Here is a 72,089-nt window from a genome sequence, read left to right as displayed (position 1 = left end):
CCCAGGAACACCTTCCCGAGTAGCCGCCCCTTCAATCGACCAGGGAATTTCCCGGGACTTAAGTCCCGGGAAATTACCCAGCTGATGTCTGAATGGTGCTACCCGGGAATTTACTCCCGGGTAGCACCAAGCAGCTTCTGATTGGCCGACTGACGGTCACACCTGTCATAGATGCAGCCTCACCAGCATTTAAGTCCGGCCGGTACTTGTGTCTCAGCAGCTCTTCTTCACCGGCATCTTGGACAATGCGACGGGCAGGATACTAGAAGAGGCGGCTCCGGGTCACTGGGGCAGGGGTTTCACGGGGTCACCGAGCTCGGCTCTAGCGCAGCGCCATCAACCTGGCTTCAAGAGTGGGCCTCCCCTGTCACTGCAGCCCGGGGACCCATTACAGAATGGCAGTACTGGCTCCAGCCTGGCTAGTCCCTCGCTCTCCCCTAGCACATCTCGGGGGACATGTCCTGATTAGGCTGTGGCGCTGACGTGTCAGAGAAGGAAGTGAGAGGTGGGGAAGCTACGGCAGCAGCGTGGGATAAATGTCTGTCACACTGCAGGCTCAGGCATCTCACTTTCTATAAGCACCTACAACACTAGGTATTATCAGACATCCAGTGTGTATAAAACAGAAATACCCGGCTTGTGTCTGAAAGGGGTCTACCCGGGAATTTCCCAGGTAGACTATGTAGTGTGAAAGGGGGGTCTCCACCAAATACCCGGGATTTTACACAGGGGAAATTCCTGGGTCTGAGCAGGAAATTTCCCAGGTCGTATGTCTGAAAGGGGTATAACTGGTATAATCGTATTGCCATCACTGAGTCACAGTAAGAATTGCTCACATTGGGGGTCATTCAGACCCGCTCGCGAGCAGCAGTACGCTCGCAAGCGGGTCGATGTTCCCCACTGCGCATGCGCACGACAGAGGGAGCTCCGTCGTGCGCATGCGCGAGACCCGGGGAGCGACGGGCTTTCCATCGCTCCGGGTCTCGCACCAAAGGGGGCGTGCTGTCGATGTTGATTGACAGCATGCCCCCTTTGGTGGGCGTGCCGGGGGCGTGCCTGCCAGACGGAGGCGTTCCCATGGGAACGCCTACCGTCTGAAGCCGGCCCCACAGACATCACTAGTGATGTCAGTGGGAGTGATTTTGGCTCTGATAGATAGATAACTGTAAAGATGATGAATGACCATCCTGCTCACAGTTGCACTGCTAGTGTCATAAAGGTCCTGATTCAGAGTTGTACGCTATGTCAATGTTTTTGCAAATGGAGCGATCTTTTATGCCACTGCGCATATGACAAGGTACATTACTGTAGATGTACACTGCGAGTATTAATTTGCAGTGTGAGTGACAGGCATTGACAATTTTGGGAAGGTAACGGGGAGTGTTGGCTAAAAATGCAGGTGTGTCTCCACCGTTTCAGGGGTGTGTCCCATCCTGCATCTGCGAACATGTACACAAGAGGAGTCAATGTTTGCCTGATCTGTGTGTGATGCTGCGTATGTGTACGCAGTTGCAGACAGTTGCGATGGCTCAGGTGGGCGTCTAAGTACAATTCCCGGACGCTGTTGCATTAGCATTTCTTCGCACATCCATAGCTATGAAAATGGCAAATGCGACAGCAATCGCCTACAACTCTTGTTGAATTTGTCAATAAACCTTTTAATACATTCCTGCCTATAAACCTCTAAGATTCACCTGCCTAGAACCTCTAAGACAAAACCTGCCTATAAACCTCTAAACACAACGCTAATTGCGTACGCAGTATGACCGCAAATAAAGACAGGAGTGGAATCTGTGGTTCCAACGCACAAGTATTATTCAGGTAAAAGTACAGTCAGTTACACGCAATCTATACATACATAATTTAGGCGTAAAAGGAAATAATACAGATCAAGTACGGTTATACATACGCTGCGCCTCTGGACCCAGAGATAGACTTCTGACTAGATATCCTCAGTTCACCCAAAATTCAGCATGAACTGGCAAACCAGTGTTTGGACACGTGTATTTATTCCCCCCCAGACTGAAACAGGACAAAGGGAGAACTTCCTGCTGATCTCATTGGTTCCCAGAGGAGAAGCATATGTAATGACACATTTAACAGGTTTGTTTCAAATAGACTTTCCCTGCCTCTAACAGCCGGGGTCTTTCTGGTAACGCCTCCTTTAGCATCCTAACAGTTGAATCTAAAATATACATTTTGGTTGCTTGTAGGTTCTGCGGTCCATAACTCGAGAATGCATAATGCGATCTCCTCACCGATAGCACCGGAAAACTGTGGAAAGAGAATGCATCAGAACAACTCCAAGAATTACATGTTTATCTTGTATAATTCCTTAGTTAACAAATATCTTTATTTCTTAGCATTTAAACTAACTTAACCAACTTGAATCATACAATTTGATGCTTATGGAACCTTATGTGCGAATATGTAGTGTGTGGGTATTCGGGGTTTGGTATAAGGACGCTAGTTATTAATGGGTGAGATTTAAGTGCATAATCTCTCATACACGAAGTGAACATCCAGCAGTGTGGATGGCTGAGAGTTGTAATTCTACATGCCCTCTGTCAGCAGGCCCCCACCTGCTGTGTTCAAAGGAAAACAAAACCTCTTTTGTTCTCACAGACTCTTGTGTGAAGTGCAAATGTATTATCACCTCAAACTGTGGGATTTGGAGCCATCTTGTCTAGAATTCAGGCAAATCCAATTGTGTAGATATTATATTACAATTGCCACAACTATACTTTATCTGCATCCAGGGATTCCCAATTTGTATGTAAAAATACCCATTGTCTCTTCTTATTTACTTCTACTTAGAAAGCTGGTTTTTCCCGTTGCCCTTGGTAGGTTAACAAAAACATTGCCATCTGTTCTTAGCTCCTGGGTTATAACTCGAATTAATGCTGACCACAAAAAATGGTGTCTTGTGATCTCATTTCCAAAATGGAGTCTTGCGGCCATTCGCAAGATGGCGTCGCTGCGATTAAATTTTAAACTGAACTTGTCTCACTCAATTATTCAACTTCGACAGTCCACCCTTTGATAGCAAACAACATGCTATCACAATCTGCTATTTGAATCTGTTTAGCCATGCATGAGAATATACCATTCAATGTTATTATGGTATGACACAGTATGGTCATTTGAACCATTTAGATAATGCGTCTCCGGGAGGGACATAAAACTGCCCTTATACGCACACCGCGGATCCTTAAGGGATCATGGGAAAGATGTGGGGATGCACCTATCCTATAAGGAGAGCCTTGGAAGGGGTTGGGACTGCATTGCCTAAGATGACTTAAAACATTATATCCATGCACGACCACTCAAACTCAGGCTACATTGTTATACACTACGTCATAACTCAGGATTGAAATACAGTTCTTCCTTATTATTATTATTCACATTTTCACAACAATTTACTGTACTGAAATTGGACCGGCACTCCCCTGATTTGGTATAGCACTCCTCCTCCTGACTCCACTCCATCAGCTCCGCCATCAGCTCACATCTCCTTTATTGGTCCCCCATCACAGACACCGAGCATCCCCAAACAGATCATCATGACAAAAAATATAAATAAAACTCTGGAAAAAAAAAAGAACTAGGATGACCACAGCAGACCACTCCATTGCTTGAAGCACTGATCTACACATTTCTTTAGCTCAGATATCTCACCGTCACCTTTTTAATCCTTCCGGCACAAGCTCGCAATCGACAGGTCCACGTTATCGGCCTTGTCTCTGCCTTGTATCTCCACCGGTTGGTTAACCTCCCTATAGTGAGCGGAATGGATCCACGTATCTTCCCCAGCCACCCTTTGAGGATGCTGTATCGTCAGATACGGACCTTTCCACCGATCAGTCAAACAACCTGAGCTAAAAAAAATTTGGATCATAACAAATTCTTCCAGATTTGACATCATGACAGGTTGCATTAGACATGTTAGTTAATAACACTTTCAATTTCGGTTATTCTCATTCATCTTTGTGAGACCCTGCACAGTAACCTCATTATCAATTTTTCACATGAGGCTGCCTGTTTGGACAGTATCTCAAACGGGGGCAAATAAAGGAAAAGACAGTCTGGGATAATCTTAGTGTTGTTACCCATCATCTTACGCATGTTCTTGAAAACGTCACCTGTAAAATAAGTCCCCCTATCACTTTTAATAATTCTAGGGATATAGTATCTGCATACAGGTTCTTGCAATTAAATCTTGTTATTAATAGCTACTGCTCTAAATAATGCCTGTGCCGCTGGGTTGGATAGTTTTCCGAGTAGTCGACCTCAGCCTGGCATGGCTGCCGTTTATCCTTAGCAACCTTGTGTCCTATGAGTGGGAGATAAAGCACAACAGTTTAATATCATTTAAACATGACCCAAAATACAACAATAAATCATCCACATATTACATTAGAACAGATCCATTGATAGGTTGAAATAATTATAAACAGTCATATAAGGCCTGGGAGAAGATACTGGGGTTACCTATGAACTCATGGGAAACTAGTGTTCCTGTGTGGTGTTCTTCGCTTTGCAGTACTTACTTATGTGTCCCACTTGGTGACAGTTAAAACATAATTTTGAACGGGGTGGATGAAAAGATTGTTGTGGGATTTGAGCAAGAGAGAAAGGTGGTGGGTATGGGTAAGGATAGGGAGGGTAAGGATATTGCGGGGGATATGAGTATGGGACCTGTGGTTGTGTATGATATGTGGGGTAAGGATGTGTTTGCTGTGGTGTGGGATTGGTGAGGACGTGTAACTGTTCAGGTGCCGGTGTGTGTGTGGGTGCAGGTGTGTAGGTTGGCTGTGATGTTATTGTCATTCCTTCCAGAGCTTGTATACTGACAGCCATTAGTTTTTCGCTCTGGGTCTCTCTCTTTTTGGAGATGTTTTTATCATGTTCTATGGCAGACTCTATGAGGTTATCTATTGTAAGTCCCCTCCAGCCAGGTTGTGAGGTCTGAACCCGAATCTTTAAATCGTCTTTCAGACCATCCATGAGTACCGTGACTATCATTCCCCTGTGGTGAGTGCTATCTTTAATATCTTCTATCCCAGTGTACTGGGCGATAGCCTGCAGAGCCCGGTCGCAATAGTCTTCTGCAGTTTCACTCTCATTTTGCTTAATTGTGAAGATTTTGTTCCAGTTAACTACTACTGGAAAATATACACCCAATTGAGTCACAATGCGGGAAATGTTACCTTGGTTTACTTGGTGTGTTAAGGGAATGTCTCCATCCAATACACAGTCCGTGATAAATTTTGTCACGTCGGTATTGTGTGGCAGACAGGCCCTTAACACCACACGCCAATCTTTATTAGTGGGCTCATGAGAACTACCCAAATTTCTCAAAAATCTTTGACATTTGGCTAGTTCCTTTTTGGGATTGGGGAAATCATTTATGATGGAATTCAGTTCTGCTCTTGTCCATGGACAATGCATTACTACTTCCCTCATGGGCACTATACCGTTTGCATCTGCATTTCCATTCGGAACAGTTATTGTCCGAATGGGATGCAGACCGGCAGCGCTGCTACCTCTGACCTGATTACCTGGCTGGGGGTTTAATCTGCTGCTGCTACGTATGGTATTAACAACTTCCTCAATGGGTGCCGAGTGTATTAACACTTCCCTTGCTGTTACCGATGGAGATGGCGGCACCACCCGTGATTGTGGTGATGCAGCATCTATCATTTGCACAGCATGGGAAATGGCAGACATTACAATAGGCTCATCATCCATATCATAAACACTTTCTTTATGGTTGCTTAAGAGAGGGTACAAGTTGCTTGTTACATTTTTATTGGTATTTTTGGTAACCGTACTTGCACCTCCATCCACATAAGGTGGGGGAGGTGAGCGTGAACTGCTGGCAATACTCTCCACGACGCTACTTTGCCGCACGTGCGCGCCAATTTGCGGCTCGCCCGTATTGCATCTCAGCGTCGTGGATGTATTTTCTGGCAATGCGTTCGCAACGCTAGTTTGCGTCGTTTGCACATTTTTAAGCCAAGCATCCCCTTCATGCTGCCATATTTTTTAAACATTCAAAATACTTAATCTTTTTCTCTAGGGATCGCACCATACTGATGTGATCCTGGACATTATATAACACATTTTTATCAAAACTACCAGTTCTGGGAAACGGTCTAACACTCTTTCTCGTCATATTAAACCATATATAGTATGCATAATACGACGGGCTGATCCACCTCCATTAGCAGCACATCATTGCCTAACATTTCTACTGTTTGCGTGGCTCCCATTCTGAGACAACTCCTATGCTTTTCAATAAAAATTTAAACTGGTGAAAGACAATCAAGATACTTTCACTTACCTACGGACGAAATTTCTAGATGCGCCACGCTCACCTACGGACGAAATTTCTAGATGCGCCATGCTCACCTACGGACGAAATTTCTAGATGCACCACGCTCACCTACGGACGAAATTGCTAGATGCGCCACGCTCACCTATTATCTCTCAGCTCACAATCACACCTAGTGCGGCTCAACTACAATGCTCAAATTTTATTGAACACTGCAGTCACACTGAGAGCCGGTCCCTAACAAAAATAACAAACCATACACCTGCTCTGTGTACTGAATGGTAAGCTGCTTACCGAGCGGCTAGGCTAGCCCTTGCACCTAGCCCTTAAGGATCATATGATACCCTTAACTGTCCAACACATACTCACTGTTACACACTTTTTCTCTGCGCAGAAAATAAACGTTTAACCCAGATATTGGTAGATAGAAAAAAATGTAAACCTTAATGGCTTTGTTCAAACACGTGGCAGCAGAACCGGAAGTGCGTATACGCTTATTGTGCGACCGGCCGCATACACAATTATGCGACTACCACACAAGCGTATAATGACTTTTTAACTGCATACGCAAAAATGCATCTCAGCCGCATACTCAATATTGCGGCACCCCTCTAAAGGTAAGGTTCTATCAACAGAGAAAAACAACACTTTTTTTTTTCTCTCTTGTCCCTGGATTCTGATCACCGCTTCCTCTACACAATAACCAGCAGTACGCTCTCAGCAACACTGTGGTAATGAAAGACTAATGCGTCTTTCAAAAGGCGCCTCCACCCTTTTGCTGAGAGAGGACTGACCGAGTGTTATCGTGTATCAGATAGTGTGATAAACCGATGAGCCCCCACTGTTGAATTTGTCAATAAACCTTTTAATACATTCCGGCCTATAAACCTCTAAGATTCACCTGCCTAGAACCTCTAAGACAAAACCTGCCTATAAACCTCTAAACACAACGCTAATTGCGTACGCAGTATGACCGCAAATAAAGACAGGAGTGGAATCTGTGGTTCCAACGCACAAGTATTATTCAGGTAAAAGTACAGTCAGTTACACGCAATCTATACATACATAATTTAGGCGTAAAAGGAAATAATACAGACCAAGTACGGTTATACATACGCTGCGCCTCTGGACCCAGAGATAGACTTCTGACTAGATATCCTCAGTTCACCCAAAATTCAGCATGAACAGGCAAACCAGTGTTTGGACATGTGTATTTATTCCCCCCCAGACTGAAACAGGACAAAGGGAGAACTTCCTGCTGATCTCATTGGTTCCCAGAGGAGAAGCATATGTAATGACACATTTAACAGGTTTGTTTCAAATAGACTTTTCCTGCCTCTAACAGCCGGGGTCTTTCTGGTAACGCCTCCTTTAGCATCCTAACAGTTGAATCTAAAATATACATTTTGGTTGCTTGTAGGTTCTGCGGTCCATAACTCGAGAATGCATAATGCGATCTCCTCACCGATAGCACCGGAAAACTGTGGAAAGAGTATGCATCAGAACAACTCCAAGAATTACATGTTTATCTTGTATAATTCCTTAGTTAACAAATATCTTTATTTCTTAGCATTTAAACTAACTTAACCAACTTGAATCATACAATTTGATGCTTATGGAACCTTATGTGCGAATATGTAGTGTGTGGGTATTCGGGGTTTGGTATAAGGACGCTAGTTATTAATGGGTGAGATTTAAGTGCATAATCTCTCATACACGAAGTGAACATCCAGCAGTGTGGATGGCTGAGAGTTGTAATTCTACATGCCCTCTGTCAGCAGGCCCCCACCTGCTGTGTTCAAAGGAAAACAAAACCTCTTTTGTTCTCACAGACTCTTGTGTGAAGTGCAAATGTATTATCACCTCAAACTGTGGGATTTGGAGCCATCTTGTCTAGGATTCAGGCAAATCCAATTGTGTAGATATTATATTACAATTGCCACAACTATACTTTATCTGCATCCAGGGATTCCCAATTTGTATGTAAAAATACCCATTGTCTCTTCTTATTTACTTCTACTTAGAAAGCTGGTTTTTCCCGTTGCCCTTGGTAGGTTAACAAAAACATTGCCATCCGTTCTTAGCTCCTGGGTTATAACTTGAATTAATGCTGACCACAAAAAATGGTGTTTTGTGATCTCATTTCCAAAATGGAGTCTTGCGGCCATTCGCAAGATGGCGTCGCTGAGATTAAATTTTAAACTGAACTTGTCTCACTCAATTATTCAACTTCGACACTCTGAATCAGTGTCAAAATGCTTAAAGTGTCCTATTAAACTTGCCAACATCATGACTCCTGCCTTCCAGGGGACCCATTCTGCTTGTTGGAATGTTGATCATTGACAAGCTGTATGTATCCCTCTCACTGCAGGCTGCCCCACTCTCTCTCTTCTGGACATATGGGCTTTGTGGCTGGGGGAGTACAGGACTCCCTCATCCTCTGGTCTTCCCAGCTCTGATTCTCCTAAAACTTGCTTTTTTTAATGGCTATAATAATTCTGAGTATAGTATATACAGTAGCCATAAATGTAATTGTGACCTCAGAAGGCAGGTTTATGATGTTTACTTCCAGAGGGCTAAATACACAATAGGTACGGTAGGTGACAATAGGTAGGTTATGTGCTATCCTGTGTGGTCTTGTCATTAAGAATGCTCACTGTAGTAAACATAGGAAAATATAGATACAGGTTGGGTCTCCCATATCCAAAATGCTTGGGACCAGGGGTATTTTGGATATTGGAATATTCCGTATTTTGGAATAATTGCATACCATAATGATATATCTTGGTAATGGTACCCAAATCTATACACAGAATGTATTTATGTTTTTAATACACCTTATACACACAGCCTGCAGGTAATTTTATACAATATTTTTAATAATTTTGTGCATCAAAAAAAGTTTGTGTACATACATGAAATTCATTATGTTTCATATACACCTTATACATACAGCCTGAAGGTAATTTTATATAATATTTGGATATGGGACACTCAACCTGTAATACGTCCTATTGTTTAAATCTGATACTTTCTACTATAATGTAGTTATTGATATATGAATTATGTAGCATCTCTGACTTGAACATTGTGGATAAACATTTGTGTAATCCTGACTCCCCAACTTGTGTATCTGATTTATTTTCAGCGGTTTCGCTAAAAGGAAGACCCCATACTTCACTGGGAACTCGGTGCCTATGACTGACTACATGATCTGGCCCTGATTTGAGCGGTTCATTGTTTTTGATGTTAAAGAGTAAGAGGATACTAAACATAATATATCTTTACAATTACTGTACTTGAATTTGTCACAATGTAATGAATCAGTTGTAGACTGTGTAGACATTGGGCCTATGCATATACTGTATTTTTACCTGCATTTTTGAACATTTAACAACTTTAATCCACACTGTCTCTACATCACACTCTCTCTATATCACACTGTCTCTATATCACACAGCCTCATCTCCAGTTTTCATCTAGCTTATTACCTCGTCCACAGCATGAGCACCCTTTCTTCAAACACCCCCATATTCAATGTCCACATAATCCTCTACTTTATCCACCCCCATCCTCCCCCTCTTGTCTTCTCCACTTGCTGTTCCCCCTTTTTGCTCTCATCAGTCTGCTTTCCAACCCTCTGCTTCTTTCCCCCACCTTTCCTGTTCCTCCACTCTCACCACCTCCCTCCCTCCATGGCCTTGCTACCCCACCACTAAGCCCTATTCCCTCCTGGTTCTGCCTGTCACCTCCAGGGCTGCCAAGAGAAATTCTGGGCCCGGATACAGCAACATCAGGTCATCTTAAACACACACATTCCGCAGCACATATCCTAACCCACTGCTTCTTCCTCACTATCTACCCCATCTGAGTCACCCCTGTCTGTCTGCCCCTCCCCTTTAGAATGTAAGCTCTCACGAGCAGGGCCCTCATCCCTCACGTGCTTCTCCTATCCCTACTTATAGTATCATTTACTCCTAACTCCCCAATTGGCACCCAACATTTGGTTTCTGAGGCCCTGCTGCTTGTGTTATGCAGCTAAGCTATGTGTATAAACCATGTCCTTGTCCTAGATTGTTTTGTATTACTATTAACTGTTTTTCTTGTGTGCTCATTTATGTACTGTGTAAGGCGCTGCAGAACCTTTGTGATGCCATATTAATAAAGGATAATAATAATAATAATAATAATAATAATAATAATAATAATAATAATAATTATAATTATAATAATATTTGTCTTTAAATACAAATGTAAGCTTTCAAATCTCTTGGGTAGAGCTTACTACGTTTATTAATCAATGATTTCCTAAATTTATATTAGACAACTAGAACAAGTGGGGATCTCAACACTATGAATTCTATAATAGCTTTATGTAGATTCCATATTGCTTTGATAAACTATAATACTTATATACAGTAACTGATCAATAAAGAAACAAAAAAATAGTAGCAGATTGTAGAAAAAACAACAACACTTATTAGATTGCAGCCCTTTGCGTGTAAGGTGGGAGGGGGTGTAGACCTTTTTATGGAAATGGTTACAAATAAATATTTTCCTTCCCTCTGTAGATATTTGGAGAAGACCCCGCACATCAATGCCTGGTATAACTTAATGCAGCAGGACCCAGCCGTGAAGGAGACCTTTACTGAACCTGATGTTCTCGTAACCTTCTTCAAACTCTATGCTGAGAACGACTTGGGAGCTGTTGATTATGGCCTTGCTTAATTCACCAGTCCTTAAAATGTGATCCTGATACTTTGTGCCTTTTTTTAAACAAGACTATGGATATGTAAAGGTTTTTTTTTATATGATTCCACTTAATTCCTGAAGGTTGTGATATAATAAACACTTTCAAATATTGAAAATTTCCTTGTTTTCTACTTATTATGTATGTAGATGTTGTTTAGGTTCCCATTTAAATTCTGGTGAAATATTTATGGGCTGAATAAATTTTTTTTGAACGCAGCCTGTCACTTAAATAGGAACCAGTGACCTTGCTGAGGCATGAGGGGCTTTCAATATTTACCTCTCATTATTGTTCCTGGAGTGTAGGCACCGCTGTCATTTCACATCACTTTGGACTCGCAAGTGTAAACCCAGACAAGTGATGTGGAGGACGTCAGTGCTGACGATTATTATTGTAAATCATATCTGATTATATAATTTTTGCTGTTGAAATAAACAGGTTATTAATCAAATAAGACCATCTGACTGTTGAAAGACCAATATATTTAAATTGCATCAGAAGGAGTAACCACTTTTGTGCTGAACTGATATTTCGACACAGCCCATATCAATTAGCCAGGAACCAGTAACAACAGGGAGGCACGGAATCCTAGAGAACTGATTGGCTGCATTCTCATGATCATTCTTCAGATCACAAGATGTCAGGTGCACTCAAACCATTATTTGTTCATGAATGTAAAAAAGTATTGTTGCCACACCGTGCTTGTTTTCCCATAAATTGCATAATGCACAGTCTAGATACTAGACACTGCAGATATATTCTATGCCCATCTAAAAGCATCTGATATTTGAAATGCAAGTAAATTATTTGCACCAACTCACTTCCTCTGGTTGCTACTGGAGACACACAAGGGAGATGATGCTGGGGACGCACAGGGCGGATAGTGTTGGAAACACACAGGGTGGATGTTGCTGGATAGACAGGTGGTTTGGTACTGGAGACACACAGGGGGATTGTGCTTTAGACACACAGGGGAATGGTGTTGGAAACAAATAGGGGGAATGGTGCTGGAGACATATAGGAGGGATGGTGTTGGAGACACACAGGGGAATGGTGCTGGAGGCACACAGGGGGAATGGTGCTGGAGACAAATAGGGGGAATGGTGCTGGAGACATATAGAAGGGGTAGTGCTGGAGACAGATAGGAGGGGTGGTGCTGGAGACATATAGGAGGGGTGGTGCTGGAGACAGATAGGAGGGGTGGTGCTGGAGACATATTGGAGGGGTGGTGCTGGAGACAAATAGGAGGAATGGTGCTGGAGACAAATAGGGGGAATGGTGCTGGAGACATATAGAAGGGGTAGTGCTGGAGACAGATAGGAGGGGTGGTGCTGGAGACATATAGGAGGGGTGGTGCTGGAGACATATAGGAGGGGTGGTGCTGGAGACACACAGGGGAATGGTTCTGTAGAGACACAATAGGGAAGGTGCTGGAGACACACAGGTGCGTTGGTATTGAAGACACAAAGAGGGATTGTGTTTTAGACACATAGGGGGAATGGTGCTGGAGATATATAGGTCTGGGATGGAGGTGTAGAGTGTACAGGAGTCAGGGATGGAGGTGCAGGGTGTACAGGATGTACTGCTAAGTAGCAGCCGCAGCAGTTTCCTATACCTATGGGGGGAGCAATCACACTGATCGCACCCTCCACTGGCTATGCACTAGGCTAAGGGGCTCATAGTAGCCCCCTCCCCAGTGCTCAGTGCCGCTGTAAATTTTTTTAAAATTTTTTCCCCTAAGGGGGTGTGACCATGCCTCCCGCAATTAGGCCATGCCCCCTTCTTCACCCGGGCCCACGCGCCTGACTGGGGGCACTGCATAAGGGGCACTACTACAGGAGGAACTGCATAAGGGGCACTACTGGGGGCACTAATACTGGGGGCACTGCATAAGGGGCACTATGGGCACTACTACTGGGGACACTGCATAAGGTGAACTACGGGCACTGCATAAGGGGCACTAGTACTGGGGGGACTGCTTAAGGGACACTAATACTGGGGCACTGCTTAAGGGGCACTAATACTAGGGCACTGCGTAAGGAGCACTACTGGGGCACTGCATATGGGGCACTACTGGGGGCACCTGCAAAAGAGGCACTACTACTGGGGCACTGCATAAGGGACATTACTACTGGGGGCACTGCATAAGGGGCACTACTACTGGGGCACTGCATAAGGGGCACTACTACAGGGTAACTACTACTGTGGGCATTATGTTTATAAGGGGCACTACTGTGTGTCGTATTGTGAACAAGAGACACTACTATGTGGTGTAATGTGAATCAGAAGTACTATGGCCCTGATTCAGAGGTGGACGCTCTGATAGAGCGCTCGCTCTGAATCAGGGCCGGTCTTTTTTTTTTTTAGAACGGCCTCCTGGCCACTCGCATAGCTGTGGGTGACCACCCACAGCTATAGCGAGCGGCCAGGAAGATGGTCACGATGGTCAAGACCATCGCGACCATCAGGCTTGCGACAAGACCCTTGTGGTAGGGTCTTGTTGCCGCAAGCCCCAGAGAGCTTTCGGCTCAAACAGAGCCGAAAGCTCTCCCACTGACATCACTTGTGATGTCAGTGGGGCCGCCCCCAGACGGTAGGCATTCTAATGGGAATGCCTCTGTCTGGGCAGCCACCCCCCCGGTCCACCCACCAAAGTGGGCGTGCTGTCACTCAACATCGACAGCACACCCCGTTTGGTACGAGACCCGGAGTGGAAGATTGCCCGTCGCTATCCGGGTCTCGCGCATGTGCACGACGGAGCTGGGTCCGTCGTGTGCATGCACTCTGGGCCACTATCGACCTGGTTGCGAGTGCTCAGCACTTGCGACCGGGTCTGAATCAGGCCCTATGTGCGGTGTAATTTAAATAAGATTGTGCTACTGTGTGGCGTAATTTAAATTGAGGATACTACAGTATGTGTGATTTCGGCAGGACAGACACCTGAATTGTGCCAGAGAATAACACAAATGACATAAATTTCAATAACTTTAGAACCAGTTATCTTGGGTGGGATACCAGTGATTATCATACATACTGTACATTGTTAGTTCAGGTTGCAAGATAAACAAAATTTCACACACTTGTAATTAGAGATGAGCGGGTCTTCTTCTCTGAGAACCGGACCCACCCAAAAATTCATGTTCCGAGGCGAGATCCGAGTCTGGCTTGGGTTTTCCCACCTGACTCGGATGCAAAAATGAGGCAAAACGCATCATCCTCCCGCCTTCGGATTCTCGCGGGGTTTGGATTATATAAAGGTCCCCGCGATCATTAGCCACTTTCACTCTAGCTGTGGAGAGAGAAGCTAGCAGATGTAGTCAGTCACTCAGTGTATGTGTCCAGTCGGGGTCTTGGGCTGAAGGCAGCTGCTGTGTTGTCCATAAAGGGGCTTAGGCTGCAGTATATAAAGAGGGGCTTCCTTCAGTGGGTGCTGCAGCTGCTGTGTCATTTGTCCTGTCAATTAACTGTGGCTGCTGCTGTCTTGTTGTCCTGTCCATCAGGGCTAGGGCTGCAGTCCATAAAGGGGTGCTGTGTTCTCCAGGGGGGGGGGTGCTCTGTCAATTAGGGGTGCTCTTCCCCAGTGTAAAAAACAATAAAAGTACTTTATTTTGTGTGTGTGTGTGTGTGCGTTAGCAACTTAGCTGTGCTATTATTGTTCGGTGACACTGCCGCTGTTTATCGTCCACGTATTTGTGACTCTGCAGGTGGTCTGTCCGCACTCAGCAGGGGTGCTTTGTTCATAAAGAAGGGGTGCTGTCTGTGTTGTTCATCAAGGGGCTGTTTCCTCATTCAGTGGTGCTCTTCCCCTGTATCAAAAAAAAGAAAAGTGCTTTTTGTGTGTGTGTGTGTTAGCAACCTAGCTGCACTATTATTGTTTGGTGACACTGCCGGCCACACCGCAGTTTATTGTCCATGTATTGTGACACTATTATTCTTATTCATAAAAAATATTGTGACACTGTAAGTGGTAGCACATTGTGTTATTCTTTTCTTATAAAAAATATTATGACACTACAGAAAGTGGTATCGCAGTGTTTTACCCATAAAAAATCTTGTGACACTGTATGTGCTAGCGCAGTGTGTTATTCTTTTCTTATTCATAAAAAATATTGTGAAACTGTAAGTGGTAGCGCAGTGTGTTATTCTTATTCATAAATAATCTTGTAACACTAAGTGGCAGCACAGTGTGTTATTCTTATTCATAAATAATCTTGTGACACTGTAAGTGGCAGTGCAATGTGTTATTCTTTTCTTATTCATACATAATCTTGTAACACTACAGTAAGTGGCAATGCAGTGTGTTATTCATTTGTTATTCATAAATAATCTTGTGACACTGTAGGTCATTGATATCGCAGTGTAATATTTAAAATTGGTACATACTCACATGTGTGCTGTACCCCACTTCATTCGTGTTTGTTTATATGGAGAATGATCAGTTGATAGGAGAGCAGGAACCACATACTAGTGCTGGAGCTCCTGCCAGTGCCACCAGTCATGACGATACTAGTCCATCTACATCATCTACTAAAGCCGATGCCCAAGGGCATACACGGCTTAAGTCAGGGCATCTAAAATCAAGAACCAATCTTTTACAGTGGTAAAGAAAAAAACATCAGAGGGAAAGTTAGCTGCAGAAAGACAAAATTAGCAATATACCTTTCACCATATCAAGTGGCAAGGAAAGGCTAAGGCCTTTATTTATGACTGGTGGTTCTGTCTCTTATAATGATGTAAGCACAAGTGACATGCTGACATAAAAATTGAGGATGAAAGTGCACCATGATGTTTTGTGTAGCTGACGCTAATAAGGATGTTGTTGATGAGGATGTTGTTTGTGTAAATCAGGCACCAGTGGAAGAAACAGGTATTGCCCTTGATAAGGAAAATCCCACTGTCATGCCTGGGCACAAGAATAAAAAATCCACTTCTTATGTGTGGAATTATTTCTACCCAAATCCACACAATAATTGTCAAGTCATCTGTACCCTTTGTAAAGCCAGAGTAAGTAGAGGTAGGAACCTTAACCATCTAGGAATCTCCTCCCTATTATGTCATCTGCAGCGCATGCATCCAAAAAGTTTTTGTGTTTTGTGTTGACTCACCTGCATCACCAGTGGATATTTTTGGAAAGTTTTGTTTTTTCTTGTCAGATGCACTTGCTGGAGAAACTGAAGGAGAAGGCATCGCTGCATCTTGTGCCACTTGAGCTGACAATTTGCTTACCAACATTGTGGTTAAGTGGACAGTAGGTACTATACCACGGCATTTTGAAGGCCACTAATTAAGTTTTTTTTTAATGTCCCTGTACAGGTTGGGAATTGCTTTTCTAGTGAAGTGTAATCTTGATGGGATTTGGTAGCAGGGACATAGGACCTCAATTAACTGTTTAAAACCCACTGCATTATTGATGGTTATTGGACACACATCTAATACCAGCATAGATGTTATGGCATCAGTGATCCGCTATGCAACTGGGCGACTGCTGTCATACTTGCTCCACCTTGCAAAGGATTGTTTAACAGTCAAGTGTTTTTTAAAGTACTACTAATAGTCTTCCTGATCACCTTCTGGGATGAAAATCCACTCCCAGCAGCAGCAGCAGCAGCAGCATAGTGCTCATGGATTCTTCTGGGGCAAGGACTGATGTGAATGATTTCAATCATTTTTGTAAATGCCCCACCTTCTCCCCTCCCCTCCTCCCTCATAAATTTGCTTTGGAATCAAAAAATTCAATCAAACTTACTACTAATCAAATCTTCCTTTCCCTGCTTTCAACTACATACATACTCCAACTCACTTAGGCCTCTTGAATAATAAAAACATGTGTTTCCTGATGTACCATGTTGGAAGTTGAACTGCCACTGCTGCTGCAATCTTTGACATGCGGTTGCTGAATGCCAAAAATGTCCAGAAATGTTTATGACCACAGACAGCATCTCCTGCATACCCTTTTAATTAAAAAAAAATATATTCTGAACCATCAAGTTAATTTTGTGGGCAAAACATGGGACATATTGTTCACCCATGCTCCCCTCCTCCCTTATAAATTTGCTTCGGAATCAAAAAATGTAATTAAATTTACTACCAATCAAACCTTCCTGTCCCTGCCTTCAACTACATACATACTCCAACTCCCTTAGGCCTCATGATTAATGAAAACATATGTTTCCTTATGTGCCATGTTGGAAGTTGAACTGCCACGTGTTTGCGCCACCCACTGCTGTCGCTTAGCTTAGTCAGCCAGCTAGCTTGGTGCATTTTTTGGGCCTTAACCAGATGAAAACAATATTGTGAGCTGTGAGGTGGTCAAAATTGACTGTAAATGAGTGGAAATTAATGTTATTGAGGTTAATAATACTGTAGGAACAAAAAAAGCCAAAATTATGTGATTTTAGCAGTTTTTATAACTTTTTAAAAACAAATACAGATCCAAAACCAAAAAATGCAAGGGGCGGTATTGCAAAACCAAATCCAGATCCAAAACATGAATCGAAACAGATCCAAAACCAAAACCAAATACAGGAGTCGGTGCACATCCCTACTTGTAATGTATAAAAAAATTAATAGAAAACCTTAATACTTAGCTTACGTAAATAGAAAAAATATACACCCAAACTTTGTGGTTCCGATTTGAACTAAGTCCTGGCTTAGATGACTTTGAGGTTCCAAGTAGAATCGTTAATGGCTCATATGACTTTGGGGTTCCGAGTACAACTGAGTCCTGTCTCAGATGACTTTAGGATTCCAAGTAGAACCGAGTCCTGGTTCAGATGACTTTGGGGTTCCGAGTAGAACCAAGTCCTGACTCTAAAAACTGGATCTTGTATATTTTGGGTTTTATTTAAGTCCCTTCCTCATGATTTCAGGTGCTGTGAGGTGGTCAAAATGTTAATGTTGATGTTAATAATACTATAGAAATGAAAACAGGTCTCAGTTACATGACTTTAGCTGTTTTTATTACATTTTTATAGGATTTTAAACCAAACCCAAAACAAACCAAAGTACTTGAGTTTGACAAAACCAAGACACGAGGGTGGTTTAGAACCAAAACACAGGAGTCTGCATACGTCTCCACTATCCTCACCTATTTTGCAAACAGAAGGAACCTTTCTGTACCAATGTGAAAGATAAATATTTCACCATAAAATAGATTAAACTAAATAGGAATAAGTTAAAGTGTAAAAACAATAGGTATTATAAGTGTGTGAAGATATTGGTTGGGTTTTTTCCACCTTATTCAGATCTCACCTCCAGTACAAATCTTGTTTGAGAAGCTATCTTATAGCACTAAGCAGAGAGCAGGACTAAAGCTACAACAGATCCCTTCTCATTTCTACTCAAAAGAATACTACAATTAAAAGGCAAATATTAGCACTGTAACCACTAGATCTATTAATAAGGAAAAATCCACTTTTCCTGCTGTCAAATAACTAAATAATTTGCTATTTTTTTCTGGATTATTTGTATTATTTAGGGGCCTATTAATCAAATGATAAATGGCCCGGTAACCATGCAGAAACGCATATTTAAGTTAGTGGGCCATTTATCATGAAAGGTCCGATAGGACCCCCTTGGTATTCAGCAAGCTCCGAAAACTGAAAGTTTTCAGAGTTTGCTTCCAAGAACAAGCGCCATCTTCAGACAGTGCATGGTCTCATAGCCCTGCTTCTTCCTATGGGAAGGAACCCTCCACCGCCTCCTCACTACCTCCCCGGCGGCTTTGTGCATGTGTGACCCGAGGTCACGCATGCGTAGCCGGGATGATGGGGAGCAGGTAAGTAATGCAGCTACATCTGTAGCTCTGATACTAACCGAGGGGACAGCTGCTTTTCGGAGCAGTTTTCCCCTCACCAGAGCAATGATGTCATTGCTCAAATGTGTCACGTTTCCCCCGCTGCGATTTGGATACTTAAGTATCCCTTGCAGCGAGTTGAATGCTTCATCATTGAAGGCCATACGGCCTTCGATGATGAATAGGCCCCTTAATTACAACTTTGGGCAGATGCAAACAGACAGTGGGATAATACATTTATATACAGTATAACCCTTCTCTTTACTTAAATTTCTCTGTGTTTTGACATTTTAAAGTCTTTAATTTACAAACAATAGATTGAGGCCAATTAAGTATAATTTAATATTTAATAGAACTCTGCTGCTTAACAATTAAATATAGTGTGTATAACTTCTCTGTTGTTTAACAATGGTGGTAATGGTAAAAAATGTAATGGGAATGACTGGAAATAAATTTTATTGATATTAATAATACCATAGGAACAAAAACAGGTCCAAATGACATATTTATGGATGTATTCATCCATTTTAAAGAAATCTAAAACCAAAACATTTAAGGGTGGTTTTGCCAAAACCAAAAACCAAAACACGATGAAGATTTAGAAACAAACCCAAAACACAAGGTCCGCACACATCTCTAGTTATAACCAGGTTCTCCATAGGTGCTAATTAGGAGACTATTGTCTCTCACCATGTCACCCTTACACAGTAGTCAGTAAGGACAAATTGGCCCCTGCACATGCTCAGTAGTGAGCTCGTTGACCATCTTGGGACAGGGCATGAAGCCACCTGGAGAAACAAGAAGACTGGAGTCTGCACAGTAGTGCACTCCTCTTTCAACAAAATTAAGTTCAGAGACCCATAGGGCATAAGTTGCACTAGGCATAAGTTGCACTAGGTATAATGCAGTTAATATCCAGATGATTGGGATGCTGACTGCTGAAATCCCGGCTCCGGAATCCCAATCACCGAGAGAACACGGGCATCGGAATCCCAACAAGACTGGAGATGCCAACGTCGGAATCCCAGCAGCCGGCATCCCGATCATAAGGAGACCTGGGCAAGGTAAGTATTAGCCAGGGGGTTATGTTTAGATTCCTCGGGGGGACTTAGGGTTAGGCTGTGGGAGGGTGGAGATTAGAGTTAGGCTCCAGTGAGGGAGGGGTAGGTTGAGGCACCACCGGGGGAGGTTAGGGCTAGGCGCTAAGGGGGGAGGGTTAGGCACTAAGGGGGGAGGGTTAGGTTTAGGTACTTACAGGGAGGGTTAGGGTGCGGGGTAGGGAGGGTTGGTATTAGGATACCAAAAAAGAGGGCTAGGGTTAGGGGGTAAATAGGACAGGGTAACAGTACTCACCATTCCCCTGTCAGGATTCCAACCATCGGGATCTTGCTGTCACTGTACTGATAGTCGGCATCTCCTCAGTCTGTATTTCATACTGATTCAGTATAAATAACTAATGCATAGGGAACCTACAGTAATTGATTCTGGGGCAAAAGGGTTGGGACCCGCACTAGAAAAAAACAATCTAAGTTGACCAATCGAAAAAAGTGGTTGGCACTATATAGTCAATATGAAAAATATTACAATAGGGTATATTATTTCATTATGCGTAAAAGACCAACTTAATAAGATTCAAAGCAATAGCAGTGGTTGCTTCCTAATTCTTAGTTGGTGGTGCTCCCCTGAGTCAGAACAGTATCAATAAGGAGAAGGAAGAGAAAAGAAGACTCTTTGTTGGAGGCACTTTTAAAGTAGTAGGAATAGATTAAAACTTAACTTTGATTTTTTTTAGGTTTTAGAATATAAGGGGGAAGAGGTTATTTTTCAACCTCCAATAATATTTAAATACAACCAATAATTACAAACAAACATAGAAATCAATATAGTTTGCTGCCAATTTTTGTTACAGGCAAAAGGCGATTGTTGTAAGTGGTTAGATTCAAAACTTTATATATATACATATCTATTATTGATCATTCAAAAAACATCCCTTGTTATTGAAAATAATGCCGGAAAAACCTTCCCTCTACTTTTGAAAAAATGTCAGATAAACATACAGTAACTACATAGATTCTAGTATACTTGAAGGAGTATTTTGTCAGATGGTTTATCCTGCATACATACTGTTATTGGAGATATCATTGTATCCATTTAGTACCAATATCTTGCAACATGTTGCAATGCAATTGCTCAAGAGCTAGCAGAGAGACAATTGTTATTCATGTAGCAAGGAAAAAACAAACAGAAAAACAAATCCATACAGTTTTTTCACTCAGTGCATAGACCCAGACACTAAGCTGCTCTCTCTCGCAGCCATCATGGGGCGGATATGCAAATGCATCAGTAACATCAGTAAATTCAGTAACATCGAGAGCCATCGGAGCTGCTCGCAGCCCTTAAGGTAGACCCTACCCCGCCGCAAGCACTGCGATCACTGTAGGCTGATAGGCTGAAATACAACCATGTGAAGTTACAATGATACTGACATGCTAATTATGCACGCCCAAACAACGGCGCTTTGATGCTCAGACACGACTGCATTCGCACATCCACTCCCCCGTTTTCCCGGACTTTCCCCTGTTACCACCCACAAACGGCACTATCTGTCACTCAAAGGAGTGGCCCATCTGCGGGCTTCAAGCGAGCACTTCCCCATTGCACAGATTGGTTCGCGCATGCATATTTTGCCACGAACCCAGCTTAGCGTCCGGGTCTGAATCAGCCCCAAAGTCCTGCTGAAAGAAATATATTACATGAAATTAATCAGCAGTAGAGATATATTTGGGTCTCAAAACTGGTAATGCAGAGTGCATTGTAGTAACCACATTTATTAGGTATATACTAATTGCTTACGGCGGAACTTCACCCTGCTTAGTGAGCAGGAGGGTCAATATTTTTTACCCTTATTAATGTGCTGTAAAAAATACACATCAAGCATAATTGACACAGATTTGGTTTAATAGCGATTTGACTCACTGTAAGGAATGCACCGATTAATCCTTTAGTAGGTTGACAGAATCCAGGCAGGTGAATCCCCTTTCACTTCTGCTTTCTGATCACCATACATATAGTAGAGGGTGCTAAATGAGAGAGTGGAGAGGCCCTGACTGGGGTGAAAGATAGTTGGAAATGCACTTCTGCTGTTGTGACAGTAACCACCCATCTGTGCTGGTGTCAGATGACAGTGCAGCACTAGACGGGTGAGGTCCTGATGAGAGAGCATGAACAACGGGGTGTCTAGGAGCATGTGCAATGGTCTGTATACAGGTATTGCAGTACTGTTTCAATAGCAAAGGATAAGGCAAAAGATAGATAGATGGTAGATTACATTACCGTCTCCCTGCATTGGTATTTGCTTCAGCGGTCATATTCCAATGGAGATGGCTGCATCCTTGTTTGCTCGAGTGATGATGATCGTTTGGCCTATAGGGCTTGTTGACATCATGATTTGTCATGACATGTTCTGTAGGGTCCTCCCTTTAGAAAAAAAAAAAACAATTGTCCTAGTGCAGATTCAAAATGTGTACATTAAGCATGTTTGCATCCTCCTCTGCATACGTCCTATGCTGCATGAGTGGCCAAGCGCAAGATGCAGCTGTGTGAAGCAGGTCATATATAGTATTTCTGAAGGAAGACAGCTCATAGTAGCTAGACCACAGTGGATTTATAGTTTTACATTCCCATACAGGATGTTGTGTATGAGTAGGGTGCTGCTGTGTGTTACATTTGTGGGAGGCAGTATTTATTGAGTACAGCACTTAACACAAACAATAATTCCTATAGGGGTCAATTGAATTAGTTGCAAATCCCTCACTGGTGCAAGTCAGTGCGGTAACAGCCACGCATTACGGCAGCCTGAATTTGCTGATAAACTGCTTGAAGCCCCACAGGACTGCGAGCAAAAATGAGTGATTTCAGGCTGAGAGCAGGTCACGAGGGTGCAAGATGCAGTGCCATTGCTGACATTTAATGCCGTGGCAGTGGCAACTGGTACCCTTCGCAGAGAATTGGATTGATCCCTATGAGTGATGTAGGCTTGCATTGTAAGAAAATGCTTTACTTTTAAGAAAAGATATATGGATACTTAAGAGCCTTTACATGGCTGTAGAAGCCTGGCTTTAGAAGCTCAATATAGAAGTGTGAAATTAAAACTGCAATTTAAACATAATTGTGCCGGTATACCACCGTTATTAGTTTTTATCTTCTGCTGACATCGATTGTGAAGTGACCTTGTTTCTTTCCATCCTGCAAGTAAATCCATACCAGGCATTGCTGCAACTTTATCTTCCTGTCTGCAAAAATCTATTGATTACTGGGTAAATCCATACCAGGCATTGCTGCAACTTTATCTTCCTGTCTGCAAAAATCTATTGATTACTGGGTAAATCCATACCAGGCATTGCTGCAACTTTATCTTCCTGTCTGCAAAAATCTATTGATTACTGGGTAAATCCATACCAGGCATTGCTGCAACTTTATCTTCCTGTCTGCAAAAATCTATTGATTACTAGGTAAATCCATACCAGGCATTGCTGCAACTTTATCAAGCATATGTTTTTTTTTGTTGTTGTTGTGTTTTTTGTCTTAGGTTGTAGCTGTATAGATCCAGATTTTAGCTCTGTGGTATTTCTTGTTTGTTTGTTTAATTAAATTTATTGCTACCCATCCAGTCGGTGGGGATTGGGGGTTGTTTTAGTGATTGCATACACATGCTAGGTCTCATTACTTAAGAGCCTTTACATGGCTGTAGAAGCTCAATATAGAAGTGCGAAATTAAAAGTGCAATTTAAACATAATTGTGCCGTTATACAGCCATTAAACCGAAGTCAAACAGAAGGATAACATGCAAACTTCACCAGAAATCTGAACAACATTTGGACAAAGTAACATCATGAAATGAGACCTCAAAATACTACTTATTCAATACAAACACCGGATGTCAGCATTGCCAGGACATTATTCACTGTATTCTGCTTGCTCATTGTAAGAACTTAACATTATACTTGTTAAACTTTGTCCTAGCTCTGTGATTACACATACCTCAAAGCCCACTGTATTCTGTACCAATTTCCGTTTTCTTCTTAGAAATAATGTCTTGTTACCTAAGTCCTATGCCCTGCCACATGTAATCTAGCTTCTAACAGTCTTTCACATTCATTTTCTCCACCTATTAAATCTCCTCTTTTACTCCCCTCAATAATAAACTTTTGTTATTGTGCAGACCACTTTTCTCCATTGTATTCTCAGGTGATTTTCTGCAAATCTCCTGCACTGTCACTCACATTCATACTTTATTCCTTCTTCCAGTTTTCCTCCCCCTAACCACCTCTGCCACACCATGACCATGTTTTCTTCCACCCTCACTCAGTGTCTACCTAATCCTCTGCTTTTCGCCTTTCCTCCACCTTTATCCTTTTCCCCTTGCCTCCTTCACCTTCTCCTTCCCTTATCTCCCCTCCTCTGTCTGCCTTCCTCCCTCTCCTCTCCTACTACTACACTTGCATTCTCTTCTAGCCCACCATGGTTCTACTACCCCACTGCTAATCCCTCCTCCAACCCTCCTCTCCATGCCACCTCATCCCATCTCCATGCACATCTTGTTAAGCCCCCTCCCTACTCACCACCTAAAGGTTCCCTTCCCAGCATTGGTGACCGCACAATCTCTCCACTCTATTCATCTCGGTCCCCAAAATCAATCTCACATACTCGTTACAGTAATCCTGAAAATCTCATTCACATCTCTCCCACAAACTCTGGGCCTAATTCAGACCCGCTCGCGAGCTCTGAGCGCTCGCAAGCGGGTCGATGTTGGCCAAGTGCGCATGCGCACGAGGGAGATGGCTCCATCGTGCGCATGCGCGAGACCCGGATAGCGATGGCCAAGCCGTCGCTATGGGTCTCGCTACAAAGGGGGCCTGCTGTCGATGGTGAGTGACAGCACGCCCCCTTTGGTGGGCATGCCGAAGGCGTGGCTGCCCAGACAGAGTGATGTCAGTGGGAGTGCTTTCGGCTCTGATAGAGCCGAAAGCTCTCCAGGGCTTGCGGCAACAAGACCCTACCACAAGGGTCTCATCGTAAGCCCGATGGTCACGATGGTCTTGACCATCGCGACCATCTTTTTGGCCACTCACTATAGCTGTGGGTGGTCACCCACAGCTATACGAGCGGCCAGGAGGCCGCTCTAAAAACTAAGAGGGATGGCCCTGATTCAGAGCGAGCGCTCTGTCAGTGCATCTGGCTCTGAATCAGGGCCTCTGTCACTTTATTCTGTGCACTCTGGAATGCCAGATCAGTCTGTAATAAACTGGTTCCCACCCATGACCTTTTCATCTCCAACAACTTGCATCTCCTAGCCATTACTGAAACCAGGATTTCACCTTCTGACACCACTTCTGCTGCAGCTCTCTCCTCTGGGGGCCTCACCTTCTTTCACACCCCTCAGCCTGGGGGTCGCCATGGTGGTGGTGTTGGCGTCCTTCTATCCCCTGGTTACACCTACCAACTTATACCTCCTGAACCATCCCTTACATTCTCCACATTTGAAGTTCATACTATACATCTTTTCCAACCAGTACACCTGTGAGTAGCTATCATTTACCGTCCCCCTGGCTCTCCCTCCAAATTCCTTGACAACTTTGCTTCCTGGCTCCCTCACTTTCTCTCCTCAGACCTTCCCTCCATTATCTTAGGTGACTTCAATATTCCAATTGATATCCCCACTGAACTCTCTGCTTCCAAACTCCTTACCCTCACATCCTCATTTGGTGTCTCCAAATGGACCTCCTCACCCTCCCATGTGAGTGGGCATTCGCTTGATCTGGTCTTTACTCACCATTGTGATATTTCTGATTATTCCAATTCCCCATTCCCCCTCTCTGACCATCACCTTCTCTCTTTTAACTTATCCCTCTCTCCTTCTACCTCCCAAGGCCACTATCACTAGGCGTAACATTGAGGCTATCGACACCGTATCCTTTTCTTCCCTACTTGACTCGCTTCTCTCTCCTTTGCTCTCTCTCTCTCCTGCCCTGAACAAGCTTCTTCCCTAAACAATACCTCTATTACTTCTGCTCTGGACTCTGTTGCTCCGGCGATCACTACTCACCCTCGCAGATCCACGCTTCAACTCTGGCATTCCAAATGCACCAGATATCTGCAAAAGTGTTCCCGAACTGCCGAGCGACAGTGGAGAAGGTCATGCTCTAAGGCAGATTTTCTCCATTTCAAATTTATGCTCTCATCCTACAGTGCTGCCCTTTCCCTCTCTAAACAGTCATACTTCAAGCACCTCATCTCCTCCCAGTCCTCAAATCCGCAGCGTCTCTTCACCACCCTGCACTCCCTCCTCTGCCCACCCCCTCCTCGCCTTCCCTCCTTGCTCTCTGAACTTGACTTTGCTTCCTACTTCACATCTAAAATTGACTACATATGTCAGGATATCATATCCCACCAGTTCCCCAGCACTACACCTCCTCCTTTCCCGGGTCATCCCCTTCCATTTTACCTACACTAACATCCTTCTCCCCTGTATCTGGAGAGGAAGTCATGGCCCTTATCCAGTCCTCCCCCCTTCCACCTCCCCCCTTGACCCTATCCCTTCACATCTCCTACACTACCGCTCTCCCTGTGCCTGTTCCCATCTTGCCCACCTCCTCAATCTGGCACTGTCCCTTCTGCATTCAAACATGCCCTTGTCTCCCCCATTCTTAAAAAACCTACTCTTGATCCTAACACTCTCGCCAACTACCGACCCATGTCTCTCCTCCCTTTTGCATCCAAACTCCTTGAGCGTATTGTTTACAACTGCCTTACCAGCTTTCTTTCCTCCCACTCCCTCCTTGACCCTTTTCAGTCTGGCTTCCATTCTCTCCACTCCACAGAAACTGCCCTCACTAAAGTCAGCAACGACCTCCTTGCTGCCAAATCCAAAGGCCACTACTCTCTACTCACTCTCCTTGACCTTTCTGCTGCTTTTGACACTGTTGACCACTCTCTCCTGCTGCAAATCCTACACTCCCTTGGTCTACGTGACACTGCCCTCTCCTGGCTATCCTCCTACCTCTCTGATCGATCCTTCTCTGTCTCCTCTCATTGCCTATCTCCCCCCCCCACATCCTCTCACAGTAGGTGTTCCCCAAGGTTCTGTTCTTGGACCACTCCTTTTCTCCATCTATACATCCTCTCTAGGTGAACTCATCAGCTCTTTTGACCTCCATTATCATCTCTATGCTGATGACACTCAGTTCTACCTTTTCTCCCCTGACCTCTCTCCTCACTCGTATGTCCAACTGTCTTTCTGCTATATCTTCCTGGATGTCCCAGAGATTTCTTAAACTTAATATGTCTAAGACTGAGATGATCATCTTCCCACCCTCCCACATAACCTCACCTCCCACTATTTCTTTATCAATTGATGGCACAACTATCTCCTCTAGCCCCAAAGTGCGCTGTCTTGGAGTTATCCTGGACTCCTCCCTCTCCATTAAACCACATATCCAGAACCTCTCACAGTCCTGTCATTTCCATCTTAAAAATATTTCCAGGATCAGACCCTTTCTCACCCAGGATGCTAATAAAGAGCTTAATACACTCACTGGTCATCTCAAGATTGGATTACTGTAACCTTCTCCTATCTGGCCTCCCCAAATCCCATCTCTCTCCTCTACAGTCTATCCTTAATGCTGCTGCAGAGCTTATCTTCCTCTCCAAATGCTCTACATCTGCCTCCCCTCTCATACAAGCCCTCCACTGGCTCCCCTTCCCCTTCAGAACCCAATTCAAGGTTCTCACACTCGATTACAAAGCCCTCACACACTCCTCTCCCATTTACATCTCTGACCTCATCTCCCTTCACTTTCCTGTTCGCCCTCTTCATTCAACAAATGCACACTGCCTCTCATGCCAACTTATTACTTCCTCCCACTCCCGCCTCCAAGACTTTGCCCGTGCTGCTCCCCACCTCTGGAACTCTCTCCCTCTCCCCATCAGATTCTCCACCTCTCTACAATCCTTCAAACAGGCTCTCAAGACCCACTACTTCATTAATGCTTTCCAGCTCTCATCCTAACTTGCTACTACATGCTCCCTCCTCCGTCTTCCCCATCTGTATCATGCCTATCTGTCTGCCCCTCCCCTTGAGAATGTAAGCTCTTGCGAGCAGGGCCCTCTACCCTCTTGTGCTTCTCCTTATTTCATGTTCATCTACTTCTTACTGTTGCTTATGTGGGTGTTATGGCCACCTATGTATCAATGTATATTATCCATGTCCTTGTCCTTCATTGTATTGTATTTTACTGTAAGTCACTTTTTGGTTATGTACCTTGTAAGGCGCTGCAAAACACTTGTGGCGCCATATAGATAAACGATAATAATAATAATAATAATAATACTGTCAAGTGCTGACATTTGTGATGTACAGTGATTTACATGAGGTTCCATTTTATCTTTTCTGAGGGCTCTGTAACGATTTCTAAGATGAGATTCTTTTGCCATCTAGTGGAAATTCAACAGATGACCATTGTATACCTGTAACAATGCATTGTAATGGTGCGTACACACTAGACAATATTTTAAATGATAATGCCGATAACAACACATCATTACGACAAATTTGTTTTATCGTCTAGTATGTACGCACTATATCGCTAGCGACGCACGCTCCCACGGGTCATTAGCGAGGTCCTCTGTCATCTGTACTTGCAGCTCAATTTTATAATTCTCATTAACAACTAGGTATATGTCATCCAGTGTGTATGCTATGAACGACGAACTACATGGACGTCATCACAGCCACTCCCTGGACACTACCACTTTCTGGACCGAAGACGCTGATCACAGACTTGATAACGGAGCTGCTACCTCGCTGCATCATTCAGCAAATATTGGTAGGTACAGTGCTGCCTATCCACCTAATCTATCACCCCACACCACCACTGCCCACCAATGTATTCTGCATGCCATCCCTATCACCCCACTCCACCACTGCCCACCTACCAATCTATTTTGCATGCCACCCCTATCGCCCCACACCAACACTCCCCACCAATGTAGTCTGCATGCCACCCTTATCATCCCACACCACCACTGCCCACCAATGTATTCTGCATGCCACCCCTATCATCCCACACCACTACTGCCCACCAATGTATTCTGTCCAAAATGTTCATTCGTTTAGAAGTGTTACCACATGATGTCCGTAATTAATTACATTTTGCCTTGTACAGGTTGAGTCTCTCATATCCAAATATTCTGAAATACGGAATATTTTTAGCATGACTGAGATAATGAAACCTTTGATTTTTGATGGTTCAATGTACACAAACTTTGTCTAAGGCACAAATTATTACAAATATAGTATAAATGACCTATAGGCTGTGTGTATAAGGTGTATATGAAATGAAACATAAATGAATTTCATGTATGTACACAAACTTTGTTTGAGCCACAAAATTATTGAAAATATTGTATAAAATTACCTGCAGGCTGTGTGTATAAGGTGTATATAACACATAAATACATTCTGTGTTTAGATTTGGGACCTATTCCGAAGATATTTCAATATGGTATACAAATATTCCAAAATACGGAATATTCCGATATCCAAAATATCCCTGGTCCCGAGCATTTTGGATATGGGAGACTCAACTTGTATTTTACAGGTTGTTTTTGCCGTTGTCCAAGACAAGGTTGACCCTTAGGTAAGTTTTGATATTTAATGCACCAGCTTTTAAACTTAATCAAAGTTGACTACTTAATTAATTCAATAATTCAAACTATACATTAAAACATTAAAGTCTAATTACATCCTAACAAAAACACAAACAATTTAACATACTTTTTATTTTTTTAATTATTTTTTTTAAAAGGCCCTCTTTGGTTGGAGGCTGTACCATATATGTAACATGGTCACCCCCTTACTGTGGGTAGCCATATTAATCAAATTTCCAAATCAGTACATGCATGATGGCTCCTGCACCATCAATTTCTCAAAGAATAGTTCCAGTGCTATGGGCCACGCACAACACAACTTGAAACGTTAGGTATATGGTTGCTATGTAGCGTCGCCTACCTCTATATTTATAGTTTTTTATTTTATCTGTTCACAGATATGGCTGAGAGAAATCGGCAATTCTGGACTGGCTTCCTAGAACTATATCAGTCCAACGCGTGCCTCTGGAGAGTTGAGTCCAAAGATTATTCTAAAAAAAATAAAACAGGCATTTGTACAAATGGTCAACTACAGTAAAAGGCAAAACAGTGACGCAGACGTGGCCTGGGTGAAGAAGATACAGAATCTGAGAACCGTGTTAATCAAATAACATCAAAAATATAAGGATTCCCTACATTCTGGAGCAGGGGGAGGTGAGCTCTATAAACTATCCTTATGGTATTATAATCATCTAATGTTCACCGTTGGGCAGGAGCCAAAACGACCACCAGAGTGCACATTGGACCCATATTGTGGAGAGGAGTTTGAGGAGGAGGAAACAGAAAGTCTTCATTTGGTAGGTAGAGACATAGGGCCTGATTCAGAGCCGCTCGCACGATGTGTATGCAAATTGCGTAGGCAGGGCTCCCGCACAACAGTGCATTAGCATGCCCCCTATTTCTTAGAGAGCGATCACATAATGTATGCAAACACCCACCAGCCTGTTTAAGACTCCCACTTGTGCACGTCATGTCCAGGAAGTGTATGCAACCATCGGTACATCGGATGCGATCGCAGCGCTTGAGGTTGACCATTCCCTGCCGCAAGCACTGCGAGCACTTCAGTGTAATAACAAGCCAGGTGACGTGTACTATGATGCTGTCTTTTAATTATGCACACCTCTAAAACGCCGCTGAGATGCTAAGGCACGCCTGCGTTTGCACCTCCACTCCCCCATTTTTAATGGCCAGCCCCTGTTACCACCCACAAATGGCTTCCCCTGTCACTCACTCTGCTGGGCTGTCTATGCGCAGCGAGCGAATGCATTGTGATCTTTCGCTAAGGTATGCACATGCACACTGCGATGCATAGGCACAATGGATACACACTACATACCATCGGCAGCAGCGAGAGTATGCATCTTAACGAGTGGGTCTGAATGAGCTCCATAGTGTATACACACCATGTACAATGTTCAGTTTTATTTAGAATATTTCAATTTAATTTGAGTACTTTATTTTATGCTGTCTTCCTGCCAGGGCACTGGCCCCACTCCATTAAAATAGGTCAGGTACTCCTACCTGGCCTGTTTTGCGCGTACAGTGGCCGCTTGAGGAACCCCTGCTCCAGCAACAGAAGTCCACCAATCTATGGGCCTGAGGGCCTGATTCAGACCTGCTCGCAAGCGGGTCGATGGTGGCCCAGTGCGCACGCGCGGCGTGTGTACTGCGCGTGCGAGAGCCCCAGAGCGAGCACAAAAAGCGCTCGCTCCTGGACTAACTACAAAAGGGGCGGCTGTCGATGTTGATCGACAGCTCGCCCTATTTTGTAGGTGTGGCGGAGGGGTGGCTTCGCAAACGGAGGCGTTCCCATGCGAACGCCTTCCGTTTGTGGGCAGCCCCACTGACATCACCAGTGATGTCAGTGAGAGAGCTTCCGGCTCTGTTTGAGCCAGAAGCTCTCTGGTGCTTGCGGCCACGAGACCCTACCACAAGGGTCTCATCGCAAGCCCGACCATCATCATGGCCGCTCGCAATAGCTGTGGGTGGTAACCCACAGCTATGCGAGCGGCCAAGAGGCCGCAAGTAAAAAAACCTGTGCCCGCCCTGATTCAGAGCGAGCGCTCGCTTTTTGCGAGCGCCTCTGAATCAGGCCCTGAGTCAGCATGGATCGCTATTCTGCTTATACGCACACAATGCAGTTGCTAATATCAGCGGTGACATGTAAATGATTGCATTCGCATTGCGATAACCGCCCACTTCCCCTTACTCACATCCGTATACTTGGCTAACATAGCGAAACAATCGGTAACATCGAGTAACATCGGATCCATATGCATAGTTAAGGCAGGTCAGACCTCACTCAGGAATTGTTTACTTTAGCGGATGTAATGAGGCCTCAGGCTGCGTATGGTATTGCAGTGGATAATTAATGCACGCCCCTGAAACGGCGGGTGAATGCACTGGCTCGCCTGTGTTCCGGCAACCACCCCCCCGTCACCTCCCACAAATGGCACTTCCTGTCAATTACTCTGCCATGGGTCTGCAAAGCCGCTGCGATTGCAGTCCTGGTCATAGTGGCTAGTTCACAGACGCGCATGCATATGCATGCCAGAACAAAACAATTGGCCAACTGCATGCATAAAAGCAACTGCGTTCCTTGCTGAATCAGGCCCTATTTCCTCGGTGTAGTATGACAAATCTGGCACAGCTGTACTTCTTGCGCTTTGCTGTATGCTTTTCCTCCGTGTTAAAGTAAGCAGGGCACAGCATGCAAAAACAACCCACTCTGTCTTGTCCACACGTAGGTTGATGGCTGTGTGGAATATCCTGAAGCGATTGTTCAGGATGCCAAACGCCTTCTCCACTATACGACGTGTCCTAGAAAGCTGATAGTTGAAGATACGCTTCTCCTTGTTCAGCCCCATATGCGCAAATGGCTTGTGCTCATGCAGTGCAAAGGCCTCATCTGCAATGAATACAAAATTTAGCCCGTACTTGCTTTCCTCAGCAGTTGGTAACTTTAGGGTTTTTGAGATGAGCCTTTCATAAAAAAGCGTCTCCCTGAAGGACCCCCCATCAGAGGCACCTCCTTTCTTGCCAACGTCTACAAATATAAATTCATAGCTAGCACTGACGGTGGCCATCATGACAATGCTGAAGAATCCCTTATAATTATAATATAAGGATCCTCAGTTGGCAGGTAGGGTTATCCTCACATGTTTGCCATCAATGGCTCCCCCGCACAGTTAGGGAAGTTCCACCGTGATTTGAACTCCTCAGCAATGCTTTTCCATTCCTCCACATTTGAAGGGAACTAGAATGAAATAAAAAACAAAATTAAATACATGAACCTTAACTCACTTTATTATTTTACAGACATCTACACCTGACCTGGATCTAGACACTGCCACCAATAACCCAACAGAAGTCGAGGAAAGTAAGGTGGAAATATGTACACCCCAGCCACCTGCCAAAAGCAAACAGCACTGCAATGGCATCAACTGAAATTTTTTTAAAACATGGAGGAGGTTGCTCAGAAACCACCTGACAAATATGACATTTTTTGGTCACAAATGAGAGTAATGGACCCAAAACAATGCCTGCACTTCCAACTTCTGGTATACGATGCTATGGTACGTGGTCTCAGTTGCAAATTATCTGAGCATTAAGTCATAGTGTCACAAGAGGCAAGACACCACCCCCCACTACACCAACCTATCACTCCAGTATTGTTCTATTGTTCCAAACCCTCAGCAGCCAGCTATCTATCCAGTCACCACAATCAGTGCTTCCACACCACCAACCCAACAGCACCCACCACCATATTCCACCCACTCTACAAGTGGAATGATGAAGACAACAGTTTTAGCATTTTTAATTTTATTTCACAAAGTTTTTATGCTGTGTTTTATAAAAAAATTTTTTACAATTAAGTGTTTGCATCAATGCAATTTTTACACTTGTTTGTGTACGATTTAATAAAAAAAAATCTAAAGAAAACTAGTATTGCATTTTTAATTGCACAGTGGGCAGCACCATATTAATGGACATCAGTGTTGGGTGAAACACACTGGTATACACACATTGGTGACAGCAGTAATATTGCGGGGGCAAACATTGGTGGACTGCAGCATACACACATTGGTGGCACAGGGCCGAATTAAGGTCTGTGGGGGCCCCTGGGCAACAAACATGTGGGGGCCCCTATTAAATATGGGCGCAATGTGGACTGTGGGACTGATTCAGAGCCGCTCGTAAGCGGCCGCTCGTTCGCCCCAAGCGAAAACGGGGAGTGGAGATCCGAACGCAGGCGTGCCAAATGGTCAAAACGGGCATTTTAAGGGTGTGCATAATTAACAAAGCAGCGTCATCGACCACGTCACTTGGTTGTCTCTTAGCCTGAACTGTTCGCATGATTGCGGTAGGAAAATCCAACCACAAGCACTGCGAGCAGTTCATACGCCTTTCGATGTACTCGATTAATCAAATAAATAGCAGAGATGACATAGGATGCGAGCGGCCAGGGGGCGTCTTTACAAAATAGCGAGGGCATATTTAGTTCGCTCGCTCAGAGAGGCGTCAACAGACCACAAAGAGCGAGCGCTCAATTTAAATAGCCGGACCCTTTTTCTAAACGAGCGAGCGCAAATACCGTCCGGCTCTGAATCAGGCCCTGTATCGCTTGTAAGCGTTACAAACAGTGAGAAGGTAAGCTCAGTGCTGTTTGTTAAATACTGAAAGCAGGACATAAGCCCTTTAGCGGGTGGTAAAAAGGGGTTATGTCTCATTGTGAAATTGGGACCATGGGCTCCACATGAAAAAAAAAACACAGACACACACACGAAAAACTAAACACACAATATACACCCACAGGAAAAAAAAACACCTATAGGCACCCACAAGAAATATTACTCAGCAGTTGCACAATCTTATCCACATTACACCGCACATACTGTAGGGCCTGTTTCAACAAGGAACTCACAGGAGAGAACGCACACACTCGGACAATGTTTTTGCATTGCACATGCGCGTACTAGTCAGTGCGATTGGGTTAGGGTACGCAGACTACATGCAGTGTGTACGCAGACCCCTCCGATATTGATTGACAGGTAATGCCGTTTGTGGGTGGTGACGGGGGGTGGTCAGGCGAATGCAGGCGTTATAACGCTGTCATAGGGGCATGCATAAGTAAGGCAGTGCAGCGGCATATGCAGCCATACCGTAAGAGGTACACAGGAAGTGGACAAAATCCTGCGGCAAGTCAGGTCAACCACTATTATGCTAATGGGACCGCTGGTTCTCGATGTTTACACTATCTTGTGTGCTGATTAGGGTGTGAGTAAAGGGAGATGGGCAACATAGTATGGGACAGGGCATCTGCATCTTGTGCTACGGTCTCCATGTGTATGCATTGATTAGAATATTCTCGCAGCGAATGGGGGCGTGCGTCTGCATCCATGCGTACCTTGCTGAATCAGGCCCATAGTGCCCAGTGGCATTCATCCCAAATGCCCAGAGCCACGTTATAATTTGGTGCTCCCCCCTAAAAAAAGGTAAAATAAATAGGGTTAATGTGGGCCGGAATGGGGCGGAACTGCGTTCCGTCACTTCTATTTGGAGACGGGACCAGTTCCGCCTCCTCCAACTGACCTTAGCCCGGCACCGCAGGGATGCTCCATTTGCCGGGCGCCTGCTGAGATTTGTTACCAGCGGGTGCCTGGCTCCCTCCCCGCAGCGCCAGCCGGAGGCTGGAGATCACATCTGAGCTCTGGCTTCCTGGTCCCGCAGTGCACTATGGGAGAGAAGTCATGGCGTCTCTACCATAGTTCCAAGGAGCAGTCAGCCGGACAGACACGAGAGTAAGGCTTAAGGTAAGTATTATTTTTCTTTTTTTGTGTAAGCAACTTCCATATTGGGGGCATAACTTCAGGAGGCACTACTACTGGGGGCAATTACTAGGGGGCACTACTACTGTGGGCATTTACTCGTGGGCATTACTATTGGGGGCACTACTACTGGGGGCATTTACTTGGGGGCACTACTACTTGGGGTATTTACTTGGGGGCATTACTATTGGGGCACTACTACTGGGGCATTAATACAGGGGGCACTACTACAGGAGGAATTACTACTGGGGGCATTACTAGAGGGGGCATCAATCCTGAGGGCACTGCATAAGGGGCACCACTACTGGGGGCGCTGAATAAGGGGCACTGCATAAGAGGAATTACCACTATGGGCACTGCATAAGGGGCACTACCACTGCTGGAGTAACTGCATAAGGAGCACCACTACTGGGGGTACCGCATAATGGGCACTACCACTACTGGGGGAACTGCACAAGGGGCACTACCACTACTGTGGACACTGAATAAAGGGAGTTCCACCACTTCTCTAGGACCACTTTAAGCACTGTGCATGTCTATCTATTTATCTATCTATTTATCTACTGTATCTATCTATAATCTATCTATCTACAGTATCTCTCTAATATCTATCTCTCTCATATCTAACTATCTCATATCTATCTATAATCTAATCTAACTATCTCATATCTATCTATCTATCCATCTATCAATCTAAGTATCTCATATCTATCTATCTATCTATCTATCTATCTATCTATCTGAAGGGGCCTTTCCATTAGCAGATGTATTTCTGAGCGATGAAAGACAAAAGATATCCCTTGAAAATTCCAGTGGCTGTGCTGAACGATATCTGTCATGTACATGACAGATTTTTGCAAACAACGAGCGATGAACGATATCGCATGACATCATTCTGTAGCTGCTGCTAATGTCTTTCATCGTTTACCGCATATAAACTGCACGATATTGCTAATATTGTACTGCTATATGCGATAATTGACCAACATGTTGGAGAGATGATAGATGCGAATTATTGGCCGTGGGAGTGTGCATCTGTCATCGATCAGGGCCAATCCATTAGCAGATATAATGAACAATTGAACGATATATCGTTCAATCATTCATTTTATCTGCTAATGGATAGGCCTCTATCTATCTGTCTATTTATCTATTTATCTCTCTAATATCTATCTATCTATCTATCTATCTATCTATCTATCTATCTCATATCTAACTATCTCATATCTATCTATCTATCTATCTATCTAACTATCTATCTATCTATCTAACTATCTCATATCTATCTATCTATCTATCTATCTCATATCTATCTATCTATCTATCTATCTCATATCTATCTATCTCATATCTTTCTATCTATCTCATAGTATATGGTTACGGTAGCTTCTCAGGTGCCAGGAAGAGGTGCCATATATTGGGCGGCTGTGACAGTACACTCCGGGTACATATTTACAGTCCTAAGTGGGATGAATATATTGTGGGCAATGGAGGAAGTGCCTCTTCAGTGCTGGCACCCGGTGGCAGGTGCCTCCATTGTCTCCCATAGTTCTGCCCCTGATAGTGCCCCTGATACACAGGAGTGCCCCTTTTACACAATGCCCACAGTAGTGCCCCTTGTACACACTTAATGGCCACAGCATTAGTGCCTCTTATACAATGCCCACAGGAGTTGTGCCCCTTATGTAATGCCCCCAGTAGTAGTGCCCTTTATGCAGTAGGGATCTGTGCTGACCACCGTGTTTTGTTTTTGGATCTGTTTCTCCTTCATGTTCTGGATCTGGATCTGGTTTTGAAAAACCACCCTTGCATGTTTTGGTTTTGGGTCTGGATGTTTTTGTTCCTACAGTATTATTAACCTTAATAACATTTATTCCCAGTCATTTGCAGTCAATTTTGACCACCTCACAGCTCACAATATTGATGGGCTTTTTCATACCATGGGCAACAACTGTTGCCTGACTTACACAAACGACATCCTCGGCATCAACATGCTCATCATCAACATCCTCATCATCCTTAGCGGCAACTACTGAAATATCCTCCTCATCCTCCATGTGCAATTCCACAGAAGCATCCTCGATGACTACTTCAGCAATATGTTGACTGCCCTTCCCCACATTTACAGAGGGCACGCAAATGTTGGAAGGAGGATCCTCAAGTACACTATTTGATAGGTCTGGTTCGCATATGGCAACTGCGGACACACTTACACTCTCATCAGGGATTTGTGATTTTGATTTCTTGGAGCACACAGTTAGTTCTTTCGGAGCTGTCTTACTCGTCTTCTTCTTAACAACTTTCATGTTATTTATAGTACCACCACTACTACAACAAGCAGAAGGGCTGTCATCACTAGCACCACCAGTCATAGATAAAGGCCAAGGCCTTATCCTTTCCTTGCCACTTTGTGTAGTGAATAGCATATTGCCAATTTTTTGTTTATCTAAAGCCAAATTGGTTTTAGATTTTTTTTTCTTTATTAAAGTAAAAGAAGTTGCTTTTCCATGTCCATGGCCTGACTTCAGCCCTGGGGCATCGGCCTTCATAGAGGACGAGGATGAGGATGTTGGCGGCCTTACATCATCATGACTGCTGCCGGCAGCTACAACATGTGGTTCTTGATCTCCTGTCATGTGACTGCCCTCCATATTCACTGCGGTCTTGCAGCAGAGTCACCAAGCATGCAGCAATAGTGTTGCCAAGGTGCGGCTAACGCACATGCACACACAGGAAAAAAATACACTTTTTATTATGGTTTTTTTTGTCCAGAACTTAGGGCCCGGAACACCCCTGACCGAGGCAACAGCTATTTTACGACACAGGCAACACTAGGTTGCTGTCTGAATAAGTGCGGCTAATGCACACGCATACACACAAAAAAAATACACATTATTATATATATATTTTTTTTTTGTCCAGAAATTGGGGCTCGGAGCACCCCTGACCGAGGCAGCAGCTATTGATGACAAAGGCAGCATGCTACCAGCCCAGATGGACACAGCAGACAGCACCAGCCCAGATGGACACAGCAGACAGCACCAGCCCAGATGGACACAGCAGACAGCACCAGCCCAGATGGACACAGCAGACAGCACCAGCTCAGATGGACACAGCAGACAGCACCAGCCCAGATGGACACAGCAGACAGCACCAGCCCAGATGGACACAGCAGACAGCACCAGCCCTACACTACCCACCATCCCTGTCCACAGCCGGAGTGAAATGGCGCTGACGCGGGAGCGGGGCTTAAGGTAAGTATTGTGGGTTTTTATTTCATATAAGCTGCTTCACTACAGGGGGCACTGCTACAGGGGGCATTCTTACAGGGGGAACTACTACAGCAATAACATTTAGGGGGCATTAATTGGTGGGCAGAAGCATATACCATTGGTGGGCAGTAAATATTTTACTTACCTTGATGTACTGTTGCTTGTTACTGTCCCAGTGGGCCCTTAATGCCCCACATGCTGGTACTTGTGGTTCTCCAAGTACCAGCATGTGGGGTAGGCTTGCTGGGACCTGCAGTTCTACTGTAAAGACAATGTTTATAGTCTTCTATTTTGACACTACACTAACACAATCAACCTGCCACCCACCACCCAGGGGTGGCGGGGATAGCACTGGGCTATCAGTTTAGGCTAGGGGTGCCCTGGAGAGGGAGATCCCTTTATTGGAGGGGTCTCCAACTCCCCAGGAATCCCTGGCCTGGGCTGACTAGTGGTCAGGGCTGATGCTGCAGCTGGGGGGCCCGGTAACAGGGCTCCACTGGCTGTGGCATCAGTCCCCCGTTAGAAAGAGTCCGGGGCTGGTTCTGAGAATTACATGGAGACCCTACGCAAATTTTTCCCTGTAATTCCAGAACCAGCCCTTGTTCCCATAGCCCAGATCTGGTTGTACTGAGTACAGGGAGACCATATGTAATTTTTTTCCTGTACTTAGTCAACCAGACCTGGGTTTGAACAGTCCGGGGCTGGTTGTGTTTTGGGGGGGCACCTCACATCATTTTTTTTTTACTTTTAACTCTTTCTTTACTTTGTACAGTCAGATACATGCAGGCATCTCACTGATGTCTGCATGTATCTGTGTCAATCCGACCTGCTCATGCTCAAATCGAAAGCATGAAGAGGTCTATTCATTTGGTGATTTGAAGTTCGATTTGAAGTCAGATTTTGAGATTTCAAATTGAATGATAGTAAATAAGGGTTTTGTGTATTGGGCTATGTAAAAGTACCAATGTTTTTCCGATGGTCGATTTGAGGCCGATTTGACTAAAATTTCAATTTGAAGTCCGATTTTACATTCAATTTGGCCTTTAGTAAATACCCAAAAGCAAGATCGAACACACATCAAATGAAAATCGCACCTCAAATCACTCAAAATGACAAATCGACCTTTAATAAATTTACCCCTTAGTCACTTCAGTCACTAGTTATCTATGCAGAAGCTACAGCCAGACTGAAAAGAACACAATAGGGATGGCCATCAAACATCAATAGTTTACAAATATCGATGGTTTACTACTGATGGTCGATGGTTTTGCCATCGATGGCAGAGAGCCAATTATATTCTGCCATCGATGGCAAAGTGGAACTCGATGGTTTTTTTTCTGCTCGACACAGAGCTTAGCCCCATCCCCTTGCTGCCCACTGAGCCCCACCACCTAAGCCCTGTCCCCTGTTTTTATATAAGCATCCAGCTTGCCAAACACCTGGCAGCGGTGGCCATCGAGTGGTGCAAACCATCGATGGTTCACCATAGATTGATATTGTACCATCAATGATTATCACCAATGGTGACCATCAATGGAAAACCACCAATGGCCATCCCTAGAACACAGAGAGAGACACTACAAGGCAAGTCTGAACTTGCCAGTTGCATGGCTAGTGCAAGAAGGGTTCAACTGGCGTAATTAACACTTTTTTTACTCTTGTTCCCAAAGGCTTCCCAAAATGAAATTTATACCAAAAGAGATTGTATTTAATTGTAGAACATACTTTATATACAAAAAAATTAAACATACACTTTTTTAGATATTCAAGGTCAAATGTTACATCATGTGACCTTAAAATGTAAATGTCAATATTTAAATTAAAAACTATTTTTTATTAAAACTATGGTCCCTTAACTTCAAAACAAGACCAATGTGAAAGTTCTACCACAATTAGAAGCAAAGTTATGATTTGTTTTAGTTGACCTTGCTAGCATAAATTTTACACTTTTTGTCATGTTTGCAACCCTGTTACATGAACACCGTGTATCACTGAGGGCTAAAATTTTACATATGAAAGTTACTTTATGCCATCTATTATCCTACCAAATTTCACGAAAATCTGAGACGGTCGGGTTAAAACATTTTTTTTTTGGTGATGATTTGGCATGGAATGACCCTCCTCCGCCATTCTATTGATGCTTACTTTATCAGATAGAGTTACAGTAGAGGTGTAAAAAATGTTGGGTAACTCTTTTAAGCTTGACCAAAAGTCATAAGAATGATTCACTCTGGTGCGCTGAGTTGATTCAACCTCATCACCAGTGGATCTCTTGGGAAAGGTCAGTATTTTTGTGGCAACAACATTTGCAGGAGAAACCAAAGCAGGAGACATGGTCGTGTCATGTGCCACTTGAGCTGACAACTTGCATGCAAGGAGCTCTTTGCATATTTTAAAATCTGTGTCAGTTGGAAAGACATTACGTAGGATTTAGACCTAGGATAAAGCAAGAATGCCAAAATGTAGTGACCCAAGTGAAAGATGTGATCCAATTGCAAGATGTTGCATAACCTTTGTTCCTGGTAAAAGGGAATTAAGAACTTCATCTACAAGTCCAACATATAGTACATAGCGGAATCGCTTCATTTCATCTTCTCCTTCAGTTTTTCTAGCTGCTTTTCCAGTAGCTTAACTAACAGAATCACCTGACTCAGAATGGCAGTGTCTGAACTCACTTTATTGGTTATTATTTAAAAAAAAATTCAGTATTTTGCATAAAATGGAGAGTAGTTTCCAATGTACTGGAGTAAGGTACATCCCCATCCTCTCCTTACTGTATGTCATAGCTTGTAGTGTAGGTTTGGATGACTTTTTCTTTTTCCTCCAGTTGCTGAAGCATATAAAGAGTTGAATCCCACCTGGTTACTACCTCTTGCTTCAGTTGGTGGAATGGCAAATTCAACTATTCTTGCAGCTGCTGCAATCTTATACATGCGGTTGCATGTCCTGCTTGCACCTGTCATTTTTTTAAAAAATTCTGAACCACCAAGTTTATTGTATGTGCAAAACATGGTATGTATTCAAATGCACCGAATTGTAATGCTCGAAAACGACAAATCCTGAGTAAAGTCTTAGCAGGGTAAGCCTTTATTGCTATCACATCCATGACTTTTTATAACAAGTTGACACTGGTATGCCTCTAAGTGAAGCCAGTGATACAGACAGTCATCTGTTTGTGAATGAGCTTGTGTTTTGTGTTAGATACTGATGCTGAAGGTGATACACCCACTTCTGTTCTAAGTTCAGAGGGCCTGACTCAGCATGGATTGCTATTCTGCTTATACGCACACAATGCAGTTGCTAATATCAGCAGTGATATTTAAATGTTTGCATTGGCATTGTGATCGCAGCTTAACATAATGATGCCCACTTCCCCTTACTCACATCCGTATTCTTGCAATGTGTGATGGCCTATATACCCCCCCTAGCATCTTACAAGCCTGCTACTCAGCCCATCCCAAAATCATGTACTTTTTATAGCCTGCTTTCTGCTTTCCAGTGTATAATGGCAGGAGGTGGAAAATAGCTGTTTCTCCTGTTCAGCACCACAGCATGTGTGTCAGTGGAATGGGACATATTATAATGCAAATGAAGTATTTGTGCATCACATTGTGCTGTGGACAGAACTGCGTATTGGACATTAATATGACCTTATATAAATGGGTCTCACCATGTTGTGTTACTGTGTGTAATATGCAGGTAAACTGTGTGTGCCTGCTGATATGCCCCATAGGAAGTTACAAAGCTGATAACCCCCACAGCCCCCCTCTCTAAGCTCTAGGCAGGAAGCTACAGTCAGCTGAATGGCATGTGACATCACCAATGACTATGAGGGGTTAACAGGGACTCCTTCTAGAGCCCCAGGGGAGCCAGCCCTCTTATCAACATGATTAAGTTTCCTTTGTACCAAAGTGGCCATTGCGAGACGGGCCGGCACCGAAATCTACAGGGTGAAGCAGGGAATGATATGATCACTAACTGCTCAGTACCCAGCCCCTGCATTCAAACCAACCAATAAAAGGGCTCAGGGGTGGCACCTAATCGTGGGAACATCATAGGTTTCATAATGGCAAGTGCAAGGGTTTTGAGGGAGTTCTGACCTGAGACCTGAGGGAAGTGGAGGTCCTAGCAAAAGTGGCAGGACCCAGGCTGGGCAGGAGTCGGGTGATTCTTGGCGAGCAGAGGACAATCAGGCCAAGTAGCCGGGAACCGCAAGTCAGGGATGGAGAAGACATTTCCCGGAGAAGCGTGGAGCCACACAGCAACCTCACACAAGTGTGGTGTCCCCAGCCCAGGTGAGTAAGCCGGACAGAATAGCTGTCCACCCTTCTAACACTAATAGGACCTCTATTATAACGACATGCGTCTGGGTTCCCCAAGGTTTAGCTAATACTACTGGCATTTCTGTAATATTGTATAATAGTGTGTAGTTGCTACTTTTACATGTAGCAGTAGAGTGTATGTGTAAAATAAAGGTATCGTTATACCTTTGCTATTGTGTCGTTTCCTGTGCGATTTAAAGGGACTCATAAAGGACCTGGGGTACTGTGCGAGAGAAGGCTATAACCTTTCTGCCTTTCTCAAGACGGTATAAGGCGAAAGGGCAAAAATAACACACGCATAAACCCGGGATCCTCACAGCCAACATAGCGAAACAATCCGTAATATCGGAGCCATACGCACAGTTAAGGCAGATCAGACCTTACTCAGGAATTGCTTACTTCAGTGCACGCTATGAGGCCTCAGGCTGCGTATGTTATTGCTGTGGATAATTTATGCATGCCCCTGAAACGATGTGCAAATGCACTAGTACGCCTGTGTATCCCTGACCCCCCCGTCACCTCCCACAAATGGCACTTCCTGTCAATCACATGGGTCTGCATAGCCTCTGCAATCGCAGTCCCGGTGGACAGTTCGCAGGCCCACACTGCAATGCATATGCCTGCGCAGAACGTAACAGTCGGCCAACTATGTGCGTATAAGCAACTGTGTTCCTTGCTGAATCAGTCCCTATGTCCTCGGTGTGGTATGACAAATCTGGCACAGCTGTACTTCTTGCGCTATGTTGTATGATATTCCTCCGTAAAAAAGTAAGCAGGGCACAGCCTTCCGGAAACAACCCACTCTGGACCTGATTCAGATCTGCTCGCTAGCAAGCGATCGCTCGTTGCTGGCGATGTTTGCAAATGTGCGCATGAGTATAGTTCGCAGTGTGCGAGCGCAAACTAGTACGAACGATTAGGATGCACTTGCTCACCCTACAAAGACAGTCCAGTGCAATGAGTGACAGGAGAGGCCGTTTGTGGGTGGTAAAATGCTGAAATGTCATTTGAACACACTGGCATGCCTGCATTTCCCTGACCAGCCCCATCACCTCCCACAAACGGCATTTCCTATCAATCACTCTGCCATGGCCTCTGCATAGCCTCTGTGATAGCAGTCCCGATCGCAGTAGCTAATTACTGGCCACGCACTGCAATGCATATGCATGAAAGAACGCAAAAAATCATCTGATTGAGTGCATATAAGCAACTGGGTTCCTTATTGAATCAACCCCAGAGTCCTGATACACGAGTTTCTTTTTCTAGCATAGGTTCGAGCAAGTCCATGTTAAATACATGGAAGAGCTTTTCCTTAAAAAGTCACAATGTTGGGGGTGTGGCATCGATCCATGTCTGAAAAACAGCTTTACGGGCCACAGAAGGTGATTTTTTTTAATATTGTGAACTATTGTTTAGATTTTATTTGCCCTTAACCACCTTTAGTAGATTTTGAAGTTCTATCATGACTAACAGCACCTGCAGCACTAGTACTGGGTTGCTGACACTGCTCTTTTATCGACTGATCCATGATTGGTTTTATTTTTGACACCAGCCAAGAAATTATTTATTTATACTTGAGAATTGTTTTGGGGTGCATGATGATGGAGGGACAACACAGCACATCATATCGCATATCGCTTACACTGGAAGGATAACACACTATGAACATTTTCTTGCACTAATGTCTTTGATTTTTGTTTTTTATACACAAACAGAACAGGTCTTTGTGAGAATTGTTTTGGGGTGCAGGTGATGGATGGACACCATTGTTTTGGGGTGCAGGTGATGGGTGGACACCACTGCACACAGAACAGTAATTAATATATACTGTGTCACTCATCTGAACACACACTTCTTGAAATACACAATATACATTTTTAAATTCAATTAGAAAAGTCTGAATTATTTTTTGTTTAAGGCAACAGGACATTTTTTTTGCTATTTATTTTTTTATATATATCTGGGGAAAAACCTCAAAACAAAGTGGTCTTCTTGGGGTGCAACAGCCTCAGACACAGTAGAGGAGTTCTTGGACGGTTAGCATCACTGCCTCAAAGCACTGAGGTTCTGGGTTCGATTCCTGCTACAGCCCTGTGTGGAGTTTCTATATTCTCCCTGTGCTTGCGTGAGTTTCCTCCGTGCACTCCGGTTTCATCCCACAATCCAAAAATATACTGGTAGGTTAATTGGCTTCCAACAAAAATTTACCCTAGTGTCTAAGTATTTGCGAGTACATGTGGTAGAGAATATTGACCCTGATTCAGAGCCGGTCGCTCTGACAGAGCGCTCGCTCTGAATCAGGGCGTCTTTTTTTTTTTTTTTTTTTTATGGAGCGGCTTCCTGGCCACTCGCATTGCTGATGGTGACCACCCACAGCTAATGCGAGTGGCCAGGATGATGGTCTTGCGACGAGACCCTTGTGGTAGGGTCTCGTGGCCGCAAGCCCCAGAGAGCTTTTGGCTCAAACAGAGCTGAAAGCTCTCCCACTGACATCACTTGTGATGTCAGTGGGGCCGCCCCCAGACGGTAGGCGTTCGCATGGGAGTGCCTCCGTCTGGGCAGCCACCCCCCCGGCCCGCCCACCAAAGGGGGCGTGCTGTCACTCAACATCGACAGCATGCCCCCTTTGGTGCGAGACCCGGAGCGACGAATTGCCCATCACTATCCGGGTCTCGCGCACAACGGGCCTCCATCGACCCAGTTGTGAGCGCTCAGCGCTTGCGACCAGGTCTGAATCAGGCCCATAGATTGTAAGCTCCACTGGGGCAGGGACTGATATGAATGGCCAAATATTCTCTGTAAAGCGCTGCAGAATATGTGTGCGCTATTTAAATAACTGGGAATAAATAATAGTATTCTGCAGTGATATGGTGCATACAAATGGTCAGACTTGCTAGATGAACAATGAACGATTTGAACGATGAACGATTTTACCAACGATTTCATGAACGATTTCTGACAGCATTTAAATTAATGAAATGGTCCAAATCTGACTGCAAACACAGTGTATGTTAGATATCATTATCTGACATGCTGGCACGCGCATAGGGCCTGATTCAGACCCGCTCGCTGCTGGAGGTAGCTCGCAGGTCTGATGGGCGTGTTTTTCTTTCTTCCTCCTGCCATCTCGCAAAGCTGTCGGGTGACCACCCACAGTTTGTGCGAGTGGCCTGGAGATGGTTGCGATTATCGTGACCATCGGGTATGCGACAAGACCCTGTGGTAGGGTCTCATCTTGCTCAAGCCCGAGTGGACTTCCTGCTCTAATAGGGCTGCCCACAAATGCCAGGCGCTCCTAAGGGAACGCCTGCGTTTACCTAACCACCCCCCCTCCCTGCCTACAAAACGGGGTGAGCTGTCACTCCCCATTGACAGCCGCCCTGTCTTGTAGCGAGCCCCGGAGCGACTTCAGTCACTCGCTGGGGCTCGCACATGCGCACGTCGGAGGCAGCGCATGCGCAGGGGGCAAACATTGACCCGCTTGCGAGCGCTGTGCACTTGCGAGCAGGCCTGAATCAGGCCCATAGTTGGTCGGTACATGCCCTACATTTTCACACATCTGCGCATGCGTATAATTCGCAGTGCGCGTGCGCAAGTCATTCGTTGCGATCTGATTTTGGTAGCGCGTAAGCCACTCTCAGGTCGCTGCTCTGAGTGACAGATAGTGCCGTTTGTTGGTGGTAACAGGGGAAGGTGCTTGTGAACGGGGGAGTGGATGTGCGAACGCAGGCGTGTCAGGCAACCTAAACGCTGTTTAAAGGGCGAGCATAATTAACAAAGTAGCATCATGGTACATGTCACCTGAATGTATTTCAGCTAGGGGTGTGCACCGTCCACTTTTCGCGTTTTGTGTTTTGGATCTGGATCTTTCTTCGTGTTTTGGATTTGGATTGGTTTTGCCAAAACCACCCTTCCGTGTTTTTATGTTCTGGGTTTTGGATCTGTATTTTTTTTGGGAAAAAAGCATAAAAACAGCTAAAATCATAGAATTTGTGGGGGGTTTTATGTTCCTACGCTATTATTAACCTCAATAACCTTCATTTCCACTCATTTCCAGTCTATTCTGAACACTGAACACCTCACAATATTGTTTTTAGGCCAAAAGGTTGCACCGAGGTAGCTGGATGACTATGCTAAGCGACACGAGTGGGCAGCACAAACACGAGGCCCATCTAGGAGTGACACTGCAGTGGCAGACAGGATGGCAGTTTGAAAAATTAGGTCCCAAACAGTACATAATGCAAAGAAAAAAAAGAGGTGCAATATGGAATTGTCCTTGGGCCCTCCCACTCACCCTTATGTTGTATAAACAGGACATGCACACTTTAACAAACCAATCATTTCAGCGCCAGGGTCTGCCACTCGACTGTGGCTGAAATGATTGGTTCGTTTGGGCCCCCACAAAACATGCTGGCAATTAATCTGTCCCTGCACAAACTGGCTCTACGGAAGCAAGATGTCGTCCTCATCCTCCTCATCCACCGATTCCTCACCCTCCCCTCCAGCTGCTTCTGCAAAAGCCTGATGAGGGGAATGACCTGACTCAACCTGGCAGTGTCTGAACTAACATCACATGTGGCAAGTTCAAAGGGCTGGAAAACCTTGCAGAACATGGAGATCATTCTCCACTGCGCTTGATTCAGGTGCATACCCCCTTTTTTCCTATGTCATAGATGGATGTATAGGCTTGAATGGCCTTTTGATGCTCCTCCATCCTCTGAAGCATATAGAGGGTTGAGTTCCACGTCGTCACTGTCATGACCAGGGTTTCTCGGCATGGCGGTCGGCGTGTGATACCTGTGAGGATGCTATGGCGAGGGGCGTCTAGCGGTGGTGCTGGTGTCTGGCGGGGAGCATTGGCTGTGCGTGGTTCTGTGCGGGCATGTTGTCATTCTGGGCTGGTTAAGCCTGGCAGTGCTTCCGTTCCGCTCTGGCATGGGCACTGCCATCTTGCCTCTGGCCATGTGACCTAGTCGTCCTAACCTGGTGTGTCACGTGCTCTCTCTCTGGCCTGTCACGGCAGAGCACTGGGTATTTAAGGGAGTTCAGAGCTCCCTTTCATTGCCAGTGCAACATGTTTCTCAGCGGAAGCTGAGAGAAAGTTCCTGTGCTCATATACCTGTCATTGGAATCCCTGCCTAGCCTGCTTCACCTTGCCTGCTCCTACTCCGCTTCATTCCCCTGTCTCCTCCATTTACCTCTCCCTTGCCTGAGTACCTCAGACTCCTGTACCCTGCACCTTGCCTCCACTTGCATTCCACTGGATCTTGTTTTCTTCAGCCAGCACTTCACTTCAGCCTCACAAAACCTGGAATACTGGACTGTCTCCTGTCTATCACTACCTGGACTTTTTCCCATTGCCTCACTACAGCTCCAAGTGCACCTTAGTACTACGCAGACTTTTGTGTTGCCATATTCATGTCTACTAAACCACTCATTAAAAGTTCCACATTCTCTTTTAAGTCTGCTTCAGTGTCTGCTCCTAATACCACCCTGGGTCCACAACAAAATCAGGACCTCACAGTCACAACCTCTTGCTTCAGGTGATGGCGGGGCAGGTTCAAGACTGTTTGCTCATGCTCCAGTCTTCGGCACACAGTTGCAGAATGGCAAAAGTGACCAGAAATTTTTTGGGCCACCCAAAGCGTTTCCTGCACATCCTTGTTGTGTTTCAGAAAATTGTGCACCATCAAATTTATTGTGTGAGCAAAACATAAACAATATTGGTGGCATTGTCAGATATCACAAATCCCCAGGAGAGTCTAAGTGGGGTAAGCCATTGGGCGATGAATTCCCTCAGTTTCTCTAAGAGGTTGTCGGCAGTGTGCCTCTTACTGAAACTGGTGATACACATCGTAACCTGCCTTGGACCGAGCTGGCGTTTCTGAGATGCTGCTACTAGTGACGCTGCTGTTGTTGCTGCGTAAGGCGATACATCTACCCAGTGGGCTGTCACAGTCATATAGTCCTTAGTCTGCCCTGTTCCACTTGTCCACATGTCCGTGGTTAAGTGGACATTGGGTACAACCGCATTTTTTAGAGCACTGAGGACACTTTTTCTGATGTCTCTGTACATTCTCGGTATCGCCTGCCTAGTGAAGTGGAATCTAGACGGGATTTGGAACAAGAGACACACTACCTCCATCAATTGTCTAAATTCCACTGCACCAATGGCGATACCGGACGCATGTCTAACACCAACATAGCAGTCAAGGCCTCAGTTATACGTTTTGCTTCAGGATGACTGCTGTCGTACTTCATTCTCCTTGCTAAGGACTGTTGGAGGGTCAAAAGTAGTGGTGTTCCTACTTCCTCTCTGGGATGATGAACGACTCCCAGCAGCAACAGCAGCAGCGGCAGCAGTAGGCGTAGCAATGCAGGATCCTCCGGAGGAATCCCAGATAGGAGAGTCAGTCATGCCAGTGACATGGCCTGCAGGATTACTTCCGATCCTTATTAAGGAGGAAATTGACGAGGAGGGAGTTGTCGGTGTGGTTTGCAGGCGCTTGGATACAACAGGAAAAAGGGATTTAAATGTCCCTGGACTGCTTACGGTCTTAGCCAAAGTTTCTGAACTTGACAGTAACATTTTCTGAACGCGCTGCAGGTGACGTATAAGGAAGGATGTTCCTTGGTGGTTAGCGTCCCTACCCCTACTTATTTCACCTTTACATATAGTATATATGGCAAGACAGTTGTTGTCCAGATTTGGATGGAAATATTGCCAGACCAAAGAGGTGGTCTTCTGCCCAGGCAAGACCGTGATGGGCTTTTTCATCCCACGGACAACAACTGTCTCCCACGGTGCCTGATTTAAACAAACCACATCACCATCAGAATCCTCCTCGTCAACTTCCTCCTCAGCGCCCGCTACACCTATATCCTCACCCAATTGTACTTCAGCAGTGACATCTACAATTTGAATATCAGCACGTGGACTGTGGGTGCTCCTTCCAGCACTTGCAGAGGGCATGCAAATGGTGGAAAGAGCCACCTCTTCCCGTCCAGTGTTGGGAAGGTCAGGCGTCGCAACTGCCGCCACACTTGGACTCTCCTTGGGGATTTGTGATATCTTCTTAGAACGCATAGTTCTTTGCTGTGCTTTTGCCAGCTTAACTCATTTGATATTTGTAGCGGGAGGAGGGCTTTCATCGTCATGTGAAGCTGAACCACTAGTCATGAATATAGGGAAAGACCTTAGCCGTTCCTTGCCACCCCGTGTCGTAAATGGCATATTGGCAAGGTTACGTTTCTCCGCAGATGATTTAAATGTTTTTTTTAAGGTCATTTTCCTGAACTTTGTCATTTGGGATTTTATATGCCCTCTACTATGACATTGGGCATCAGTCGTGGCAGACAACGTTGATGGCATTTTATTGTTTATGTCATGACTAGTGGCAGCAGCTTCAGCACTAGGAGGAAGTGGTTCTTGATCTTTCCCTATTTTATTTTTATCAGACAAATTTTCGTCATCCATTTATGTTATATTGATATATACGTGCGGCTAAGGCGCACACAAACACAGAAAAATATATTTTTTTTTTCGGAGTGCACTTTGGTGATTACACCACCCTTTAACAGACGAGCCAGCCAGCCCTTTACTTATGACACAGGCGCACGCTTGGCGCTGCTACTTTGTTGATGCACATTCGGCTACAGCCCACACAATTCACAAACACAGAAAAGAAGAATTTTTGATTTTTTTGGAGTGCTCTTTGGGGGTTACACCACCCTTTAACAGACTCATGACAGAGGCGCACGCTTGGCGCTGCTGCTTTGTTGATGCACATGCGGCTACAGCGCACACAATTCACAACACAGAAAAGAAGAATTTTTTTATTTTTTTTGGAGTCCACCCTTTAAGAGATGAGCCAGCCGGCCCTTTACTTAATACACAGGCGCATGCTTGGCGCTGCTCCTTTGTTGATGCACGTGCAGCTACAGCGCGCACAATTCACAACACAGAAAAGAGGAATTTAAAAAATTTTTGGCAGACAACATTGATGGCATTTTATTGTTTATGTCATGACTAGTGGCAGCAGCTTCAGCACTAGGAGGAAGTGGTTCTTGATCCTTTCCTATTTTATTTTTAGCAGACAAATTTTTGGCCTCCATTTATGTTATATTGATATATACGTGCGGCTAAGGCGCACACAAACACAGAAAAATATATCTAAATTTTTTTGGAGCGCGCTTTGGTGGTTACACCACCCTTTAACAGACAAGCCAGCCAGCCAGCCAGCCCTTTACTAATGACACAGGCGCACGCTTGGCGCTGCTACTTTGTTGATGCACGTGTGGCCACTGCGCACACTGGCCCTGATTCAGAGCCGGATGCTCTGAAAGAGCGCTTGCTCTGAATCAGGGCGTTTTTTTTTTTTTGTGCGGCCTCCTGGCCACTCGCAAAGCTGTGGGGGACCACCCACAGCTATAGTGAGCAGCCAGGTTGATGGTTGCGATGGTCAAGACCATCGCGACCATCGGGCTTGCGATGAGACCCTTGTGGTAGGGTCTCGTGGCTGCAAGCCCCAGAGAGATTTCTGCTCTAATAGAGCCGGAATCTCTCCACTGACATCACTCGTGATGTCAGTGGGGCCGCCCCCAAATGGCAGGCTCTCATGAGAACGCCCACGTTTTCTGCAGCCACCCCCCCGGCCCGCCCACCAAAGGGGGCGAGCTGTCACTCAACATCGACAGCTCGCCCCCTTTGCTGCGAGACCCGGAGCGACAGATTGCCCGTCGCTAGCCAGGTCTCATGCATGCGCACGACGGAGCTGGCTCCATTGTGCACATGCGTTGTGGGCCACCATCGACGCGGTTGCGAGCACTCAGCGCTTGCGACGGGGTCTGAATCAAGCCCACAATTCACAAACACAGAAAAGAAGAATTTTTCCTTTTTTTTTGGAGCGCACTTTGGGGGTTACACCACCCTTTAACAGACGAGCCAGCCAGCCCTTGATTTATGACACAGGCGCATGATTGGCGCTGCTACATTGTTGATGCACGTGCGGCTACTGCACACACAGGGCCTGATTCAGACCCGGTCGGAATCGCTGAGCGCTCACAACTGGGTCGATGTTTGCCCACTGGGCATGCGCACGATGGAGCCGGCTCCGTTGTGCGCATGCGTGAGACCTGGATAGCGACGGGTGCTCCGTCGCTATGGGTCTCGCACCAATCACCATCGACAGCTCGCCCCATTTGGTAGGCGGGCAGGGGGATGGCTGGCCAAACGGAGGCGTTCCCGAAGGAACGCCTGCCGTTTGGGGGGAGCCCCACTGACATCACCAGTGATGTCAGTGGGAGAGCTTCCGGCTCTATTAGAGCCAGAAGCTCTCTGGGGCTTGCGGCCACGAGACCCTACCACAAGGGTCTCGTCGCAATCCCGATAGTCGTGATGGTCTTGACCATCGCGACCATCAACCTGGCCACTCACAATAGCTGTGTGTGGTCACCCACAGCTATGCGAGCGGCCAGGAGGCCGAACAAAAGAAAAACGCCCTGATTCAGAGCGAGCGTTCGTTCAGAGCGTCCGGTCTGATTCAGGCCCACAATTCACAAACACAGAAAAAAATAATTGTTTTTTTTGCACTTGGGGGAGCACCCCTGATGGACAGATCACCCCCTGGACAACACTACAGCACCCCTTTAGGACTACTGCCTTTATGGGACACTGCACAACACAGCCCAGCCAGCCCGTATAGACTTTGGAGTGGACACAGCCCCTATGGACAACTGATTGCCTTACACAGCCCAGCCAGCCCCTATGGACAACAGCAGCACAACACAGCCCAGCCAGCCCCTATGGACAACAGCAGCACAACACAGCCCAGCCAGCCCCTATGGACTTTGGAGGAGTGGACACATTGCCTGATTCAGAGGCGCTCGCAAAAAGCGAGCGCTCGCTCTGAATCAGGGCTGCCTCTTTTGTTTTTTTTGGGCGGTCCCCTGGCCGCTCGCTAAGCTGTGGATGACCACCCACAGCTTTAGCGAGCGGCCAGGTGATGGTTGCGATGGACCATCAGGCTTGCGATGAGACCCTTGTGGTAGGGTCTCGTCTGCCGCAAGCCCCAGTGAGCTTCTGGCTCTAATAGAGCCGGAAGCTCACTACTGACATCACTGGTGATGTCAGTAGGGCCACCCACAAACGGCAGGCATTCCTTCAGGAACGCCTCCATTTGTCCAGCCACGCCCCCCACCCCACCTACAAAACGGGGCGAGCTGTCGATCAACATCGACAGCCACCCCGTTTGTAGCGAGCCCCGGAGCAAGACAATTTTTCTCTCGCTACGGGGCTTGCACGTGCGCATTGACCCGCTTGCAAGTGGGTCTGAATCAGGCCCATGGCACCTATGGATAACAGCAGCACAGCACAACACAGCCCAGCCAGCCCTAACTCCCACCCTCCCTCTTCACTGTCCACAGCCAGAGTGAGAAATGGCGCAGATGCGGGGACCTTTTATAAAATCCAAAACCTGCGAGATCCGACAGCGGGATGATGACGTTTTGCCTCTATTTCAGATCCGAGTTGGTCGGGAAAACTCGAGACTGACTCGGACCAGAATCGGATCGGGGGGCTCGGGGGGGGTTCGGATTCCATAAAGCAAAATCCCTTATTTCAGCCAGCACTGATAGCTGTGCTTGTGGCAGGCTAAGGCAAACCCAAGGGCTGCGAGCAGCTCCAATGGCTCTCGATGGTCCCGTTTAATCCTTCATTTCCCGGAGATGACGTCTGTTGCGTGAGGCAAGGGGGCGTCTTTAGACACTTGCGAGCTCACTTTGCCGTAGCTCGCTAAAACATAGTGGGCATCCTTACGCGACGCTGTGTGAGCACTTCATTACAATATCCGGCCCCTTTTTGCCAGCGAGTGATTGCATCTTGCGAGCGGGTCTGAATGAGCTCCTATTTGTACTCCTACCTATTCCTCCTAGCCCTAATAGCACCTTAATGGCACCCTGATGGCGTACTAATGACATTTTGTTTCAACACAGGTCTCTAACCCACACTCCCACACCGTTCCCTATGCTCTCTTGTGTGAAATGGTGACCAATATTGAGAGAGTGACAGTTAGATGCAATCCAAAACATCCCATCTCAGTAAGATGACATTTTGCCTCATTTTGAGATCCGAATGTGGTGGGAAGAGTCAAGCTGGGACTCGGGAACACTCGGATACTCCAAGTTCAGGTGTGTTCGGTTTCCAGGGAAATCGAACCACTCATCTCTACTTGTAACATGTAAATTCCAATGAAATTCTGTTAATTATGACATTTAGAATATTTTACATATACTGTGGATAACATAACGATGGTATACAGTTAAGGCGCATATCCACTACACGATTAATGAAAGGCTGAACGATAATGATATCATTATCGTTCAATCCTTATTTATATTGTGTAGTGGACATTGAGGGCCTGATTCAGAGCCGCTCGTAAGTGGCCGCTCGTTCGCTCCGAGCGATGTTCGCACAACTGCGCATGCGTATGGGTCATAATGCGCATGAGCCAACCAGTCAGTACGGTCAGAAATCGAGCGCTCGCAAAATAGCGAGTGCCTGCTAATTTGAGTGACAGGATGAGGCGTTTGTGGGTGGTAACAGGGGAAGGTGCTTGAAAACGGGGAGTGGAGATCCGAACGCAGGCGTGCGTTTTAAGGGTGTGCATAATTAACAAAGCAGCGTCATCGGCCACGTGACTTGGTTGTCTCTTAGCCTGAACTGTTCGCATGATTGCGATAGGAAAATCCTACCACAAGCACTGCGAGCAGTTCAGACGCCTTTCGATGTACTCGATTAATCTAATAAATAGCGGAGATGACGTAGGATGCGAGTGGCCAGGGGGCGTCTTTACAAAATAGCGAGCGCATGTTTCGTTCACTCGCTCAGACATAGAGGCGTCAACAGACCGCAAAGAGCGAGCGCTCAATTTAAATAGCCAGCCCCTTTTTCTGAACGAGCGAGCGCAAATAGCGTCCGGCTCTGAATCAGGCCCTGAGCCCACACTGACCAATAGCAACTCATAGCATCTGTGATTTTAAATATATGGTAATAATAATTCAAAAGCAAAAAAATCCTGTGTGACTGATAAGGTTGCAGCAGGGTGTAATGCCTCTTTGGACTAGATTTGTGTTGGCTGACTGGTAGAGCGACTCAAGCGAGTTGTAAACCTGGTCATATCAAAATTCATCACATGAGGGCAGCAATGTAAGCACAAACTACACACATTGCTATCATTAGCAACGTACATAAAGGCATGAATTCACATTCAAGGGTCCTATTTGTTAGTATGCATCTATACGGCTACTTGTTAACATAATAATTATTACTCTGGCTTACAGAAAATAAGCCTAACCAATTTATCAAATACAATTTTTCAATGATACTCAAATACCACTTATTGGTGTAGACAAGGTGGTCAATCACAAAACATGTTGTAAGTTCAGGCAAGACTACAAATTTCTCGAGTGAGATAAAATACACATTAAGGGCCTGATTCAGAGCCGAACGCTCTGACCAGAGCGCTCGCTCTGAATCAGTGCCCTCCTCCATGAAAATGGAGCGGCCTCCTGGCCGCCCGCATAGGTGTGGGTTATCACCCACAGCATATGCGAGCGTCCATGATGATGGTCGCGATGGTCTTGACCATCGCGACCATCGGGCTTGCGACAGAGACCCTGCGGTAGGGTCTCGCTGCCGCAAGCCCTGGAGTGATTTTGGCTCTATCAGAGCCAAAATCACTCGGCCGGTTTCAGACGGTAGGCATTCCCATGGGAACGCCTCCGTCTGGCAGCCACGCCCCCGGCACGCCCACCAAAGTGGGCGTGCTGTCAATCAACATCGACAGCACGCCCCCTTTGGTGCGAGACCCAGAGCGATGGAGAGCCCATCGCTCCCGTGTCTCACGCATGCGCACGACGGAGCTCCCTCCATCGTGCGCATGCGCAGTGGGGGAACATCGACCCGCTTGTGAGTGTCCTGCGCTCACGAGCAGGTCTGAATGACCCCCTAAGTTCTGTGGAAGTTTATGCAATGGTAGTAGGATGTGCTAATTTGGTAAGAGTCAGAAGGTCAAGGCAGGTAAAGGAAAGTGCAAGTGTGTGTGAGGCTGCGATGGTACTCGATTGTACCAATGGTTTTGCTGTCCTGCTAAACATTACGGATGTGTGCAAAGTAAAGTGGCCATCCTTGTGTAGTGCTGTGGTGGCACTGCGATCGCAATGGATTAGCATACTATCGCAGTTGAACTGAGTATGTAATCGCTATTGCATTCGCATTTGCATTCCTTGATGAATCAGGCCCACAGATCGAGCGATTGTTTGCCATCGCGCATGTGTATAAGCTGCACTGTGTGCTCGCGGTGAATGCATAGTGACTATGGATGCATACAGGAATCCATTACAAAGTGAGTGACAGGCTGTCAGCATTTGGGGGGTGGTGATGGGGGCAGGGCCGGTGCAAGGTGTCTAGGCACCCTAGGCAACATTTCATCCAACGCCCCTGCTCACTCCAATACAATTCATAATTATGCTACACATTAGTGCCCCCAATACGTAATTTGCAACAGAGCAGTGTTCCAAATTCATAATATACTATATAGAAATGCACCAACTAATATGCCACACATCAGAGCCCCAAAATCATAATGCGCTTCATAACACTGCCCCCAATTCATAACATGCCATATGTCTGTGCCACAAATTCATTATATGCCATGCAGCTGTATCCCCAATTCATAATTATGCTACACATCAATGCCTTCAATACATAATATGCCACACATTTGTGCCCTCAATACATATGCCATGCAGCTGTGCACAAAATGTATTGTATGCCACATAGTCATGAATTATACTACACAATGCCCCTAATACATATGCCCCACATGTGTCCCAATTCTTTATTTGCCATAAAGCTGTGCCCCAATACATTATGCAACACATCCATGCCCCAATATATATTTATGCCACACATCTGTGCCCCATTATATGTCAGCACCCATTAACTCCCTCACTCACACACCTCACCCAGCCCTCATTAGACCTACACACGCACATGTACACTTACTCTGTCAGCACTCAATAAAACCATCATCACCCCCACACACTAAGCCTGTCTGCAGTAATTAGCACACACACACACACCCCTGCATCAACCTTGGTCATCAGTAGACTTACCCAGGGCTGAAAGAGACATCCTTTTTTTTGTGGCCTCAGCGGCGCCCTCCAGTGGCTGGCGCCCCTAGGCAACTGCCTAATGTTACCTAATGGTAGCACCGGCCCAGGATGGGGGGTGGTCTGTAAAATGCAGGCGGGTCTGTCCGTTTGACTGCCGCTTCATGGGCATACATAAATTAGCCCTTGCGATCTCCTACGCAGCTCTGCGTGTAATGTTATCACCGTCACAAGTGCCTCAGACACCCTATATGAGTTTCCACACATTTCAGATGATGTCTGACTCTAGCGCCCATGTGCTTCAGAGTGACTCTTGTCCCAGCCTATATGGGGTGTCACAAGTGTCTCAATTGGGGTACAAGTCACTGTAACCTAGTCTGATGGTGATATACAGTTTCACGGCCCTCCGTGTCCCTCCTGGCCACAGAAGGTGCACTCCAAGGTTTATGCTTTCCAACCAGCATGTGTGGTTGGCATTCTATCCTGTTCATTCCTTGCTTTTGTGGACCATGGGCACCACCATCTTGGTTGCGATCACCTGTCTGTGCTGATCAATCAGATTTCAGCAACATGGGTCCCCTGCTCCACTCAGCCTATCAGCACTCAAAATACCCTATTTAACATTTAACTGGCTAATATTTAAAAAAAAAACTGCTCAGAAATTGTTGGATTTTTCATGATTGAATTAGCTCAAGAACATTTATTTAAAACTTATCAAACATGTTTTTATTAAAATTTATTTATTACAGTCATGTAACCTTTAATTTGCCTACTACCGCTTGTCTACATATCTGTAGTTAGGTGGACAGTGGGTAGATTGGCATTTTGTAGGCCAAGAAAAGTTTTTTTTTAACGTCCTGGTACAGCCAAGGAATGGGTTTACGGGTAAAATGGAACAGAGATGGAATTTGGTATCAGGGACACAGGACCTCAGTTAACTGTGTGAAATAGCTGATATTGGATGCAGATCTAATACTAGCATAGCTATGATGGCATCAGTGCTCCGCTGTGCGACTGGGTGAGAGCTTGCTTACTTGCTTCCCATTGCAGAGGATTTTTTCACAGTCAGTTGTTTTTTTTAAATACTAGTCTTCTTGGTCCCCGTCCCCCTTCTGGGATGAAGACCCATCCCCAGCAGCAGAAGCAGCAGGCCAAACGTTGAAGAATTCTTTTGAGGAATCCTGGATAGGAGAGGAGTCACCAAATTGGATGCAGGACTACCTCCGATCATTACTTTGGATATTGAGGATGAAGGTGTTGGCGGTAAAGATTGCAGGTACTGGGATCTAGTTCAGAGAAGGGAGCTAGCTGATGCTGGACTGCTTGTTGGTATTTTCTTAGCGCCAGTTTCTGATGATGTCAAAAATTTTCATGAGTTCACTGTAAATGATGTAACACAGAGGAGATTCCTAGATGGTTAACGTCTCTACCTCTACTTATCGTGGTTTTACAAGCTCTACAGATGGTTTGACAATTGTCAGGATTTGGGTACACATAATTCCACACATAAGGGGTGGATTTGTTGTTCCTATGCCCAGGCATGACAATGGCATTCCTCTTATCATGGCCAAGAGCTGCTTCCACTGGTGCTTGACTTACACAAACAACATCCCTAATAGCGCAGGAGTCAGTTACCCTTCATCCTCTTGCACTTCCTCATGGCATACTCAATTTCTATGTCATCAGCATTTGTGCTGCTCATCCCTACAATTGCAGAGGGAGCAGAAATGGTGGAAGACGGCTTCTCTGCGAGTACAGGAGTAGCAGAAAGGTCAGTCTCACACATCGCACTCGTGGACTCACTTGGACTCTCCTCAGGGATTTGTGACATTTCTATTTCTGAATGCATAGTTTGTTCTACTGCCTTACTGGTTTTACATTTTTTTACACCTCTTCTACACTCTGAGGACCTCATTCAGAGCCGCTTGCAAAATGCGAGCGCTCGCTCTGAATGAGGGCGGCCGCATCTAAAAAATTATCCGGCCTCCTGGCCGCTCGCTAGGCTGTGGGTTGCCACCCACAGCTTTAACAAGCGGCCAGGATGATGGTAGCGATGGTCAAGACCATGGTGACCATCGGGGCTTGCGACGAGACCCTTGTGGTAGGGTCTCATCTGCCGCAAGCTCTCCCACTGACATCACTGGCCCATTTTGTAGTGAGCCCAGGAGTGAGAGAATTTCTCTCTCGCTCCGGGGCTTGCATGTTTGTAGTTCAAAAAAATCATTCATTACACTTTAAAAAATCTGACATCGTTCATAAAATCGTTAACAAAATCGTTGTGTGTGTGTATGCAGCTTTAGAAGTAGATGAAAGTAGAGAACGGAGAAGCACAAGAGGGTAGAGGGCCCTGCTCTCAAGAGCTTACATTCTAAAGTTGTAATGTCTGGCCAGACATAGTGAGCGGCTGATTGGTACAGTAAGTGTGTATAGCTTACCAAATGGGCTGGTAGGCCAGAGGTGCAGCCGATCAGCCGCAGGGTCAACCAAGTGTGTCCCCAGCATTAGGCAGAGTGAGGGCATTTACTGTATAGCAAGCTGCAGAGTAGATACACCGCTGTACCTAGTCTTGTGGTACATTGCTGGAACAGGATTTCCTTTTAACTATAAATAGGTTTCAATAGAAGTTTTTGTAGGAGAAAAACAGAAATGTTTATACTTATATGCATAGTGCACCTCTTAGAATGCTTTCTCCTCTGGGTACCCACTTGGGCACGCTAGTATGTTGTGTAGACATCTCTTGAGATTGGAGGTTAATCATGCACTGTGATGTGAGCTTGGAGGACCACCTGGTCCATCACTGATGTGTTTTTCTGTTGCCCATAGTGTGTCAGGACAATTGTGTTCTTCAATTTCTGCTACAGATGCGTCCTCATTCATCTGTCCTTTTTGTTATGATATGGCGCAGGGAGCATGGTGCAATCTAGAGGCACAGGTAGCAATTCACTGATTTTTATACCTATAAATGTAGTAGCTGTGTTGTATCATAGCTTCATCCAAAGTCGCTGGGTGCTTAAGATTGGTAATATTTTGTCATTTTTTTGCTATGTAGTGGTATAAAATCGCAGATTAACGCTGCGTGATTGGATGCATGGCGTGACTTGCTCGTGTAGGTCGTTAGTCTTTTACCATTTTTCCCAAGTTAGCGTCCCAATCGCACACAGCAGCTGCATGCGATGTCCAGTGCCAGTGTCCAGTGCATTGTGCTGTTGTCACATTAGTGATGCGACTAAGATTCATATTCTGTACAAAAGCGTATGGTGGGATGTATGGCGCAGCTTAGTCGCATAATCTTGGCGCACCAAACGGGGATATTTGGTGTCATTTGAAAATAGGTTATTGTAGATACATCTGTATGTAATAGAACACAAAAAGCACAATGGTGATAACTGAGCTTTACAAGAGGCTTTCGCACAACATGTATTTTACTGTATATGTACAATTTATTCCTAAAAATGTAACAGACGTAGGATAGCTGCCCTATTCCCCAGACAGTGCCTAATGTTCTACAATGGAGAGTAAATGCTACAATATGAGACAGTCAAAGACTCAACGGGACTGAATCAGATATAGATGAAAAGTGACAGTAGTTGCGGGCAGCCGCGGAAGCCTGATTTACTCTATATGCAAATCTTGTCGTTTGTTAGTATTTATTATTTAGGGAAATTAAATTTGCAGTTGTCAAATTTATAGAAAAAATACAAAGTATCTGAGATGTTACTGCAGCATTACTAGCATAGGAACATACATGCCAAGTACGCACTCTTACACTATGATAAATCCAACTCTTCAAGCCATATTTGGTATATCTGCTGTCCTACCATGTGCCGTGCTGTGCACAGAACTAGTGCTTTTCTTACTGCTAGCTTCAATTTCAGTGAATACATTACATACGTTACTGTGCCCTTTACAGTGGGCGTGTCTTAAGAAGGGGGTTAGCAAAAATAGACATTATTTGTCTCCAGTTTTACTGTATTTCTTAGTGACTTTGGGCCTGATTCATTATGGAACGCAACTGTGAATGCAATAGTGATTACGCACGCAGTTCAACTACGATAGTATGCTAATCCCTACCCTCCAACATGACCCGTTCCATTAGGTACAAATTGCTCTGTTCCTGGACTTCCCACCTAATGTACTGTATGATTGCAGTCACCTGTGTTGAGCTAGGTAATTGATGAGACAGGTGTTTCACCACAAGTGGCTGCAATCATAAATTAAGAGGGAAGTCCAGGAGCAGAGCATTTTGTACCTAATGGAACGGGTCATGTTGGAGGGTCTGCTAATCCATTGCGACTGCTTTGCCATCGCAGCACTACACAAGGACGCCCACCTTACCTTACACACATCCGTAATGTTTAGCAAGACTGCGAAAACATCGGTACAATCGTGTACCATCGCAGCCTCACGCACACTTGTACAAGCTCTGACCTCACTCAGAAATTGCTAACTTCAGCGCACGCTATGAGGCCTCAGGCTGCATACAGCATCGCAGTGGCTAATTTATGCATGCCCATGCAACGGCATTCAAATACACTGGCACACCTGCATTTTCCCGACCACCCCTCCATCACCACCCACAAATGGCACTACCTGTCAATCACTCTGTGATAGGCATGTGTAGCCACTGCGATCGCAGTCCCGACCGTTGTATTTGGAAGACTGGGATGAAATGAGAGACATGAAATAAGATTGTTTGTAAAGAGATAGGACAGAGCTATAGGAGGATAGGATGAAATTGACATGGATGGTTGGTGAGAGAGCATGACTATCGCCAGTGTTACTCATTAGTATGAAAGCATTTTTTGAGGTAGCAGATGAGTGTAGAGTGCCTAGGTTTGGAGCATGGACTGCCAGAGGCTATGAGTCACAACTAGGGCATAGGAGCCCAAGGATCTAGGGTGCTGATGTTCCATTTGTTGAAAGTAGATTTGGGAGGTGGAGGAGGTGACATGAGAAGGGAAAGGCTGAAGGAGAGGAGATGATGGTCAGACAGAGGGAAGAGGGAGTTGGGGAGGAGCCCCATTGGGTGAGCAAAAGAGGAAGAGATGAGAAAAAGGTTTGGAGGCATCAGTGCTCAAGTGATTGTCAATAGGGATGTTGAAGTCCCACAGAATGAGGCAATAAAGTGGAGGAACCATATGGGAAAGTTATCTAGGAAGTGGTAAGTGGGACCTGGGAGATGGTAAATGACCATCACCTGAACATAGCTAACATTGAGTTGGATAGAGAGGACTTCGAAAGAGAACAAGGGCATAGACCCTTCTGGATGTAGGATCTGGAAAGAGCAGCTGGGAAAAAAGAACGACCCTCATTTCACCACTTTGCTGATCATCAAGTTTGGAACTGTGGGAGCATGAGATACCTCCAAATGAGTGTAGTCAGGTCTCAATAAGAGGAAAATTGTTGTGGGAGTGGGAAATAAAATGTGCGTAGATGGAGGTCAGTTTGTTACAGACAGACCTTACATTTCAGGGTGCACAAGAGAAATGAAGGGATATGAATGAGGTTGGCAAGGTTACTGGTATGCAGTTGTGGGCTGCGTTAACAACAGGGGGAGCGACAGTGGTAGAGTATGGGGATGTGGCATGCGAGAGATGCAGAAGGGAGAGAAGGTGGAGTCACACAGGGAGAGAGGGTATGTGTGGAGGTTATTGGGGAGGGTTAGGAGTGGAGGAGAGAACAGAGAGAGTGAGCAAGAGAAAGGCAGTGAGAGTGGGAGGGGAGGCAGAGAGAGATACAGTGGAGTATGACAAAGTGGGAAAAGATAAAAATGAGGAGGTTGGCAAGAGAGCAGAGGGCAAGTTGTATGAGCAGGGTAGAAATGGCAATGTATGGGGGACTGTATGGACTAGTAGAGGGAGGGGAGTATTATAGCTGGGGAGGAGAGTGGATGAACTGGGTGGCATGGTAAGGGTGGAAGAGGAATGAGCAGTAAATGCATCCGAATACTTGAATAAGTTTGAGGATAGATAAGTACCCTGTTTGATTTGTAATTTTGTTAGGTAAGTTAAGGGTTAAAAGCTGGAAGGGGGTGTGGTTAGTTATTGGTCACTTGAGGAGTATAAGCCTATTGTAGGATTTAGGGGAGGGCTTAGAGGTCCCATATAAATAGTCTGGTGAGAGAAGCCATCTTCCTCTTTCCAGTTTATTCAATGAGGCTGGCTAAGTGTCATACATATTGTATTATACCTGTCTGTCTTTTATTGTTTAATATCCTGCTTTTCTTATTCTATTCTTTCCTCTCCATTTCTTTATACACCTGTTCCCCTCTTTTCTTTTCCCTCCCCTGCTTCCCTTCCTTCATTCCCCGTTGTCTGCCAGTGCCCCCCACCCCTCTCCTCCCTGCCTTGCCATTGCCCAGGCTCCATCGTTATGCCCCTCCCCCCCTGCTGCTTGATGTAGGCTGCTAGGCCCCTTACCTCCACGTCAGTGCCCCTATCCAAGCCTGGGGCGCGGCCTGCTTCCAGCCGCGATGCTGCCCCAGCCTGGGTCCCCGCTTCCGGTCAGTGGGCTCCTGGCATCCCCACGGCCTCCCCTCTCATTATGGCTGCCTGGATCTCTGGCAGTGCAGCGAGTAGCATAGGCAGCTACAGCTACCCGGTGCCATCCCCGCTGTACCCGGCCAGCTTCGTCCTGCATCGGCGGATGGCCCAACCCACATGGTTGCGGCAGCCATTTTAGATTTTCCACAGCAGCAGCAAGGAGCACTACATAGTCCCGCAAACCACCAGCCTCCCCCACTGCCCCTGGGGCAGGCACCCCCCCTCCTCAATCATCCCACTATTGTTTAGCCCTGGGGCCTCCCCACATAGTATGTCTTCCTCTGTGCTGTCCCACATGTCAGGATGCAGCCTGGGATCGGCCGCTACTCACCTCTGCGCTGGTGTCCTTGGACTTAGGTGTCCAGACGCTGGGAGTGGAGGTGAGTGGAGACTGAGTATTCTCCCTGGGGTCCGCTAGGGCTTCCATGCCTGCGTCCTGGTTTCTGGGGTGCCGGACATAGGCGCAGCCATGTTGGCTCATATCACCTGACTAGTCTCTCCCAGTGATAGTCCTGTGGTCACTCAGCTGATCCTCTGATCCAATGATCAGCTACCCAGGGGTAATTTAGTCTGACTCCAGGAACAGGAAGCTGCTGTTCAACTTCTTTGTTCCAGTGCCTGTGATACTATGTTGCTCTGTGCTATTCCTTCAGAGAGTTGCTTCAGCCTGCTCACAGTTCTCCAGTTTCCAGTATTAGCTTCCATGCTATTCTCAGTCTGAGAGATTAGTTCTCTCTCAGTATTCTGTCTTTCATGTTTTTCTATGTCTGTGTGTCTTTGTATATGTGCTACTGAGGTGTCAGATTACCTGCTAGTACTAATTAGCTCCCAGCTGCCTCTTTAAGCATTCCCAGCCAGACTACAGCCCTGTATTTGACTGTGTAATTCATCACCAGCATTCCTAGCTTTCCCAGTATATGCCTGTCTTCTCTCTTTGTCTCACTGTGTTAATCAGCTCCAGAATCTGTTACTCTCCCAGTATTTGCCTTTGTCCACTCTGCTCTGTGTTTTGTCTGTGCAAAGCAGTACCAGCATTTCCAGCACTCCCAGTATTTGCCTTTGTCCACTCTGCTCTGTATCTTGTCTGTGCAAATCAGCACCAATATATTTAACTATTTCCAGTCCATGCCTGTGTTCTAGCATCCAGATTATTTTCCTGTTTTCTAAGTATTCAGATCCAGCTCCAGAGTTCAAGCATTCAGTTACCACCAGTATTATAGCATTCATTATAGTTTCCGGTCTTCTCTGCCAATCCCAGGTACCTGTCCAGAGGGCAGCGATCTGCTCACTTGGTGCAGCGGAAAACCAAGTCCCAATTGGAGGGGTCACTGGAGAAAACCACCAAGTGAGTTAGACTCCGCGTCTCTGGGCAGGTTTGGCCACAACTAGGAGACCTAGTCCAGTCACTCCCATAGTCACCCGAACCCCCTGGCTCACCGTCCTCCACAGAGGAACATTTGCACCGGATCGTGACACCACATCACTGGGACAATAAGCACAGCACCGAGCAACCTTCTCACGACGATTTCACCTGCACCCATAGGGGGGCTTACACCCCTTTGCATTTGGGTGCATTTGGCATGCAGCACATTACCCCTGTTCCCCTATTTTTGGAGATCAGCAGCCCGACTGGTCTTCTTATTTTCCTGCCACAGGGCCTCCACACAACCTCTCCTTACAATATTCCACCCCGTATCTTTCAGCCCCACCTATGTACCACCAGCCACAACCTCCCACCCTGTACCAGATCGCCCACTTTCCCAAGATTTTTCACCTTACTACCAGGTGCAGAGACTGCCTCTCCTCCCCCTTGCCCCCGCAGCTGTGTATCCGCAAGCAGCACACATGCCACAACCCCCACTTCCCCTTCCGCCCCCCCAGCCACCAGCACCCCCACCCGTGTCCCTGCCACACCAGGCATCCCTGCGGAGGAACCTGCTATTCCCTTGGTTTCACCTGTGATTGTTTCAAGCCCCCAGGTTGCAGTTTTGGAGTCTTCCAGGCACGTTGCCGAGGTCCCGTGGACAGATGTTATGGTGATTATGTCGAGTCAAATCGTGGTGGGCGCACTGCGCAACGAGGGACTGTTGGCAAACATCCAGGAGGCAGTGGCTGGTTCTTCAGCGTCAGGATTCGGTGAGCATGGTGTTACTCCATCATGCAGCTCGCATTACACATCTACTGATTTAGCAATTCTTCCAGTTCATCTGAAAGGCTGCGCAAACTCATGCATTACTCACGCAACGAGGTCTGCTTAGCACGCCTTTGGTTTCCTCCGCTGGTCAGTAGCAGCCCTTTCTGGCCCGCCCCAGATCTATGGGCATCAGGTGGGTAGTGCTATGCGGTTAATAACATGCAGTGTCATAAGGGACAGGCTGTGGATACAGACATACTGTATCTGCATGCTCTGCGAGAGCGGTCACCTAGCCAAGGAGTTTACCTTTGACACAGGAGTTATCTCGGGTTTCTAAGAGGAATCTGAAAGTAGTACTTGACCATCCAGAAGTCGCTAGGAGTAAAGTGGATGGAGTTTAGGTGCACCGCCTTCAAGGGGGCTTCGTAGAAGGAATTGGGTAAATTTGGGTTGATACAGCGTTTCTCTTACCCAAATAGAAGGGTTGGGCAACCACGCAAAATATCCATCAGATCACCGCGTCGTTTTCCAATCTTTCAAACATGCCCTGGAAATGGTACAAGGTTTAGGGGGGAGGGCTCTACTAGCTAAGGCAGATATCGAATCCACTTTTCAACGGCTGCCCATTTCATCCCGAGTCCTTTAAAGATATGGGATTTGCTCAATTACGTTAGACAGATGCCGGCCGAATGTGCCTTTTCATTTCATCTACTTTCTTTGAGTGTTTATTACTTTTTGCAGTGGTGTGTCCAGTCGGGTATAGGACATACTGTTGTGTCCCACTACCTGAATGTTTTCATGTTAAGGGGTAAGTAGATACCTGAGTTTGCGAGTATTTTTTTAATTTCCTTGCTGGCCGTGTTCGTCGCTATGGGAGCCCCGGTGGCTCGTGACAGGAAGGAGGATTTAGTTATGCGCATATATTTTAAATGGGGATAGAAATTGATACCTTGATAGGTTTATGCTGCTTGCCTATGGCGAAGGCATGGAGTTTTGGTGAGTTGCTAGAAGCATTTCGTTTCGGCAAAAAAGGTTTCGCTAATACAGTTGCAGTCGCTGTTGGGCCCCCTCAGTTTCGCGTTAGAGTCATACATAGGTGTCGGTTTTTCAGTAGATGGCTAGAGAGAGCCACAGCGGGGATTAGGAAGCCTCGTCACCTCATATACATCTCTCTGGAGCTGAGTGGAGATCTGCGCATTTGTTTGGTTTTTATGCGCAAATTCAACGGCGTACAGTTCCGCCCTCGTCACCCGTAGCCAAGTCCGAACTTAGACTGTTTACAGATGCGTCCAGTTCCTTAAGTGGTGCATTTTTGAAGGGGAGTGGTGCATGAGCCTTGGCCGGATTCTTGTGGGGTTCAGAGCCTAGCCAGGAACATCCTTATTATTGAGATTTTTCCAATAGCAGTGGCGGTCGAGCTGTGGGCTAGCAAGCTTTGCAATAGGAAAATCCTGTTTTGGTGATAACTTAGGTGTGGTATAGGCCGGCACTAATCAGGGACGGACTTAGATCCGACCGAACGGTTGTTAGGCATTTACACTGCTATGTGTGTAAGGAATATTGAGTTTAGGGCACGGAATGTTTCGGGTGTTGCCAACGAGATAGCGGACGTCCCAATTTTTTGTTGTGAGTGGGTAAGCTGCATTGGTTAGGATTACAAGAAATGCACTGGAAGCGCCTGCTAGATACCCTATGGGCAACAGAGGAGAAGTTTGGGGCCCCACTTAGAAGTAGGGGTGTGCACCGGCCACTTTTCGTGTTTTGTGTTTTGGTTTTGGATCTGGATCTTTCTTCGTGTTTTGGATCTGGATTGGTTTTGCCAAAACCACCCTTCCGTGTTTTGGGTTCTGGGTTTTGTGTTTTGGATCTGTATTTTTTTTAAATAAAGCATAAAAACAGCTAAAATCACAGAATTTGTGGGTTTTTATGCTCCTATTCAATTATTAACCTCAATAACCTTCATTTCCACTCATTTCCAGTCTATTCTGAACACCTCACACCTCACAATAGTGTTTTCATGTCCAAAAGGTTGCACCGAGGTAGCTGGATGACTATGCTAAGCGACACGAGTGGGCGGCACAAACACGTGACCCATCTAGGAGTGACACTGCAGTGGCAGACAGGATGGCAGTTATAAAAACTAGGCCCCAAACTGTACATAATGCAAAGAAAAAAAAGAAGTGCAAGATGGAATTGTCCTTGGGCCCTCCCACCCACCCTTATGTTGTATAAACAGGACATGCACACTTTAACAAATCAATCATTTCAGCGCCAGGGTCTGCCACACAACTGTGGCTGAAATGATTGGTTCGTTTGGGCCCCCACAAAACAAGCTGGCAATTAATGTGTCCCTGCACAAACTGGCTCTACGGAGGCAAGATGTCATCCTCATCCTCCTCATCCACCGATTCCTCACCCTCTTCAGTGTGTACATCCTCATCCTCACAAAGTATTAACTCGTCCCCACTTGAATCCACCACCACAGGTCCCTCTGTACGTTCTGGAGGCTGGTCTCCCTGGAAGAGCTGATAATTCATTTTGATGAACATCATCTTCTCCACATTCTGTGGAAGCAACCTCCTACGCCTTTCGCTGACAAGGTTCCCGGCTGCACTAAACACTCTTTCGGAATACACACTGGAGGGGGGGCAACTCAGGTAAAATAGAGCCAGCTTGTACAGGGGCCTCCAAATTGCCTCTTTTTCCTGCCAGTACAGGTATGGACTGTCTGACATGCCTACTTGGATGCTGTCACCGATGTAATCCTCCACCATTCTGTCAATGGTGACAGTATCATATGCAGTGACAGTAGACATGTCAGAAATTGTTGCCAGGTCCTTCAGTCCGGACCAGATGTCCAAACTTGGTCCTGCCTGCCCTGCATCACCGCCAGCGGGTTGCTTAGGATACCTAAGTTTTTTCCTGGCAGCCCCAGTTGCGGGAGAAAATGAAGAAGGAGCCGTTGACGTGTCACGTTCCGCTTCAGCTGACAGTGTGTTCACCAGCAGGTCTTTGCACCTCTGCAGGCTTGTGTCGGCCGGAAAGAGAGACACCACATAGGCTTTAAACCTAGGATCAAGCACGGTGGCCAAAATGTAGTGGTCTGATTTCAACAGATTGACCACCCTGGAATCCTGGCAAAGCGAATGAAGGGCTTCATCCACAAGTCCCACATGCCGAGCGGAATCGCTCCGTCTTAGCTCCTCCTTCACTTTCTCCAGCTGCTTCTGCAAAAGCCTGATGAGGGGAATGACCTGACTCAAGCTGGCTGTGTCTGAACTGACTTCACGTGTGGCAAGTTCGAAGGGCTGGAGAACCTTGCACAACACGGAAATCATTCTCCACTGTGCTTGAGTCAGGTGCATACCCCCTCCTTTGCCTATGTCATAGGTGGATGTATAGGCTTGTATGGCCTTTTGCTGCTCCTCCATCCTCTGAAGCATATAGAGGGTTGAGTTCCACCGCGTCACAACCTCTTGCTTCAGGTGATGGCGGGGTAGGTTCAAGAGTGTTTGCTGGCGCTCCAGTCTTCGGCACGCAGTCGCTGAATGGCGAAAGTGGCCAGAAATTTTTCGGGCCACCCAAAGCGTCTCCTGCACGCCCCTGTCGCTTTTCAGAAAATTCTGCACCACCAAGTTTATTGTGTGAGCAAAACATGGGACGTGCTGGAATTTGCCCAGATGTAATGCCCGCACAATATTGGTGGCGTTGTCAGATATCACAAATCCCCAGGAGAGTTTAAGTGGGGTAAGCCACTGGGCGATGATTTCCCTCAGTTTCTCTAAGAGGTTGTCGGCGGTGTGCCTCTTACTGAAACCGGTGATACACAGCGTAGCCTGCCTTGTAACGAGCTGGCGTTTCTGAGATGCTGCTACTGGTGACGCTGCTGCTGTTGCTGCGTAAGGTGATACATCTACCCAGTGGGCTGTCACAGTCATATAGTCCTTAGTCTGCCCTGTTCCACTTGTCCACATGTCCGTGGTTAAGTGGACATTGTGTACAACGGCATTTTTCAGGACACTGAGGACACTTTTTCTGACGTTTCTGTACAGTCTCGGTATCGCCTGCCTAGTGAAGTGGAATCTAGACGGGATTTGGAACCGGGGACACACTACCTCCATCAATTGTCTAAATCCCACTGCACTAATGGCGGATACCGGACGCACGTCTAACACCAACATAGCAGTCAAGGCCTCAGTTATACGTTTTGCTTCAGGATGACTGCTGTCGTACTTCATCCTCCTCGCTAAGGACTGTTGGAGGGTCAATTGTTTAGTAAAAGTAGTGGTGTTCCTACTTCCTCTCTGGGATGATGAACGACTCCCAGCAGCAGCAACAGCAGCAGCGGCAGCAGTAGGCGTAGCAATGCAGGATCCTCCAGAGGAATCCCGGATAGGAGAGTCAGTCATGCCAGTGACATGGCCTGCAGGACTACTTCCGATCCTGACTAAGGAGGAAATTGACGAGGAGGGAGTTGACGGTGTGGTTTGCAGGCGCTTGGATACAACAGGACAACGGGATTTAGGTGTCCCTGGACTGCTTACGGTCTTAGCCAAAGTTTCTGAACTTGACAGTAACTTTTTATGAACGCGCTGCAGGTGCCGTATAAGGGAGGATGTTCCTAGGTGGTTGACGTCCCTACCCCTACTTATTTCACCTTTACATATGGTACATATGGCAAGACAGTTGTTGTCCGGATTTGGATAGAAATATTGCCAGACCAAAGAGGTGGAATGTTTGGTCTTCTGCCCAGGCATGACCGTGATGGGCTTTTTCATCCCACGGACAACAACTGTCTCCCCCGGAGCCTGATTTAAACAAACCACATCACCATCAGAATCCTCCTCGCCAACTTCCTCCTCAGCGCCAGCTACACCAGTATCCTCATCCTGTTGTACTTCAACAGTGACATCTTCAATTTGCATATCAGCAAGTGGACTGTGGGTGCTCCTTTCAGCACTTGCAGGGGGCGTGCAAATGGTGGAAAGAGCCACCTCTTCCCGTCCAGTGCTGGGAAGGTCAGGCATCGCAACCACCACCACACTTGGACTCTCCTTGGGGATTTGTGATATCTTCTTAGAAAGCACAGTTCTTCGCTGTGCTTTTGCCAGCTTAACTCTTTTGATTTTTTTAGTGGGAGGAGGGCTTCCATCGTCATGTGAAGCTGAACCACTAGTCATGAACATACTAGGGATCGACCTTAACCGTTCCTTGCCACTCCGTGTCGTAAATGGCATATTGGCAAGTTTACGTTTCTCTTCAGCTGATTTAAATGTCTTTTTCAAGGTCATTTTCCTGAACTTTGCCATTTGGGATTGTATGTGCCCTCTACTATGACATTGGGCATCGGCCTTGGCAGACGACGTTGATGGCATGTTATCGTCTATGTCATGACTAGTGGCAGCAGCTTCAGCACTAGGAGGAAGTGGTTCTTGATCTTTCTCTATTTTATTTTTATCGGAGAAAGTTTGGTCCTCCATTTATGTTATATCGATTTGATATATACGTGCGGCTAAACACAGAAAATAATTTTTTTTTTGGTTTGGACTGGAGTGTACTTTCAGGGGTTACAGCACCCTTTAACGGTCAAGCCAGCCGGCCCTTTACTTATGACACAGGCGCACTCTTGGCACTACTTTGTTGATGCACGTGCGGCTACTGCGCACACAATTCACAAACACAGAAAATAATTTTTTTTTTGGTTTGGACTGGAGTGCACTTTCGGGGGTTACAGCACCCTTAACGGTCAAGCCAGCCGGCCCTTTACTTATGACACAGGCGCACGCTTGGCACTACTTTGTTGATGCACGTGCGGCTACTGCGCACACAATTCACAAACACAGAAAATAATTTTTTTTTTGGTTTGGACTGGAGTGTACTTTCGGGGGTTACAGCACCCTTAACGGTCAAGCCAGCCGGCCCTTTACTTATGACACAGGCGCACGCTTGGCACTACTTTGTTGATGCACGTGCGGCTACTGCGCACACAATTCACAAACACAGAAAATAATTTTTTTTTTGGTTTGGACTGGAGTGTACTTTGGGGGTTACAGCACCCTTTAATGGTCAAGCCAGCCGGCCCTTTACTTATGACACAGGCGCACGCTTGGCACTACTTTGTTGATGCACGTGCGGCTACTGCGCACACAATTCACAAACACAGAAAATAATTTTTTTTTTGGTTTGGACTGGAGTGTACTTTCGGGGGTTACAGCACCCTTAACGGTCAA

The 72,089-nt window shown here is 45.7% G+C and overlaps 1 pseudogene; it reads left to right on the top strand.

Annotated features, from left to right (window-relative positions):
* Positions 1 to 29,989: 29,989 nt before the first annotated feature.
* LOC148518913 (uncharacterized) lies at positions 29,990 to 65,983 on the top strand (annotated as a pseudogene).
* The last annotated feature ends 6,106 nt before the right edge of the window (positions 65,984 to 72,089 follow it).

This window comes from Taudactylus pleione, unplaced genomic scaffold (genome assembly GCF_031769625.1).
Source record: "Taudactylus pleione unplaced genomic scaffold, aTauple2 ptg000198l, whole genome shotgun sequence".
In the NCBI taxonomy this organism is placed as follows: domain Eukaryota; kingdom Metazoa; phylum Chordata; class Amphibia; order Anura; family Myobatrachidae; genus Taudactylus; species Taudactylus pleione.
The sequence above is the reverse complement of the archived record's forward strand: the minus strand, read 5'-3'. Positions and strand labels throughout refer to the sequence as shown.